The following is a 72089-nucleotide window of genomic DNA, read 5'->3' as shown; positions in this document are numbered from 1 at the left end:
CATCAGGCATGCCTCAACTCTGGCAGTCTTTAGGAGGAGCCTGAAAATGTGGTTGTTCCAGTGTGCCTTCCCAGAATAAGGAAACTCCCAGCAATATGTCCCTAAATGCATTTTATTAGTGATCTAGAATTGTCTGCACGCCCTTTCCCTCTCTGAAAATTCTATCCTAGTTATATTTCACCTGGTCATGCTCAGCATTATTTTTAAATTTTAATTATTACATTTGGCCCAGCCATAGGTTTTTAAACGTCATGTTATTGTTAATGTTTATTGCTTATTTTCTGCTTATGAGTTTTATTTATTGTTTTGTATTACTGTTGTTATTGTTTTTACTGTTGTATTGTGGGCTTGGCCTCATGTAAGCCTCACTGTCTCCCTTGGGGAGATGGTAGCAGGGTACAAATAAAGTATTATTATTATTATTATTATTATTATTATTATTATCCTTCCTACCTACCTACCTACCTACCTACCTACCTTCTATTGTTTGCTGTTTCCAGTGGATGCTGAAATTTTTGGAACTGCAACTGGAGGGGTCTATTGCATCTTGAACAGTAGTGGAAAAGCAGTGATATTGGGGGCTATTGGTGGTTTTTCGCAGTAGAAGGTGTGCCACAATAACAGTTGTAATACATACTAGTGCTCGGAATATCATGATGTCATGTGATAAGGAACAGCTACAGATTCTAATTGTGCTCCATGCAGTCATGAACACATGACCACGGAGGTGTCTACAGACAATGTCGGCTCTTTGGCTTAGAAATGGAGATGAGCACCAACCCCTAGAGTCGGACACGACTGGACTTAATGTCAGGGGAAAACTTTTACCTAACCTTACAGATGCTATTATAGAACTGCAATCATACTGTACCAAACTTGTGGGATAAAGGTCTTAGAAATAATTATCTAATAAAAACAATTAAGAAAAATACTTTATATCCTCCACCTGTCTTGGTTTGCTGAGGACTAATCCAATTAAGTCTTTGTAAGCCAATTTTTTAGCTGATTTAAAAATGTCCTAGTTCCTTTGTCCTCCTCCCACATTCTCCTTTTGTTCGCAGCTTGCCTCGGTCACTGTACACTGTTCAAAGTGCAAAGTAGTAGGCATCTATTAATATAGTAGTGGAATTAGATGGATGGGAGGGAATGTTGCTCTTCACAGTAGGCTAAGACAAAAGCCAACTGCTGCAGCTTCCCCTACTTTGTGCATTCTCCCTCATTAATGATATTTTCCCACCTTGGCCACATCCTGATGTTGCTCGGCCACTCATGTCCCAATTCTCCTCTGTGAAATGTTGGAGGGCATAGTTCTCTAGATATACTGCTAGTGGAGGATCTCAGCCCCAACACTGGACTCACATACACTTCTTCTATTAAGAGTTGCTTATCTCCAAAACTAATCAGAAGTTATATATTATGAGAATTCCAATTTATATCTTTTTGGGAAATTGTGTACTCAATATGTAACTAGCTTCTTAGGAAACATTTAGTGTTTCGGTGGTGAAAGACAAATGCAGCTTTGTTTCTTTTTTCCCCTTTTCTGATTTAATTATTTCCCTGAGATGTTAAAATGTAACTAAAGTTCAAGGAACAGTAATCAATAGTAAAATTCCCCTTAACATACTAGGGTTCTGTGAAAAATACAGTCTTTATATTAAATTATATTACAATCATTACTGTTGTATTTGTTGAAAGAGGGTTACGTGTTAATAATAAAACAACAATAATTAAAAAAAACTTTTTTATGTTCTACCCTATCTCCCTGAGGGGACACAGGGGGAATTCTAAGACAAAAAGGCACACATTCAATCCTTGATACAAAACAATAAATACAGATACAATATCAAACCATCCAAACCCCATAATAAACCCACATATACCAAATTAAACCCACATATAAAACCAAATTGTAACATACAACCTAAAATCAAATATCTAGCATAAAAACATGAATTCTTGAATTAAATGCTTTTATGCAAACATAGTCTTGGCCTGATTTACTATGAAGTGGTGCCTTAGAAATTAATAAAACACCAAGGATGGTAGTAGGTAGTTTGGGCTGTTGGGTTGTTTAGCGGACTAGAGACTCATTACTTACCAAAACAAGTGTCCTAGGATGCTTCAAGCCTTCTTCGGGGACGGATCCCCATGCCAGTCATCACCACAATGTTACTTGACTTCTGGCGGAGACCCCGCCTCCAACCGGGGTAGAAGCATTCAAGGGGAGCCTTCCAATGTTGTCCTGGCTTCAATGAAGCTAGCACACTTCTGCAGTGTTTGGGTGAAACTTCCTCACAGCACTGGAGAGGAATGTGGGGTGACAGAGTTGCCCCTCATGCCTGTCATTTTGCCACATTTGCTGATGAAACAGCATGGGGGGGGGGGGAGGCTCCCTGTGTGATAAGGTCACCAGCTGCATCTACACTGTAGAATGAATGCAGTTTGACACCACTTTAACTGCTATAGCTCAATCCTATGGTACCACAAGAGGTGTAGTTTTACAAAGTCTTTAGTCTTCTCTTCCCACAAATACTAGTGCCTAACCAAATTATATCCCCCAGATTCCATAGAATTGAGCCATGGCATTTAAAATATAGTAAAATTGCACTGATGCTGCAGTTCAAATGCATCCATAGTGTATCAATGTTTTAATCCCCAGAAAATGACATCAAATGGGAGGTTGTTCCCGTAAGGTATATGTAGCTAGAAGAATAGCAGAGAGTTTAGCATTCTAACAGCAACAATCTATACAGTTCTCTCAATACCCAGAAGCTTGAATAGTTAACCAGACCGGTTTGGGACATTAGATAATTGACATACGACGCAAGGACATTTGTTTCTTTCTCTATCAATTTTTATTTGTATATAACAAACAAACTATCTGGAATCTTGGTTAGGCAAACGTATGTTTTATCTAAGCCATCATGTAAACCATCTTACTTGAGCTATGCCATGTTGCCCTGCCTTTCTAATAGGTTTTTCATCTCTAAAAACTCCAATAATCTTCCCTTTCTCTGCTGGGGGCTCACTTTTCAGAGAGAAAAAAAAATGAATTTTAGACCTTGAGCACTTTCTAACCAGGAAATAGAAGGAGTTAAGATTTAACTTAGGTCAATTTGGAACTGATTTGGCAGAATTTTCACTGTGCAGATGATTAGACTGGCATGTCTGGAACAGGTTTGAGGCTAGGGAGGTGATTTCATTAACCATGGAAGGTGGCCTCAGACTGGCTCTTTCCAGCTGTTGGAGAATGTGTTTTCCCTTCATTTCCGTGCCCAGATATGCACCAATGCTTTGGAGGCATATGAGATGAGGGAGAGGGGAAGTGACAGTTTGCAATGGAGGTGATAATTTACCTACTCCAGGGGTTCAGTTGGCTCCCAGCGACTCAGGTTTGGACTTGGAGTGTATTTCAGAAGCTCCCTTCCATCTCATTCTAAAAGCACTCCAGCATGGGCAGGTATTTCTAATTCACATTTCACAGTGCAATGTGCTTTAGATTAAGGACTCATTGAAATATATTAAAAAGTTTATTGTGGACTTTCCCCTGACTTTGCTGGATGCCATTTTTAAGGCCTTAATCTGCATTGCAGCACACTTCAGTGTATTTTGCAACCCCTACAGTTTGAAGCTAGCTTCTTAATGCTTCTTAATGCTGTTCATCAAAACCGGTTTTAAAATGCACTATACCTTCAAATTGCATTATATAGTCACTGTAGCTGAGCAACATGGATGTATTCCCATCTGATGTACTGCTGTGAGGATCTGTATATATGCTCAGCTATTTTGATCTGCTTAAGTTAGCTAAAAGGAAATGTGAGCTGTTGCATTTGCTTCTTTCTCTATCTATTTTAATGTGAATATAACAAACAAACTAGCTTGAATCTTGGTTAGGCATATGTATTTTTGCTTTTGGATTTTGCACAAGAAGGTATTCACTTGCTCCTCATAAAATATTCTCTACTAAGCAGGTGCCGGGACAGGGGAGAACTAGCATTTTCATGGAGCTTCACACAGAAGGCATTCTATTCCTTGTGGCTTGATCTTGAATCTTGACCAGAGCTGCCATAACAGTTGTCCTTATTGCATGGACTCTTAACAAGTGTGTTTGTTCTTTTAATTTATACCTTACCTTTCTGAAAGTGGGGGATAACCAGATACTTAGAACTATATTAAAATAGCCAAAATGTATTAATATCAAAGTTTTTTAAAAAACAACAACAATTAAATCATCAATTATATCACAGAAATGACATTTAAAACAATTGAAAACAATTTAAAATATAGTAACATTTTAAAAACAGACTACATTAAAAAAAGAACAACCTTCTACCTGATTCTATTACAAGTCAAAGGCCTAGAGATTCAAGATCAGTATGGTTTTGTTTTTGTTTTTTGCTTGAGTGTGGCCAAAACCTTAGTTATGGGAGGATTTGGATAAGATTTTTGTTATAAACTTTGTTAAAGCTTTAACAAGTACAGTGGAATCTCTGCTTAAGAGTGCCCCAGCTTAAGAGCATTTTGAGTTAAGAGTTGTTACTCAGCCCAGGTTTCACTTTGATATAAGAGTAGCATTTTGAGTTATGAGCTAGTGTCAGATGCAGCACTAGCACAAGAGTACAGGGTTTTAGAGCTTTGAGGGAGCAGCCTCCATGCCTCGTGTTCTTGTCCATTTTGGGAAATTGCTGTCCGTTTTGCTCTTGTCCACTTTGAGGAACTTTGGGTTAGCTAATTTTGTGTGGTTTTTATTCCTAGTATGTTTGGCTTCATGAAGAGAGAGAAGATGAGAGAGCAAGAGAGGGAGGGAGGCCGGAATGAGTACAGTATGACAAAAATGATGCTTCTACCCCTTCACTTTGTTCTTTGTACTTTATTACAACAACATTTTGCTACCATTTAAAAGTTGATATTTCTTTTTTATTGTTACGTGTGAATGTGCATTTATACATTATATTTTATTTGCAAAGTATATTTTCTTATTTAAAACATGTAACATGTGGTGCAGCAGTTTAAATAGCTGAGCTGCTGAACAAGTTGACCAAAAGGTTGGCAGTTTGAATCCTGGGAGCAGGGTGAGCTCCCATTGTTAGCCCCATCTTCTGCCAACCTAGCAGTTTGAAAACATGCAAATGTGCATAGATCAATAGGCACTGCTTCAGTGGAAAGGAAACAGTGCTCCATGTAGTCATGCTGGCCAAATTACCTAGGAGGCGTCTACGGACAATGCCAGTTTTTTGGCTTAGAAATGGAGATGAGCACAACCCCCCAGAGTCAGACATGACTGGACTTAATGCCAAGCAGAAACCATTAAATTTATCTTTAACAAAAAATGGGGGAGGGGGAGGGGGGAGGGGAGGTTTCGGACAATCAGAACATGAGCAAGTTTAGAGTTTTGGAGTACTCTTGGGGCTTCATCACATGGGGCAATTGGAATGTTCTAGGACACTTCTGCCCCGGTTCACCCATGGAGCCCCACACCACCCATCAAATGATGTATGATGTCCTCTGGTGGGGCTTCATGGGCAAACGGGCATGGCAGCATGGTGGGGCTCTGTGAATGGCTCCTCAGAACACAGTTTGAGAACTGCTAGCTTAAAGGAATGCCTCTCCCTCTATATGCCTGTCTAAGATTTGAGATATATTGGAGGGGCCCTTGCCCAGGTCCCATCACTAAGGGAAAAAACATTGTGGGAGTACATGCCAGAGGTCTATAGTGGCACCTTGCCTGTATATTTCCTTCTCTCATAATGGAATCATCTTGGTGCCTGGTTAAATTTGGCTTTTTATTCAAGTCTTAGGGCCAAACTAATTATATCCAGGTTATACATGTTTTATGGTTATATTATTCAAGATCATTTTAACCAGTTTTGAATTGTCTGTTTTTAACTGATCAACTATTGAATATACTTTTAAAAAACACTTCTGTGATTATTTATTAGTTTACATTGATTTTATTGTAAGCCAGCCTGAGAACCCTGAGCAAAAGGTAGGATGTAAATATTTTCACAAAGAAAGAGAGAAACATAATTCCTCCAGCTTGACAAAGCTGTGCATTTAAATCATCTTTAAACTGAAAACGTTAGCAATGTTTGTACATAGAGATGGCTGTTGCCAAAACATTTCTGTAAGCTACTCAGATAATAACAATGAAGAATGAACGCCACTTGCGTTCATTCTTCTGGGGGAATTCAAGGAGAACATAAAATTCAATAGGTGACAGAAGCAGAATTTTCTTGCAAAATCAAGAGCAACTGTTTTACGCAATAAAAGCCAAGGTGTTCGGCATGACTCAAACCTTGTCTGCTTTTCCTGGAATTCAGGGTGGGGTGCTGGAAAGTCAGGGCCTGCAAGGACCATCTCCTCAAGCAAGCAGCCTCAAGTATTTCTCGAATCAAACAATCCAAAAGACACATATTTAAAATCAAAACCAGCAACCACACCTTGTTCCTGCTGAGACAAATCCACTGGTTTGGAGGCAGCACATCTGTCCATGCCTGCCCAGGAATCTCTGGAGGTATTGTTGCATGCCAGGAATGAATCCTACCTATGGGCTGCAAGCAAAGAAGTTATAGCCATCCAAAAACTGAAACATCATCGATCTGAGCTAAATCTAGAATTCTGGAAGCTGCAAGGAGAAAGCAACGTGATTTGATGAAATTATTGAAGTCCTTCAAGGGAAGATGAGTAGGAAGTTCATTTTGATCCCAAGGACACCATACGATAAAGGGAACATGATTTCTTTTAAAAAGCTAAAAAAAAAAATGTGTCTTCTGCACCAGCAACAGATAAAAAAAGAAAGAAAGAATAAGTACACATACCACAAGTACGGAAGAAGCAGCTGCTAAAAAGGTGAACCTATGAAGAACATGGGAATAAAAGGCAGAGTCCCTCAAAATAAAGTCCAAATATGAATCTTCTAACTAAAAAACAAGCGCAATAAATAATGTTGGGGAACTGCTTCATGAGTGATTCAGTATTGGAATGGGTCTCATCATACATGACTAGACTTTCATTTCTAATAGGTAGATAAAGGATATTTAAAAAATTTCTTGTCCTTGACCCAAAAAATAGAGTATAGTTGACCTTCTATATTTGTGAATTTGACCTTTGCAATTTTTTAAATTATTTTCAGATTTGATTAAATTATTTTTTCAAGAAATTTCAGTTGTAACGATTTGTGAAGATGCCACCAATTTGTGATGAGGCCACTAATTTATGAAGAATTTGTAAAGGAGCCATCCATTTGTGAGGGTTTATTAATTTGACAGCGTAGCTAATAGCTAGTGATATTGACTTGGTCTTTCTTTAATGTGTAGCGTGACTTAGCTTGGAAAGGAATTGTAACAGAGACCGACTGGGCTTTAGAAAAAAATAGTAACAAGTTTATTGAAATGTAGAAGGAGCGTGATGGTTTCAATGTAACTTAACCCTTAGAGGCACATCTCTTCATAGGTTACATTTGTAACATTTCTTAAACAGCTCTGGAAAGGACTCTTTCTTTTACTAAACAGGTTTCAAACTTATTTTTCTTCAAACTGTGTTTCTTTCCTTAATAGATTACTTCAGTTACAAGCTTATTCTTTCTTTGTGATGTTTCTGTTGCAATAGAGACTCTCACTGGGTTTCTTTCACCCTTTCTCTCATACACTAACCATTGATATAAATAAGTCAACTCGACTTATCTAAACTACTCAGGCTAAAAGCCAAAACCTTCCTGATTCCCACTACTATAGAATCAGCCTTTCCCTGTAGTTTTTAAACTACAGATTACCTTCCTGGTTCTCACTACTACAGAACCAGCCACTCTTACAGTTCACAGACTGTAGACTAACTTACTGGTTCTCACACACACTAGAACCAACCTCTCCTGTAGTTCGCTGACTACAGACTAACTGTTTTAAAATGGCTGCCCTGCCAAGTGGCAGTTGGCTCAGCCCCTGTTTCCATGGTAATCCAACCCAACATGAGCTGAGCTGGCCACCATCCCCCCTAGTTATGTAACTTTTAAATACCCTTTAAAACATCTATCTATAATCATACATAACTGCAAGTTAAAAAAATTACACTTCACCACACTGGTCACCTAGAGTGATACTTGCTGGAGTAAGGAAGCAACTGGAGAAGGGAAAGGGGAAAGGGGAGATGATTCCTCCTCTTCCCCTCTCGCTCTGGTGCACTGGCAGGCATTAGCCCAGGCAATGAGAGATTGATACTAGCCATGTCATGCTGCTGGTTTCCCCAACAATTAGAACAGAGCGGACAGTCAGCATGGTTCACCGGTTGTTAAGGACTCCCTCCTGCCACTGTGGCCGCTGGGGCTGTGGTAATCTAAATCATCTGGCATTCACTACCCTGGATCAGTCCTGGGATGTGTAGTGAGTGGAGATCTGCCCCTGGGTCTATTTTCAATATGACATTTGCCTCCATGAAGAAAGTAAAGAGGGAATCATCCTCGCCTCCTGGGGAAAGATTCCCAAAGCCTGAGATCAGCCAAGGAGAAGGAAGATACATGCTTTTGGACAGCCTGGACGCAAGTCATAGTTGTCCTGGCTCCATGTTGGGCATGTTCAAAAGCATATTTTCATGGGAAGAATAGGAAAAAGTAAAGTGATATACATCCAGTCCTCTGGGTGCACAAATACAATCATCCATAAGTTTACCTATTTTAAAAAATTCTAAAAACAACATTTGATTTTGTTTCTTTATATAGAGGATACCATTTTACTACACTATTGTTGTTGTTTATTTGTTCAGTCGCTTCCAACTCTTCGTGACCTCATGGAACAGCCCATGCCAGAGAAATGGGCAATACAACATTATTTAGGCTTCATCTGGGGTGCACAGTAATGAGGGGTCACTTCTAGTTTCATGGGTCCAAACAAAGGTCACAGCATTAGAAAAGAGAACATGTCATGGCCAGATAAATAGAGCAAAGGAAGTTCCTATAAGTATTAAAAGGCTAAGGAAGCAGAAGGACTGACATTTCAAAAGGAAAGAAAGGATTATGGGGTATTAGAGGGACTTTAGTATATGTTTGCTGTTGCTAGTATGTTTGCTAATGAGAAAGTAAACAAATATGAGGCCATAAAGAAAGAAGACTCCGGGGAATGTGGAATGCGGAAGAACTTCATCGGTGTCGTTGATGGACGATGAAAAGCAGCAGCTCCCCTGGCGGCCAGAAAAAAGTTAAATAGCCTTGGTGTATTTGTTGTCTGTATTTGTTGTCTGTCAAACTGGCATTGAATGTTTGCCATATATGTGTTTACTGTAATCCGCCCTGAGTCCCCTGCGGGGTGAGAAGGGCGGAATATAAGAACTGTAAATAAATAAATAAATAAATAGTTCAAAGTGTCGTAGCTGTCAAGCTGGATATCCGTCTGGCTATTGGGTTGAGTACAATACATTATAGGGTTAGCTGAAAGAAAAGGCTTTTTGTATTGTTTAGTTTGCTGATAATGCTTATCTGTGCTCCATTCATTTCTATTTTAATTACTATTATTACTACTACACATACCATTGCTCATTGTCTATGATGAGGTTCTTGTAGAGACAATCATGTTAATCCATTTCATACCATCGCTATCTTGGCATGTTGTGCATTTATGTTATATTCTGTTTCTGTTCTATATTACTTCTTTTTTATGTCCGTATAATTATTGGACTCCCCATGCATCTGAAAAAATAGGCTGTGGTTCACAAAGGCCTGGCTGAAATACACAAATAAATTTGCCCTAAAACTCTTTCTTTTTCAAATATTATTTTGCATTGACAGTAGATGAATCTCAGGTATCAGATTTTTTTTTTCCATGTCAGGATCGACTTGAGAAACAATTTGCAGGTATCAGATGACTATCTGTGTTTAAACTAGAGTTGGGAAGACCTGGAAAAAACCTGGAAAAAAGGGTGGGGGGGGGGGAGACACAGATTTTTTTCCTGTTTTTATTTGTCCTTCCCCTCCATTTTTCCTTTTTTTCAATTTTTACATTTCCCTCTCCATTTTTCCTAACCACCCTTTCCCCCCAGGTTTCCTATCTCTAGTTTAAAAGCTGAAGAAAGTTCTGGTTATATTGTTCTTGGAATTGTCAGGAAAACTAACAGGGACCACAAAGTGAAATAAATTAGATATTCCCGTACAATAGTGTTTCTCAACCTTCCTAATGCCATGACTTCTGAATACAGTTCCTCATGTTGTGGTGATCACCAACTATGAAATTATTTTCATCGCTACTTCATAACTGTAATTTTGTTACTGTTATGAATTGTAATGTAAATATCTGATATGCCGGATATATTTTTATTCACTGGACCAAATTTGGCACAAATATCCAATATGCCCAAATTTGAATACTGGCGGGGTTAGGGGGGATTGATTTTGTCATTTGGGAGTTGTAGTTGCTGGGATTTATAGTTCAACTACAATCAAAGAGCATTCTGAACTCCACCAATGATTTTTTTTGTGTGTCAGCAGTGACTTGAGAGATTGCAAGTAATTTCTGATATGAGAGAATTGGCTTTCTGCAAAGAAGCTGCCCAGTGGATGCCCAGAAGTTTTGATGTTTTACCATCCTTGTGGAAGGCTTCTCTTATGTCCCCATATGGGGAGCTGGAATGGACAGAGGGAGCTCATGCGTGCTCTCACTGGATTCAAACCTCCGACCTGTCGGTCTTCAGTCCTGCCTGCACAAGGGTTTAACCCATTGTGCCACCAGGGACTCCTCCACCAACGATGGAGTTCAACCAAACTTGGCACACATATCTCCCATGACCAACAGAAAATACTGTAAGTGTTTGGTGGTCATTGATCTTGAGTTTTGGAGTTGTAGTTCACCTACATCCAGAGAGCACTGTGGACTCAAACAATGATGGATCTGGACCAAACTTGGCACAAATACTCAATATGCCCAAATATGAACATTGGTGGAGTTTGGGGAAAATAGACCTTGACATTTGGGAGTTGTATTTGCTGGGATTTATAGTTCATCTACAATCAAAGATAATTCTGAACCCCACCAACAATAGAATTGAGCCAAACTCTCCACACAGAATCCCCATGACTTGAAGGGACTTGTTGAAACTAGCCTCCCTCCCACTGCGCATGCTCTACCTCATCCGCATATGTGCACCACGTTGCTATGCGCAGAGCACGCCTGCTCTCCCATCCCCATCCCCGCCAAGGGGTGGGCTTAGAAACAGCCCACCCCTTGGCTGAGAGGTGGATTGAAAGGCTGACCAATCTTAGTGTAGGAGGGCTTTTGGTGGGAGGATTCGCCATATGTTTCCAAAAAGGAAGAGAGGAACAGATGGAGAGATCTTCAGCCTTATCTGCCAAAGGGTATCCTAAGACCATCAGAAATATCTGATGGTCTTTGGCAACCCCTCTGAAACTCCCTCATGACCCCGCCCCCCAGGGATCCAGACCCCCAGGTTGAGAAACACTGCTGTACCACATATGCCAGCACTAATTGATTTTCTCTGTGTGAAAAATTGTTTTGAAATTTCATTTAACATGGCTGAGAACTGCATTCATTCAAGAAGAAACTGGCTTACATTGCTGTTTGCTTTTGGTACAATTATCATGTCAATTTCCTTGATCAAAGTTTATAAAAGTTAAGTGTGCTTGTGTCTGAGCTCTTAGACTGAGTAATTATGACCCAAACAACAACTCTGTCCTAAGTCTATTATACATTTCATTCCTTATATTCCTACATGGAAGGGAGTTTGACAGCCATTATGGGACTCTTTTATGATCATATCTGATCTGAGCTGTCTATATGATTTGATTTTTCAAACGTTAGATGTAGTTTCTGACTTTTAAAAGACATAGTAATTTTACTGTATACAAAATGGACAAATCATTAAACAAAACATCTGGCAGAAAATGTCAGTCTGACTACATATATTGTTTACATTTCTTTTGTTCATCAGTCCTAGGAAATCAGAAGGTTCAAATTGTTGTGGTTCTTTTTGCTATTGCTTGGGAAAATCCCAAATGCTGCTCTAATTCGCTTATTTCGGGTAGTTCAGAAATGCATTGTTTGTATGGCAAGATTAGAGTATACAAATGCATGTTTGATTTATTTATGACCCTCTTTAAAGATTTCCTTGGCTTAATAACATGTTTACCTGCCAGAGCAATAACCCCTGTCACCATAAAACACACAGAGTGAAGGTGAGGTAGATTCTCTCTCTCTCTCTCTCTCTCTCTCTCTCTCTCTCTCTCTCTTTCAGTATGTGTGTGTGTGTGCAATTGCATAAATAGCCCTCTGTGCTATTATTTCTGCCAAGGTGAGAATGGCAGAAGGAAAGATGCAGCTAAATCAATGGCAACTTGTAACGGTTGTGCTGCTACTGCATGGGGTGGAGGGGACCCAGGTAAAGCTCAACAATGGTGGGTTTGAAGACATTGTCCTTGCAATTAACCCTGGATTATTGGAAAACACCAAAATGATTGAGAATATAAAGGTAAGATTGCTAAATGCTTTTCCTATCCAAGTTGAGTTTCCTGAAGTGTCCAGAAGTGTTCCCCATTTTAAATTGTTTTCAGAGTTTGGAAAACTTGCATGTATATTGATGAGATACCGGAAAGATTGGACCCCAATCTAAACATGAAATTCATTTATATTTCATATGCACTTCATACACATCTCCTAAAGATAATTTTATGCACAATATTTTAAAAATAATTTTGTCCATGAAACAAAGACCACCAGAAAGCAAAGTTTTGACTAAATCAACTACCCATGCAGACAATTTTGAAATATTTTGGGTTTTGGAATTTTGAACAAGGGAAGTTCAATCTGTGTTAATGTAGCAATTTAGTTATAATTAAATTATAATATCCTAGAAGAAAAATTAGGCATTCTGTAACCATATATGCCCTCTTTAGTGGGACACTGGAAATCCTCTACTAAAAAGAAGTACCTAAACAGCTTTTCCCTTATTTTCAAAGAAATTGACTATAGGTCCGCCTGCCTCCAGGATTCTGTTGTTCATTCCCGCTCCCCTTTTTATTTTTCTTCTGTTGTTTATGTATCTAACATTCATTCCATGGTGTTAGAAACATAATGAAATAAACAACAGAAGAAAAATAACAAGGGGAGAGAGAAATCCAGTTCGAATCCGGGAAAAGCGGATTGAGCTCCCTCTGTCAGCTCCAGCTCCCCATGTGGGGATGTGAGAGAAGCCTCCCACAAGGGAAGGCAATGTCCTTGCAGACAGCCAATTCTCTCACACCATAAGCGACTTGCAGTTTCTTAAGTTGCTCCTGAAAAAAATTCCATTGTGCATCAAAACGACTGGTGTTCATATTTTATTTGGGGGTTAGGGAAGGGGTCCTATCTCCTTATGATTTTAGTACTAAAGTTTATTTTGATTTCTGTAAACTTGAGCCAGCTCAAAATGAAACAGCAACAGAATCAAGATCATATCAAATCCGAAGAGACTGAGGACCTCATCATACACATGAACCCTACACCTGTTTCACCAGCAATTGCCAGCGAAATGGCAGGCATGTGGGGTGCCTTGCAGTACCCCACACACACTCGCTCTCCTTCCCCAATCACATGTGAGGAATGGGACAAGGCACATTGCCTCCCTGTCCCCATCAGATGCAGGAAAGGACAACAACACACATTGCTGCATTGCCCTTTCATCATCAGATGGGGAAAAGGGTTAACAATGTGGGTAGCAATGTTCGAGCTACTTGAAAAACAATTTACCTCTCACCATTGGCAGGGAAGCATCTTGTGGCATTTCCTCACCAATAATAATAATAATAATAATAATAATAATAATAATAATAATCTTTATTTATATTCCGCTCTATCTCCCCAAAGAGACTCAGGGTGGATTCCAAACATAAAAGGCAAACATCCAATGCCCGAATACAACAACAATACATCATACTAACAAAATTTATACATGTAAATATGAATTATAACTTAACAAACTAAAATTAAATAAAAAGCACAGCCTGTTATAACAGACATAAGACCATAAATGTGGTGAGGCAAAGCCAGTTTTATGTGATGGCGCTTGGCAGGTCTCGTCCCCAAAGAGTAGCAAGGAGCCAAAAAACCCATGTGTGATAAGGTGGTAAAATGAGAGATTAAGGACCCCTCAGTTAAAACAAAGACATTTATATATTTGTTTGTTTAATAAATATGCAGTCTTTCTCCCAGCACAGGAACTATTGTGGCTAACAAAAAAAATGCCCCCCCCCCCAAAAAAGATTAAACAATTAAATTAAGCATCACAATAATATATCATTAAATTGATTAAGAGCAAAAAAGTTGTTTAAAGACACAACATTAAATGATCAAAAATAGATAGTCTTCCTGTAATCAACTAATATTGAACTAATTTGAATGAAAAGGACTTTGCCTCCTAGCAAAAGGAGAGCAAATATGGGATCAGCTTAGCCTCCCAGGGAAAGGAATTCCATAGATTGGAAAATAATCACCAAGAAGCCTTTCTCCTTTGTCCTCCACATGCGTGCCTATGATCATTGGACCTCGTCACATGAGGCTTGGGCTTCATCCTAGGAAGGAGCCCAGGATAGAGCCCACTGGAGTCCAATACATAGGGCCACTTCTGGCGGGGCTCTGTCCTGGAAGCATCTTAGGACTGAGCCCAGCAAACACAGACTTTCCATGTTCTCATTACTTAGAATAAGGCCAGCACATGCGGACAGGAAGGGAGGGGGAGCTGGGTGGTAACGCTTTCCCCCATGTGATGGGGAAAGGGGTGATGTGGGTGATGCAGGGAATGAGACTATGATTTCCCTGCTGCCCCACAGATTCATCACGCTGCCAAATGAATTCCCCCTTTGTGCTCATGTTTGTGACCTCCATGTGACAAGGTCCTATAACGGGACCAAGATAAAGCTTTCCCATGAAAATCTCAAAACTTAGGCAGACTTAAATATAGAGAATTATTTTTAGATAATCTAACCACAGGCTGTATAGGGTTTTATAGATCTTGGACATTTAAAAAAAAACAATTTAAGTCCATATGTATGTGCATTTGTCAGAAATATTTCTGTGTTTTTGCAAACTCTAGCACTGGGTTGCTCGGTGCAGTTTTCACCAATAGAGCTGGTCACTTCCAGCTCTAAATTCTTTTGCAAGAGAGGACATAGAAGAATTTAGTATGTGAGTGTACTTGTGTGTGTTTGTGTGCAAAAGGCAATTTCTTTAAGTGATAAGTCAGTCAGGAACAGATACTCCAACTTTTTCACTTACACACAAATGCTTTAAAGGCAGCATGCAGGATTTCCAGCCAAACAAAAGATGGAAGGGGGAAATTATCTACCCTTCCATAAATGTGAAACACAAATCCAAGCTACACACCTACCTGAACACATATCTAAAACCCATAATTTGTGTTTTCTTTTATTTTTTTCCTGTTAGGATATGATTGAAGAGGCTTCTTCTTACCTCTTCAATGCTACGAAGCAAAGATTCTATTTCAAGCGTGTCAGTGTTGTCATTCCTATAACATGGACACCCAAACCTGAATACCAAAGAGTAACCAAAGAATCCTATGAAAAAGTGAGTGTAATGCACTGGTGCTATTTTTAAAAGTGTGGCTGTTTCCAGAGGTACTTAACTAAATATTTCACAATCTGTTGTGGTCCGGCAAATCAGTTTAACCTCAAAGATACATGTCATTTCTGGGTGATCTTGAAAACATCTCCCATTTTATTTTAGGCTGATGTGATTGTGGCAGAGCCTTTTGTGAAATATGGCGATGAACCCTACACTTTGCAGTATGGCGGATGTGGGGAAAAGGGACGGTACATTCACTTCACACCTAAATTCCTGACAAGTGACAATTTGCTCAGTGTTTATGGACCACGAGGTAATACCTCTTATTCAAATATCTACTTAAGGTTTTGAATGCAACTTTAATTTGAGGTAAGGAAAAGCTGAGAAACTATTAATGGCTTGATTTTATCCAGTACTCTCTCTGAAATGTCCTAAAGGAATGGATAATGTTTCCATATTATGTCAATTAGTACTTTTTAAAGCCACAACAGAAATTTTGCATACTCATGACTGGCTGTCATGAGACAAACTGGTCTCAGATGGCTGGTCCTGGGAAATGACAGCAAGGAGGAAGAGCTGCACCTATACCCTTTTTGCACTTGCTAAGCCAATCCATTCATCATCTATATATACGGAAAGCACAGTGGATGCCATTTTCTTTCAGTGCAAGTGGAAATGTGTCTTCGTTTGACCTTGACCAGGGTGAAAGTCTAATGGATTCATCATGTATCACTAACAATATTATTTGCTTTTCTTGGCTGTATCCAAGTTAATTTTCAAAGATACAATAGAGTCCCGCTTATCCAACATAAATGGGCTGGCAGAACATTGGATAAGCAAAAATGTTGAATAATAAGAAGGGATTAAGGAAAAGCCTATGAGGCATCAAATTACGCTATCATTTTACAAATTGAGCACCAAAACATCATGTTTTACAACAAACCGACAGAAAAAGCAGTTCAATACATGGTAACATTGTGTAGTTGTGTAGCTGGAGGGAAGGATAGTAGAGGCAAAGATGAAGTACTTTGGTCACATCATGAGAAAAAAAGGAAAGTTTAGAGAAGAAAATTATGCTGGGGAAAATGGAAGGAAAGAGGAAGAGGGACCGACCAAGGGCAAGATGGATGGATGGCATCCTTGAAGTGACTGGATTGACCTTGAAGGAGCTGGGGGTGGTGACGGCCAACAAGGAGCTCTGATGTGGGCTGGTCAATGAGGTCACGAAGAGTCAGAAATGACTGAACGAATGAACAACAACAACAAATGTTGTGTAGTAATTACTGTATTTACGAATTTAGCACCAAAACATCACAATGTATTGAAACAGTTGTGGATCTGGCTGGGAAGCAGACTGTGTTGGATAATACAGAATGTTGGATGAGCGAAGGTTGGATAAGTGAGACTCTACTGTATCTACCGATCAAAGTGTAGCTCCATCTTCCAAAATGACATAAGCAGAGCCAACTGTCCACGGCTTAGGAAAGAAGTCTTTGTTCTCAAAGATTAACTGCTTCTTAAAAGATATGTATTCTGATGTGCTGATACAGCACATCCATCTATTACATTGATGTGATGCTGTAGATTTAAATTGTGGTGGTAGAGTTGTGGTTTTTCTTTTCTTTTCTTCTTTTTTCTTTTTTTCACAGGCAGAGTCTTTGTTCATGAATGGGCTCATCTCAGATGGGGTGTCTTTGATGAATACAACTATGATGCACCTTTCTATTCAGTTGGCAAAAATGAGGCAGAAGCAACAAGGTATAAGCCTAACGGTGTATCTTCAAATGAAACAATAGTTTTTCAGGAGATATTTGCTGAGGCATGTTAATTTGGGTGTGGTGTAAAAAAAGCGGCCAGGGGAGTAACCATTAATTTAGTATGGAAATTAATTTAGTATGACTATGTTTTGACACAATGAGTAATTTTGCTACTTCTGTGTAATTTGGCTACATCTGTAGTTTCATGGTTTGGAATAAAACAGGACATTGAATGTGCCAGAAATAGAATAAATTGGTGTCCATGTCAGAAAAATGTCATTACAGGAACAAAGTTGACACTATGATGAGTGTATGTAGAATGAAGTAGCACCTAATTTGCATGCCAAAAAACAAACAAACCCTGATTTCAAGAATAAACCTCCACATAACTTCTAACTGTTAACTCACAATTCTGTGATTTAGCATTATTGGAGAGTTTGGGAACAAGGGTTTGGGTTGTTGTAGGTTTTTCAGGCTGTATGGCCATCTTCTAGAAGCATTCTCTCCTGATGTTTCGCCTGCATCTATGGCAGGCATCCTCAGAGGTTGGATAAACATAATCCATATTCTTGCACTCATATGATTAACCGTTTGTTACTAATGTCTCACCTCTTCTTTGAAACTATATTTTTTAGCCAAAGCAATACAGCACTAAGTAATATCAAGAGCATCGTAATGTTTTGATCTTTCACTGCCTAATTATTTGTCTCTAATGCATTTTAGATGTTCATCTGATTTCACTGGTAAATATATTTTTCGGACTAATGAAGGACAAATCAGAACATGCAAAATTGAAGACCGTACTCCTCTTTTTGAGGCTGGATGTGAATTTATTCCAGAGAAAACACAAACTACTCCAGCATCGATAATGTACATGCCGGGTCTCAATTCAGTAAGTAGGATAAATATCCCATGAAAGCTACTGGATTTATTTAGCTCAGTATCACTTCACAAGAATACAAAAGAGTTGTTATTTGCCCCCAAGTTAAATATATTTCTAGGCAAGTTTAGTTTGTATTTCTGCAAATTGTTCCATTTGGCTTTGAGACTATGGACTTCATCAGAGCGCTGAGAGGGGAGCTGGGGAAAGCGGGGAGAAGTGTTGGGAAGAGTGGGGACTTGTCTTATCCCTGGCAAGTTCCACCCTCAGGGATGGCCAGTCATCTCGTATCCCTTCCACATCTTCTCCCTGCTTTCTGGAATCAGGAGTTGGGTAACACCTGACTCTTGAAAACAAAGTCTTCCGTCCGATTTTGCGCACTGACAAGATGGATATCCACAGGCAGCCACCCACATGGGATGGCCTCAATGGGACTCTGTTTTGCCAGTGTGCGAAAACAGAAAGAAAACAGAGGAAAACTTCTATGTGATGAAGTCTTTTGTCTCCAAGTGCATTGCGATGAAGTGATGGGAAGGTGGAGAATGGGAAGTGGATTTAGCACAGTGGCGACTCTAGTTCCTAATTCAAGGAAAAGTCTTAGCAATCTCTATTAACTGTACTTTAGGGGAGGAATGGTAGGAGGCCACTCAACTAAATATATATCTTCAGCCTCTTGCATGTATGTGCTCTTTTGCTGGATTGAACCTGTAACAGCAGATCTTAGCCTGCCTAACTGTACAGGTTTGCTGCCAGCTACTGTTGCCTCCCCACCCAATGCCCCACAACACAGTCTGTAAATGTAGTACTCTTCTGATCATTCAGGCCTCCAGCTGTTCTCTTCAGTGCAGCTGTTTTTCAGCTCTGATTCTTAAGAGGCTCCAACACATTAATCATTTTTTTGTGTGAGGAAAATGGATCAAAGGTTTCCATTCCTCCTGTTTTGTATTCCTAGTATTAGTCCGTGGGTCTTCCAAAAATTCAGTTTTCCAATCTCTGTTCAGATTTGCATTCTGAAACATATCAGATGATGTCTGAATTGAGATCTGAACCTAAACATGTGTGTTTGTGTGAATCTGAGGGGGGAAAGCTTGCATAGACTTATGAAATCATTCCAAAGCTAATAATCATAATCATAATCATTCATTCATGTGTTCCTTCTCTCACTTCTTAGGGCCCATCCACATAGCCATATAATCCAGAATATCAAGGCAGAAAATCTCACAATATCTGCTTTGAACTGGGTTGTCTGAGTCCACACTGCCATATATTCCAGTTCAAATCAGAACTTGTGAGATTTTATCCAGCTGTTTGGAAGGGGGCTCAGATGATTGCTTCATTTCCTTCTTTCCCATCCCTATCTATTCCCTTCCAAATCTGTCCTTTTCATTCTCAATATCAACTCCATTCTTTGACATTTAAAAGCAGAGGTGGAGAGCTGTGGAAGAATGGGGAGCCACATTAGCCCCCAAGAAACCTTGGAGGACTGTACCTACTACCAAAAAGCCAGTTTTGGCTCATTTCAGGTCTATATAGGAAATGAGGGGTATTCCTGGGCTTCTAGACAGCACTTTTGGAATATTTTCAGGCACAATAGGGTGGGTTTTTCTCAATATTTGGTTTTAATCCCTAAGAGTCCAGAAGGGATCCAAACATACAGAAGTTTCCTCAGAAAACCCCAAAGTTTGTTTTTGTGCCATCATTTATAAGATAGGTATGGCCGTATCCAAGGGAGTTGCAATCCTGACTTGCTTTTCTTATTTTTTATTTAGGTTACTCAGTTCTGTGATGAGAGCAACCATAACATAAAGGCCCCAAATATGCAGAACAAAATGTGCAACCACAGAAGTACCTGGGAAGTCATTATGGCCTCAGCAGACTTTGCCAGTTCATCTCCAAGAAGTGCTCCTCCACCACGCCCCATTATCTCCTTGCTACAAACACGGGACAGAGTTGTGTGTCTTGTGCTTGATATTTCTGGGAGTATGAATGGGGTAAGCCCATCCTTCCCTCCACTTCTAGAAGACATATTTCTGTAAGGTTAGATGTTTGCACAATGCTAGAATTAAGCTAAGCAAAGCAACAAGAGTCAATGTTCTGTAATTCCACTGGATCAATTGAAACTGTTCTAGTGGTGGATACTGCTGATGTGGACATGCAGGCTTTCTTGATCCCTGCCCATCTTGACCGGCATGTCAAGATGGGCATGTATCTCCCAGGGAAGGGAATTTTTCATCCTGCTTAGCATAGCATGTCTCCTTTGAATGAATGAATGAATGAATGAATGAATGAATGAATGAATGAATGAATGCCTGGAGGTGGTAATAGACTTGATGAAGGAAAACAAAGTGGAACTGAATCAAGCTAAGACAGAGGTGCTTGCCATTAAGGTATTTACCTAGGGTTGAAGATGTGTCAACCAGTTCTGCTTTCATTTCTCCTGAAAGACTTGGGAGTGCTCCTGGATCCATCTCTCCAAATGTCAGCCCAGGTAGATGCAGTGATCAGGAGTATTTACTAGTTACTGCTGATATGCCAGATGCACCCCTTCCAAGAATCAAGCAACTTAAAGAAGGCAGTGTGTATGCGAGTAACCCCAAGATTGGACTTCTGCAATGTGATTACGTTGGGCTACCTCTGTACCAAGTTTGGCAATGTCCGTTAGTTCAAAACATGGCAGCCAGATTAGTTACAGGAAATGAGAACATTACCTATACTAAAGCCACTCCACCAGTTGCCAATTAGGTTCTGGGCAAAGTACAAAGTGTTGGTTTTGATCTTTAAAGCCCTACATAATTGGGTCCAGGTAACTTACAGGATCACTTTCTGTACAATCTGCCCCAAACACCGAGTTCCTCTGATGGGCGGCTGTTCCATACAGTCAGAACCCAACTGGCAATCATCTTCCAGAGGACGTTTTCATCCACTGCTCCAGACTATGGAATGACTTGCTGGAAGAGATCTAATAGCTAAATGAGCTGTAGGGATTTAATGCACATTTGAAGACCTACCTCTTCCAGCAGGTCTACCCAGTTAGTTTTTAACTATGAATTTTCAATTTACATTCTATTTGTCTATGGCATTTTAATCTTTGTCCCATGTATTTTAATATGTGCATTTTATAGAACTACTAGCTGTGCCCTGCCACGCGTTGCTGTGGCCTTTAGTAAGAGTTTTGAAGTCTCTGCCTGGCCTCTCTTTCTTCCTTCCCTCGCTCTCTTTCCCTCTTTCTCTCTCTCTTTCTCTCTCTGGCATCCCTCCTTCCTCCCCCTTCTTTATGCTTGTGTGTAAACTTGAGTATTTTCTGTTGGTCATGGGGGTTCAGTGTGGCATGTTTGCCCCAATTCTGTCGTTGGTGAGGTTCAGGATGCTCTTTGAGTGTTGGTGAACTGTGAATCCCAGTGACTACAACTCCCAAATGTCTAGGTCTATTTCCCTCAATCTCCATCTGTGTTCATATTTGGGCATATTGAATGCTTATGCCAAGTTAGGTCCGGATCCATCGTTTGAGTCCACAGTGCTGTCTGGATGTAGGTGAACTAAAACTCCCATACTCAAGGTCAATGCCTTCCAAACCCCTCTTTCTTCTCCCCCTCTAAACCCCGCCCCCTCCAAGCTCCGCCCCTTCCCGCCCTATCCAAATCTATCCCTCCTCCCCTCTTTCTTCTCCCCCTCTAAACCCCGCCCCCTCCAAGCCCCAAGAAGGAAGAAGAGAAGACAGGAACGAAGAAAAGAAGGAAGAAAGAGAAAGGGAGGTAAACTCAACTTTCCTTTTCTTTCCTTTTCTTCTTCCTTCTTTCTCTTTCTTTCCTTCCTTCCCCCTTTTTGTTTAAAAATTTTCTGTTTAAAAGCTTCCAAGGAAAGAGCCTCCACCACACTCCAGGGCAGAGAGTTCCACTGCTGAACGGCTCTCACAGTCAGGAAGTTCTTCCTCATGTTCAGATGGAATCTCCTTTCTTGTAATTTGAAGCCATTGTTTCGCATCCTAGTCTCCAGGGAAGCAGAGAACAAGCTTGCTCCCTCCTCCCTGTGACTTCCCGTGGAAATGACTGATGGAAGGAAGAGGTCTGACCCTTCAAGTACCCTCTTCTTTCAAGTCCCATACAGGGATGGTTGGATTTTGTACTTGAAACAGAGAGGAGGGGAGATTTTTCTCTACTGGAGGAATCTCTTCTTTACATGTATTTTCTTTCAACTTGAAATCACAGCAAGCTATTAATGTATCCTGATTGGCCCACTGCTACTCTATGGCAACTGAAATGGAATGCCATCTGTTGGAAGATGAAAAGGAAATAGGTTTCACTGGGGCTACCATAGAATAAAAAAGCCAAATATCAACAAAATGGAAGGCACACCCACCCATTTTTTTTTTACTTCACTTGTGTAGTGCTTTTCTAATCCCAGTGGGGGACTCAAAGTGGTTTCCGACATAATTATGACAAAATGTAATGCCTCACATACGGAAACCTAACATAATGATAATAACATACAATTATCAATTAAATCATAAAAAACAACATCATTCATCATTAAAACATGGAATTAAAAATATATCAATATAAACATTAAAATCACACAATCCAACAATCATAGTCCAGGCTGTTCCAAATATCATATTTATTGCACACAATCCCTGATCATTCCTTGTATTGCTTACTGCCTAAAGGCTTGGTCCCATAGCCAAGTTTTTACTTTCCTTCTGAAGGCCAGGAAGGAGGGCGCTGATCTAATTTCATTGGGGAGGGAGTTCCATAGCTGAGAAGCCACCACTGAGAAGGCCCTGCCTCTCATCCCCACCAATTGCACTTGTGAGGGAGGTGGAACCGAGAGCAGGGCCTACCCAGATGATCTTAATGTCCAAGGTGGTTCATAGAGGGAGATATGTTGGGACAGATAAGCTGGGCCGGAACTGTTTAGGGCTTTATAGACTAAAGCCAGCACTTGAATTGTGCTTGGTAGCAGACTGGCAGCCAGTGGAGTTGGCGTAACAGGGGGTTGTATGCTCCCTGTACCCCGCTCCAATGAGTAATCTGGCTGCCGGCCGTTGGACCAACTGAAGCTTCCGAACAGTCTTCACAGGCAACCCCACATAGAACATAGACTACCATGGCCAAGAACATAGACTACCATGGCCAAGTCTGACTTCCCAAGGTATGGGCACAACTGTCACACAAGTTTTAGTTGTGCAAAATCTCCCCTGGTCACTGCTGAAACCTAGGGTTCCAGGCTCAGCAAGTCAGGGGTGGGATGGGGGGGGGGTGTATCTAAAATATATTTACATTTCTTTCCTAGTAAGGTCTGATTTCTCTTCAGATCATATAAATCTTTCATCTTTTACTGAGGCTTTCTTTGGAGTAAGCCCTGTTTTTAATTTTTTCCTTTTCTTGTATAGTTCGATCGCATTAATCGAATGAAGCAAGCTGCAGAACTGTTCCTCCTACAGATTATTGAAACAGGTTCCTGGGCTGGAATTGTTTTATTCAATAGTCAAGCATTTACAAAGACATTCTTGCAACAGATTACTGGTGATAGTGTTCGCCAAACTCTTTCAGCTTATCTGCCAACTGAAGCACGTGGAGGAACCAACATATGTTCTGGAATACGCGAGGGATTTCAGGTGAAAAACGTTCTCCAAATACCTTTATCCTTATGGTTTTTTTTACATGTATCTATTTATCCAATTGTTTTGCAGTCCACTGTTTGAAAATATAAATTGGTTTGCATGTATGTACCTTTTGGGGAAAGGGATGATAATTGGAAGAAGACTATACCAGCTCTATTTCTATTAAAGTCAACAGTCAAATTACCCAACTTGTAAGAGTGGATGAAAGGTGCAGTTACCAGAGACTGCCACTTGATGGCAGCAGTAGAAAGGGGGTTATCGGCTCAGAATTGATGTTGATATACTAGGGCCCTTCCAGACAGGCCCTATATCCAAGGATCTGATTCCAGGTTTTCTGTTTATCCCAGATTATCTTGAAGTGCAGACTCATATAATCCAGTTTAAAGCAGAAAACCTCAGCAGCCAGATTAATAACTGGGGTGACCTACAGGGAGCAGTCAACCCCCCTGTTTAAGGAGCTCCACTGGCTGCCATTAATTTTCCAGTCCCAATTCAAGGTGCAGGTTATCACCTATAAAGCCCTAAATGATTTGGGATTTGCCTACCTTTGTGACTGTATCTCCCACCATGAACCATCTCGGGCCCTCCGATCTTCTGGGGAGGCCCTTCTCTTATCCCTGGCAGTTTCTCAAGCTCGCCTAGTGAGTACAAGGGAGAGAGCCTTTTCCGAGGTGGCTCCCCGACTCTGGAACTCACTGCTTGGAGAAATCAGGAAAGTCTTCAAAAAGAACCTTAAAACCTGGCTCTTTCGCTATGTCTTTGATGAGGAGGTATATAATCCCACATGATTGCTCGACCTCAAAGCTTTGTCATTGGAGTATACATTCCCTCCCCCTCATGGGAAAACTCCTGCTAGAATAATATTGCCAGGAAGGAAGTTCCATAAGCAGGGGGCAATCACTAAGAAGGTCCTGTTTCTTGTCCCCGCCAAACACGCTTGTGATCGTGGCGGGACTGAGAGCAGGGCCTCCCCAGAAGATCTTAGTTTCTACAGTGGTTCGTAAAGGGAGATGCGTTTGAAGAGGTAAACTGGGCCGGGCCTTTTAGGGCTTTATAGACCAAAGCCAGCACTTTGAATTGTGCTCGGTAGCAAACAGGCAGCCAGTGGAGCTGACGCAACATGGGAGTTGTGTGCTCCCTGTATGCTGTCCCAGTTATTAACCTAGCTGCCTCTCACACCACTCTATTCTGCCATATTTATTTATTATTTATTTATTTACTGTATTTCTCAGCCTATCGGCGACTCAAAACAGTATACACAGTATCATAGAGCAATTTAAAAACATTACAATTACATAAACCACAACAGCAATAAAAACAATATCATTAGCGTCTCCTTATTCTCAAGCATTGTCCAGTTCCATCGGCAATCGTCCATTTCCTATATCATTTATCCATATCCGTTACTCTGTGTTTGAGAACGCTTGCTCAAACAGCCATGTTTTGACTTGCTTCCGAAATGTAAGGAGGGAGGGAGAAGATCTAATCTCTCTAAGGAGGGTGTTCCATAGCCGGGGGGCCACCGCTGAGAAGGCCCTGTCTCTTGTCCCCGCCAAACGTACCTGAGACGAAGGTGGGACCGAGAGCAACGCCTCCCTGGACGATCTCAAGGTCCTTGTTGGTTCTGTTTGAAAATCTATACCAGCCATTCTCAGTAGAGTAGCTGATGGTTGATGCTGTCTATCATGCAGTGACACATTTTCCCTTTAATAATGTAATTAACACACCCCCCCCCTGCATTTATGGTGCAATCACTGACTCCTGTATCCTTCCTCTCACTTCATGATCCATAATAGCAATAATAACACCATGATGACATAACTGAGCTCCATTCACGTCACATGCATTGATTTCCAATGTATCATTCAGGGAAGAAAATAGTTTGATAAATCCACAGAACTGATACAGGAAAAGGCAGGAATTGTGTATTAAAAGTTTTTAATGACTCTGCAATGCAACAATGTCTGGAGAGCAATGATTGAGGACCCTTCTACACAGCCATATAACCCAGAATATCAAGGCAAATAATCCACAATATCTGCTTTGCACTGGATTATATGAATCCACACTGCCATAAAATCCAGTTCAATGTGGATTTTCACAGCTGTGTGGAAGGGGCCTGAGACAAAAGTGGGACTAACACATCACTAGGGGCCCTTCCACACAGCCCTATATCCCAAAATATCAAGGTAGATTATCCCACAATATCTGCTTTGAACTGGGTTATTTGAGTCCATACTCAGATAATGTGGGATTTTCTGCCTTGATATTCTGGGATAGAGGACTGTGTGGAAGGGCCCTAAGATGCTAAAATGCCATGGTATCATAACATCCTTTATATTTGAAATGTCAGTGCTGTTAAAGGTCTGGAATGCCAGAACAGAGTTGAAGCCAGAACATAGTTCCAAATTTGATATTCATAAAAGCAAGAAAATACTATAGCTATAGCAAATGTAATGAAGGGAAATTTAGCACAAAGAAGCAAAATGCTATCTTAGAGCCATTTCTATGGTCTCTAATGACACTGTATGAGATCGTCAAAAACTTGAAAAATGTTGCCACAACATGCCACCAAGCACATTTTAAGGAATAAATGGTGCATTTTCATTGTATGGACATTTTATGTCTTCTGGGGTTCAGAAGAGATTTTTTTTTAAATCTCATACAGCTGGTAAAATTTTGTCTTTATTTAGGTATTTTTACAAAAATATTCAAGTACAGAAGGCTGCGAAATTGTGCTCTTGACCGATGGAGAAGATTCAAGTGTAAGCTCTTGCTTTGCTGAAGTTCAAAGGAGTGGATCTATAATTCATACCATTGCTTTGGGGCCAAGTGCTGCAAAAGAACTAGAAATGCTGGCAGATATGACAGGTAAGGCCATAAGTGAATAACGGGTTTTACAAAATGTCTATGCCACATTTGCAGATTATGAATGAACTAGCAATAACTGTAATATAATTAATGTAAAATGGATAATATTTTATTTTACCTGTTTCAGGAGGTTTGACATTTTCTGCCACTGACAGTTTGGACTCCAATGGCCTCATAGATGCTTTCAGTGGGATTTCATCTGGAAGTGGAGATATCAGTCAACAATCTATTCAGGTCAGAATTTCAAGGATTTGGGAGACATAAAAGCTACATCTTAGTAATAGAATAGGTGCTTGACAAGCTTTTTAAAAGAAACATACACAGGGGAAGGAGAACTCTATGAGCAATTTGGTGGAGCAGGGAAGGAAAAATTCAAACTGTTGTTGATGTTCAAAAATGTCAAAATTTACTAATCCAGGTTCAGTGATATATGACCTGTTTATTTTTCACTCATCAGGCAAACAGGAAATTTGTGGAGAGGAATCACTGGAAAAGGGACAATAATTGAATCCTCTCCTCACAGCATCACAGTCCCAATTTCAGTTGCTGATTTTTCCTAAAATCTAAATGTAAAAGTTCTTGTTTGAATCTCATCCAGTGTAGCACGATCACATTTTCCAAAATCAATAATAAAAATGAAACATGTGGTTGATTTATGCAGAAAATAGGAAATAGATTTTTTTCTGCTTAGAAGATATTTCTGCACAGAAATATTTTCTTCTATACAGAAAAATCTGTTTTCTGTACAGAAAAAGCAAATATAGTTCAAACAACTTTTTGTATGGCCAGACTAGTGTTTACAGGTTGAGACCATATAAAGATTAAAATGGAACCAAAATATTTCCTTCTGGGAAGCCTAGACATAGAAAATGAAAAAAATAAATAAAGAGATATTGTTCAACTATTTAGTAGCAGTGGTAAGGATAGTCTTTGCTAGAAATTGGAGATCTAAATAATAACCCTCGATCGACTAATAGATTCTGAAAATAATGGAAATTATGAATATGGACAGACTGATGTATTTGACAACAATAAACCAAGGAAGACCAAAAACCAAACAGACTGGCAACTGATTAAGGGCTATATGAAAGGTGAAAAGATGAAATTAATGATATAAACAGGAGAGAAGATATAAGAAAAAGTAGTTTATAGAGAAAGGGGACTCAAGGAAGAGGCGTTATTAAGATTTATACAACGCCATGAAGTAGACAGAATAGACATACACACACATACACACACACTCTCTCTTTTTTCTCTTACTTTTTCTTTCTTTCTTTTTCTTTGTTTCTTTTTTATTTCTTTTCCAAGTTTGCGCTTTTCAATTGTTAATTCTTTTTATATAGATATCTATATAGATATCTAAAAGGTTTTTTTCATATCATAAATATTTTATTTGTGTATTATCAATAAAAATCATTTTTAAAAATGCTTGAGACCAGAAGTGTTTTGAATTTGGGATTTTTCCTTAAACTCTGGAATACTTTTATTTGCATATGTATATATGTGTGTGTGTGTATACACATACATAATGAGATATCATGGTGGTGGGACCCAAGCCTAAACACAAAATTTATGCATGTTTTATATATAACTTTATACCAGTTGTTCCCAAACTATATTCTGTGGAACAATAGTTCAGCACAAAAACTTTAAAATCTTTTTTAAACTATGCAATTTTACTTTTCTTGTAATCGGTATATACTAAATATTTTCCAAACAGCTTGAAAGTAAAGGACGACAACTAAGTCCCAATAGATGGATGTATGGAATTATATCCATTGACAAAACTGTGGGGAATGACACTTTCTTCGTAGTCACATGGAGTGAGAGCACAAATCCACCAAGAATTAGTTTGTCAGATCCCAAAGGAAAGTCCTACACTGTTGCAGACTTTGTAATCGATCACACCAACATCCGAACAGCTCGTCTCAAGATTCCTGGAACTGCAGAGGTAGAAGTGAAGCTTTCTTTCAGACTTATATATTCAATTCTAAGAATGTGCCTGCTTAAAAAAAAAACCACAACACATAGATGGATGGTTTAACTACAAGGATTACAACTGTTCTAATATAGGGTTGTGCCACTGCTGCTTAAATAGCACAACTGCTTCTACATTTAGGGAGAAACTATTTATTTCCAGAAGCTCTGTATGTGCTATTTTATATTTCTATATATTCCAGACAGGAGACTGGGTTTACAGAATTCTGAATACACACACAGCAGTGCAAGGGGTGTCCATAACAGTCACCACACGAGCAGCATCTGCAACTGTACCTCCAGTGGTGGTGAAGTCTTATCTGAACAGAGACAGCAACATGTATCCTAATCCAATAATCATTTATGCAGAAGTCAGCCAAGGGTTTTTGCCTGTGGTCGGTGCAAATGTCACAGCCACCATTGAATCTGCGCCAGGAAAATCTGTACAGCTCCAGCTCCTTGATGATGGCTCAGGTAAGTTAATTTTGAGATCATTTGTTATTTCATGGTTTAGAATTTCCTTGTGTGAATTAACAGAAGTTTTGTGGAGGAGGGGGGGATTGGATTGTTTTGCATATTCCATTAAGATGGCAATTGCTTATTCTTCTCCAAAATCAACCGCATGCAACCAATTCCACTGAAAGTACAAAAAAAATGTTTTTGACTGATCTGCATGATTTCATGCACAGTGCTCCTACAGACTCTTCCAGTCTTTTGAGACATGGAGCTAAAGCCAAGGGCCAAACTACATTAAAATAATGACATGTTTTACTCTTAAAGGAGACATTTTATTTTAGTCACCATACCAATCTGCACCCTCCCTTAAATTTAAGCTGCATCAAGACTGGTGGTTTTAGTATTTTGCTCCTAACAGATGTCTAACCTGGGTTGCATGGCAGGTTTGAAACTCTCTTGACAAACTAGGTTAATCTCTTCTTGTCTGGAGCAGGCTAAAGTCCCTCTTGCTCCACACCGTGAACTCAATCTTGCCCAACAATCCCCCTCCACTGATTTTGTGAAGCAAACATTTTTCATTCAAGGGTTACACAAGTGACAATTGTAATGTGCAGTTTAGCCCCAAGATATATTCCTTCCCAGATTACACCTGAGGATACATGCCTGCAATATATGTGACAAATGGGACATATGGAATGCCTGACTTGTTTAGTTGTTTAGATAAATAAAACCTATCTAAAGGTTTATAAACAGATGTCTGCTTTGATTGATTTGATCATATCCATCTATATAAATAAAAATGTAATGTTCGTTTATGGGATTAACATAACTCAAAAACCACTTGACGAATTGACACCAAATTTGGACACAAGACACCCATCAGGACAACAAGTGACTGTCACTCATAAAGACACTGAAAAACACAGCAGAAGAGACTTAAAAAGCCAAAAAACAAAAAAATTACATTACAATGCATGTGCAAAACCACATAAATATACACAAACACACATATATACACAAGTACACACACACACAAAACACAAAGAGACTGGGCCACAGCACACATGCGCAAAACCACATATATACACAAACACACATATATACACATATACACAAATATTGTTGTTGTTCATTCGTTCAGTCGTCTCAGACTCTTTGTGACCTCATGGACCAGCCCACGCCAGAGCTCCCTGTCGGCCGTCACCACCCCCAGCTCCTTTAAGGTCAGTCCAGTCACTTCAAGGATGCCATCCATCCATCTTGCCTTTGGTCAGCCCCTCTTCCTTTTACCTTCCACCTTCCCCAGCATAATTGTCTTCTCCAGGCTTTGCTGTCTCCTCATGATGTGGCCAAAGTACTTCAACTTTGTCTCTAGTATCCTTCCCTCCAATGAGCAGTCGGGCTTTATTTCCTGGAGGATGGACTGGTTGGATCTTCTCGCAGTCCAAGGCACTCTCAGCACTTTCCTCCAACACCACAGCTCAAAAGCATCTATCTTCCTTCGCTCAGCCTTCCCTAAGGTCCAGCTATCACATCCGTAGGTGACTACAGGGAATACCATGGCTTTGACTAGGCGGATCTTTGTTGCCAGTGTGAAGTCTCTACCCTTTACGATTTTATCGAGACTGGACATTGCTCTCCTCCCAAGAAGTAAGCGTCTTCTGATTTCCTGGCCACAGTCTGCATCTGCAGTAATCTTTGCACCTAGAAATACAAAGTCTGTCATGGCCTCCACATTTTCTGCCTCTATTTTCCAGTTGTCAATCATTCTTGTTGCCATAATCTTGGTTTTTTTTTTTACGTTTAGCTGCAACCCAGCTTTTGCGTTTTCTTCTTTCATCTTGATTAGAAGGCTCCTCAGCTCCTCCTCGCTTTCGGCCATCAGAGTGGTGTCATCTGCATATCTGAGGTTGTTAATGTTTCTTCCAGCAATTTTCACCCCAGCTTTGCATTCATCAAGCCCCGCACATCGCATGATGTATTCTGCATACAAGTTAAAAAGGTTGGGTGAGAGTATGCAGCCTTGCCGGACGCCTTTCCCAATCTTGAACCAGTCTGTTGTTCCGTGGTCAGTTCTGACTGTTGCTACTTGGTCCTTGTACAGATTCCTCAGGAGAGAGACAAGGTGGCTTGGGATGCCCATCCCACCAAGAACTTGCCACAATTTATTATGATCCACACAGTCAAAGGTTTTAGAATAGTCAATGAAGCAGAAATAGATGTTTTTCTGAAACTCCCTGCCTTTCTCCATTATCCAGCGGATATTGGCAATTTGGTCTCTCGTTCCTCTGCCTTTTCTATGCACATATATACACAAAAAAACACATATACACAAACTGGGCCACAGCAACATGTGGCAGGGGACAGCGAGTTTCCTATAAAAACAGGGATAGAAACTTTGGCGGGAACATTTCTTACATGTAGATGTTACCAACAACAAAATATTTGTTTTTGATAATAATTTCAACATTTATGTACTAAGGTTCTGACATTATGAAACACGATGGAATCTACTCAAGGTATTTCACATTTCCCCATGGTAATGGCAGACACAGCGTAAAGATCTATGTCCAAGGAAAAGACGAGACCGTCAGACGAGTTCGCAGGCAAAGCCAATCTCTCTATGTAACGGGTTATGCAGAAAATGGTAAGTATTAAACATGGGATTATTATTATTATTATTATTAACTTTATTTATACCCCGCAAAATCTCCCGAAGGACTCGATGCGGCTTACAAAGGCCGAGGCCGCCGACAACAACAACATACAATACACAGTAAAACTCATAAACAAATAATAAAACATCAAGCAAAACAATAGAACAGTAAAACAATGACACTGTGACACAATTAAAAGCCTAGGGGCCGGGCCAAATGTAATGGACAAAAATTAAAGGTGCTGAACCTGACAGGTAATATATAGAGGTATTTGGCGTTAGGTGCAATGTGCAGATAATCCTGAATCTCTAACAAAGTGCGTTTGGGACTTGAAGCCAGGAGTTTCCTATTCTGGGAAGGCACACTGGAACAGCCAGGTCTTCAGGCTCTTCCTAAAGACAGCCAATGTTGGGGCCTGTCTGATGTCCTTAGGGAGAGAGTCCCAGAGTTGGGGGGCCACTAAAGAGAAGGCCCTGTCCCTCGTCCCCACCAAATGCGCCTGCGACGCAGGTGGGATCGTGAGCAGGACCTCTCCAGATGATCGAAGGGATAGCATTACTTTCTAAGAAAAGTGCAAAATATTGGGGGTTTAAGAATTCTAAAATAATAATATCAATCCTATAGGGAATTACAGATTTCTGTCACCAGCTTGATGTGATGGGCCCCTTCTGGTGTGCAGAAGTATGATTGCAGAACTATGGAACTGTGAGCTGCCATAATTGTGAGGTGCATTACTAAAGATATTCAACCTGATATGTTTCCATGAACAACAATAATGCGACTGTAGTGGAGTAAGGGATTGGTGAGATCAGTTCCGATGGTAAAGGATGATGAAAAGTTAGAAGAATATGGCTTCCACCATATAAACAGTTCTATTATAAAGGGGACAAATGCAAGTTTTAATATGGGTAGATATTTGAGAGAACAAAGTGATTGAGGATCATGAACAAAAGAGAATAAATCACACAGATATGCAGAATAATGTCTAGCACACACTCTGATACAGGTATTTATTTTTCATAGGTGAGATAAAACTAAATCCACCAAGACCTCGCCCTAGTGAAGATGAAATCCAGGCAAATGTGGGAAATTTCAGTAGAACGGCATCAGGGGGTTCTTTTGTCATTACTGGTGTGCCTCCTGGAAATCCACCAGATGTCTTCCCTCCCTGTAAAATCACTGACCTTGAGGTAGAACTCAGTAAAGATAAGGAATTCCTTTTGTCCTGGACAGCGCCTGGGGATGATTATGATATGGGGAAAGGTAAGTGAAATTTTGCTGGTCATATTTAGGCTGCAGAAGAGAAGGCTGAGAGGAGACATGATAGCTATGTATAAATATGTGAGGGGAAGTCATTGGGAGGAGAGAGCAAGCTTGTTTTCTGCTGACCTGGAGACTAGGACACTGAACAATGGCTTCAAACTACAGGAAAGGAGATTCCATCTGAACATGAGGAAGAACTTCCTGACTGTGAGAGTTGTTCAGCAGTGGAACTCTCTGCCCTGGAGTGTGGTGGAGGCACCTTCGTTGGGGGATTTTAAGAGAGGTTGGATGGCCATCTGTTGGGGGTGCTTTGAATGTGATTTTCCTGCTTCTTGGCAGGGGGTTGGACTGGATGACCCACCAGATCTCTTCCAACTCTATGATTCTATGATTCTATGTTAGGGACAGCTTCTAGTTCATTGCTCATACAGTGAACAACAGCTGTGAAGAAGAATTGATCCAAATAACAAAATGATATGAGTTAATTTTGTCTTTCCATTATTCTTCTCCCAAACCCAGATTTTCTGGAAAACTATGGTTGCGGGAGGAGTAATTTTCTAATGAATTTTTCTATTAGTGTTCCTAGGTTTTCACATTTCTGAAACTCAGTATCTAATGCACACGTGTTGTCTACTCTTTATTTTGCAGCTGAAAGATATGAAATAAGAATGAGTGAAAACCTCTTGGAATTAAGAGATGCTACCTTCCATAATGCCACTTCTTTGAACACATCTGGTCTGATACCTGAACTTGCTGGGGTCAAGCAATCCTTTCTCTATAAGACAGAAAACCTTCAAAGAGAAAATGCCACCTCAATATACTTTGCCATCTGTGCCATTGATGAAAATGACAATGTTGGAGAAATATCTAACATAGCTGGAGCAGTTTTGCTTCCAGATATCACCAGTCCTAATAGTTCCTCTGACAAACATATGCCTCCCTGCATTGTCATTGCCACCTTAGTTCTGTTTCTAATACTGAAAACAATAATACTGGTACCATAACAGAGATCTGAGTTAAGTGTTACTGTAATTATTGGTTCTGTTTAAAGCACAGTAATTTATATTTTACCTGAAAAGAATGATGTTCTAAGACTGGAGTGTAATAACAAGAATAATCACACAATAATAATAATAACAACAACAACTACTACTAATACTTTATTTTTATACCCCGCCACCATCTCCCCTAGGTGACTCAGGGTGGCTTACAAAGGGACAAGCCCAAAAATTACAGATAAACACAGAGACACAGTTAAAATCAATCAACAAAAATACTAAAACGTAACAGTCATAAACGGTATCATAAAACAATATGGCTGAGATAAAGGTCATAGTTGAATTTAGGCTCATTGAGTGCAAATAATTCCTAAAAGGAACCAATGGAAAGTGCAGAAAATTGAATGAATGGGGACTAGGGAATACCATTGGTGAAAGTGTTAAGGTATCAATAAAGGCCTAAAATAAAGTGCAGAACTTAAGGTGGGGACAGGATGGTTCTTTGGTGAACTGCCTAATCAAAGGCACAATGGAACATCCAGGTTTTTAATGCCTTCCAAAAGGAGGCCTAAGTGGGAGCCTGTCTGATCTCCCTAGGGAGGGAATTCCAAAACCAGGGGGCTACCACTGAAAAGGCCCTCTACCTCATCCCCACCAACTACGCTTGGGACGGTGGCGGAAGAGAGAGCAGAGCCTCTCCAGATGATCTCAGGGTACACACTGGTTCGTAAGGGAAGATGCGATTGCGAAGATAGGCAGGTCCCAAACCATTTAGGGTTTTGTAGGTGATCACCTGCACCTTGAATTGGGACGGAAATTTATTGGAAGTCAGTGGAGTTATTTAAACAGGGGAGTTGACCGCTCCCTGTAACTAGCTCCCGTAAGCAGACAGGGCAGCCCCATGTAGAGTGCGCTGAAGTAATCCAACCCAGAGGTAACTAGGGCATGGACCATCATGGCCAAGTCAGACTTCACAAGGTACGGGCGCAACTGGCGCACAATGAACAATGCAGTATAACCTTCCTATCTGTGAGGATATCTTCCTGACACAAAATCACTGCAGGATCTTCAAGACTTCCACCAGAGAGTGTCTCCTGGGAAATTATGATTATGCTTCTTTGGCATATGAAGAATCTTTTTATTTAGATTGATGTCTATCTTCCTGACAGGCATTTGATGCTTTTCAGCTAACCAAATGGGGAGAACAGATGAAATAAAAAGTTGAGAAAGTTTCCACTTGGGTTGGTATATAAATATCACCACATTTCCACTTCCTCCCAGGTATTTAATTTTTAACATCTTTGTGGAAGATAAAGACCTGTGAGGTTTTATCTAAAATAATTGTGGTGTACTGTGCTTCTAGTTTTTTAATTCACAGGCCTGCAAGGAATTAAACATTTCACTTTTTCAATATTTTACTCAGTTTGGATTAAGAGCAGATGCTGATGTTCCAGTGTGACTTTTTTTACTGCTTTTGAACAGATTAATGTGTTCAGATTATCAAATTAAAGTGTTTTCAAAGTCTATTGGAAGACCTTTATGCCTTTCTTACTCTTTACATATTACAAAATAAAAACATAAAATCATTTTAAAAAAACCCTCTTTACATCATAGAGCAAATCTGTGGTTATTTTTTTGGATTTAGAACTCCAAATTCCTACAATACGAACATTTTTCAAAAGTTTTTATGACTACCAATTGTGTGCTTTGAATGTACTTTGATGGTGTGCTTTTACATAAAAATATTTGTTACTTGTTTTTTCACTTTTATAAGATTTGTAATGGAACTTTGTTTTATATTTTTATACCCCACCACCTGTTCTAGGACAAAGATGGGCTCTAAATAAAATAAAATAGACCAAAGAGATTGAAGAACATTTCTCTGTTGCTTGACTGGAAACATATTTTGAACTTGGACAGTTCGTTGCTGTGGTTAAGTCTTAATGTTGGGAGAAAAGTAGAATATAAATAAAATAATGGTAGCCGTGATTCTGTATCACCCACTTAGACATATAAGTACCTTTGTTATGTAGCCAAGTAGCATCTCCTGGCCCAACCCCTCCATTTCCATGTTACAGGTAGGAGCTGCTGTAAGCAACAGGGGACAGTTTTCCTATTGACCAGGACTTGGAAGATTGATGAGCCCCTCCTTTCCCGTTAAATAGTCAGAAGCAAAATACTGTCATCTTTCCATCACAGAGCTAGCTCACATTCAAAAAGGGATGGAAACATTAGTCGTCTGCTTCTTTGAGTCTCTTTTAAGAGAGAAGAAACAGGGTATAATTATAATGATGATAATTTTTTTCATGTTAGGAGTGACTTGAGAAACTGCAAGTCACTTCTGGTTTGAGAGAATTGGCCGTCTCCAAAGACGCTGGCCAGGGGACGCCTGGATGTTTTGATGTTTTACCATTCTTATGGGAGGTTTCTCTCATGTCCCTGTATGGGGAGCCGGAGCTGACAGAGGGAGCTCATCCACGCTCTCCCTGGATTCGAACCTGTGACCTGTCAATCTTCAGTCCTGGTGTCACAAGGGTTTACCCCATTGTGCCCCCGGGGGCTCTTATTATGATAATAACAGTAATACTACAACATCATCATCATCCCCAACCCATCACCATTGTTAGAGCAACAGGGTTTTCCCCAACCCACCACCATTATTGGAGCAACAGGGCTTTCCACCTTCTTACATATCAAATCCTTCTGTGTATTTCTTTCATCTAATCCCATCTACTACCCTTTAAAATGCATGGTCATAAATACTTTGCTAGTAAACCTTGTGATCCTGGTCACTTCCTTGGGGACTCCCCTTCTCTCTTGCCTCGTTCGACCCCTCTCTCAGATTCTTCTCCATCAAAAGGTGATGGGTGAAGAATGAAGACTTTCCTTAGGATGTTATCCCACCGGGATGGGTTGGGGCATGATATATCCGTGGCGCTATGTCCTGTTGCATTAGAAAGCAAATTGTATAATTTCTCAGGTCCCAGCACACATTGTTCTTTTTTGCCTTTTCTCCTGAAATCATTCATTTTCAGATTTATCTCATGAGTGAGTGCAGTTCCCATCCACTCCATTTTTTCCAACCCCCCCCCCCAAAAAAAACAAACCCATATCTTGGGGGGAAACTTTGGGAATAATAAACTTTCTCTTCTGAACCTGCTATTCCCAAGGAGACAGCTGGCATTGATCTGAGAAGAGAGACACCACAGGGATATAGACTTTCCCTTCCAATCCTGCTATTCCCGAGGAGACAGGAGGCATTATCTGCATTTCCTCTTCTCTGGGCCACTCTCCTTCCTCTCAATTTCATTGCTCTCAATCATGAAAGTCCGAAACAAAGTTAAAATCTAACAGTAGCACAATTATGAATAAATAATGACAGGAAAAACAAAGTGGTGATATTTTGAAATTGTGGTATTTTTTATGATTGAATTAATCTTTAAAAATTACCTTGCCTTTGACTGTTCGGATATTCAATAAACTGTGGCAAGTTCTTGATGGTATGGGGATACCAAATCACCTTGTCTCTCTCCAGAGCAATCTGTATAATGACCAAGTAGCAACAGTTAGAACTGACCATGGAACAACAGACTGGTTCAAGATTGGGAAAGGCGTACGACAGGGTTGTATACTCTCACCCAACCTATTCAACTTCTATGCAGAACACATCATGCAATGTGCGAGGAGCTGAGGAGCCTTCTAACCAAGGTGAAAGAAGAAAGTGCAAAAGCTGGGCTGCAGTTAAACATTAAAAAACCAAGATTCTGGCAACTGGACTGATTGATAATTGGCAAATAAGGGGAAAAATGTGGAGGTAGTGACAGACTTTGCATTTCTAGGTGCAAAGATGAATGCAGATGCAGACTGCAGCCAGGAAATCAGAAGATGCTTACTTCTTGGGAGGAGAGCAATGACCAATCTCGATAAAATTGTGAAGAGTAGAGACATCACACTGGCAACAAAGATCCGCATAGTTAAAACAATGGAATTTCCCGTAGTAACCTATGGATGTGAGAGCTGGACCATATGAAGGCTGAGTGAAGGAAGATAGATGCTTTTGAACTGGGAGTTGGAGGAAAATTCACTATGCTATATAAGTCTTACAGATAATTCTTAACTTTTTACATAGTTTGTAGAAATAATGTGATAGTGAATAAATATATGAACAGGAATATGGACTTCTTATCCTGAACATTTTATTCGTCCTAAAAGAAATATTTTCTCCCACCCCAATCTTTCATTGAAAAGTAAAGCTGGGGGAGTGGGGATTTTCCAATGAATTTTTCTAGGTCTTCACATCTCTCAGACTCAGTATCTAATGCACATGTGTTGTCTACTCTTGCAGTTGAAAGATATGAAATAAGAATGAGTGAAAACCCCTTGGAATTATGAAATGCAACTTTCCATAATGCTGCTTCTTTGAACACATCTGGTCTGATACCCGAACTTGCTGGGGTCAAGCAGACATTTATGTATAAACTGGTAAACCTCCAAAGAGAAAATGCCACCTCCATCTACTTTACCATTAATGCCACTGGTGAGAGTGACAATGTTGGAGAAGCATCTAACATAGCCAGAGTGGTTTTTCTTCCAGATAACATCACTCCTAATAGTTCCTCTGATAAACACATGCCTCTCTGCATTGTCAAAGCCACCTTACTGCTATTTCTAATACTGAAAACAATAATAGTGGGACCATAATAAAGACCAAGAATTCTGTCCACATCCTCAGGCTGCCAAATTGAATGAACTATCTAGTAACATTGGACAAACAGGAACCAAGGTTACATCCTCTGGGCTGAACTGACTTTCCCATTCATCATAAATCTGCCAACTAGCGGATCTATAAAAGACTCGAGCATTTCTGTACTGCAAGAAAGCCAAAGAATGACTTTCCAATCAGTTCTTGGGAAGAGTGAGAGAGAGGTTATGTTTCTCCCAAAGTGCTGTTTCTCTGGAACTCACGAGTTTTAAAGAAGACAAACTACTTTGTAAAACATTTTAAATAGTAAAATAAAAATCTCAAAACATTATGTAGCATTGTTGTTTTTAAGCCTCATACACTTTTTTTGGCATCCGTGAGGTATCCTGGAACTGAATCCCCACCATATTTTCAAATATTCTTTTTACTTGTAGCAGTATCATAAAGATGTCAAATCCTGTCTGATATAGGAAACTACGCAGGGTTACCCTGGTTAGTACATGCCCCTGTATTTCAGGGACCTTCTTACACACGCTGCCGGAATCACCCTGGATTATCACATATCCCAGTGATCCCGGTTGTGCTCATCCAGGGGATGTGAGGACCTGTCACTTTGCACCCTGAACCATCCCAGCTTTCCTTCTACTTCAACACACAGGGGGAAGTCTCTGTAAGCTGGCTCGGTCCATCTTTTCCAATGGAAAGACAGGGAGCTTCCTGTTCACCTCCACCAGCAATTCTTTGATGGCGGCAGAGTTTTTGTGGCAGTTCAGCCCTAGAACTATCTCGGAGGTATTTCTCCAGGATGTGGTGGGAGCCATTAGGCTCTGTGGCTGAATGGCTGAACACCTGGTTCTGAGAAATAGCAGATGAAGGAAGTGACAGAGCCAATTATGATGAGGCCCAGTGTTTGTTCTTTGTATCAAGTAAACATAGAGCCCCTGGTGGCACAGTGGGTTAAACCCCTGTGCTGGAAGGACTGAAGACCGACAGGTTGCAGGTTCAAATTCGGGAAGAGCACGGATGAGCTCCCTCTATCAGCTCCAGCTCCTCATGCGGGGACATGAGAGAAGCCTCCCACAAGGATGGTAAAAACATCAAAACACCTGGGCGTCCCCTGGGCAACGTCCTTGCAGATGGCTAAGTCTCTCACACCAGAAGCGACTTGCAATTTCTCAAGTTGCTTCTGACATGACAAAAAAAATCAAGTAAACAATATGTGCATGCATTTTATCTTATTGTATTTTATATTGTGTTCACTTTTATGTTTGTTTATAGGCACTTTGTGCCATCTGTAAGCCACCTCAAATCCCTTTGGGGAGATGGTGGTGGGATATAAGAATAAAGTTATTATTAAAATGGAACCATCCTTCAAGACCACCTTCTTTTGCTCAGCTGGAGTTTATAACCATTGGAGAAACACCCAAACACGAGACCTAGGACCCACTAATAAATTATAAGGATTGATGAAGAAATAGAACAGTTGGAAAAACAAAAATATTAACATATAGCCTTCTCCCAATAAAAAGAAGGGAAAAATCACCTTCTAATACCACCAAGCCAGCTGTTCCCTTATATGTACCAGTAATATGTACCAACCAATATCTTCACTAATAAAAATCCAGAATAGTTCTTACTTTCTTCTGTGGGTCCAGCCCCCAGGCACGACTTCTCTTTCTTTGGCTGCACCTTAGTTTTTGTACAAATTGTTTTGTTGCCACCAAAGACAAGTAGCAGTCAAAGACCCCTTTTTGTACTAGAAGCTCTGAGAGGAATTGAATGAATGGATCCCAGCCCTAGCAAAGCTTAGGGCTATGGTGTACTTGCCTTAATTAGCTTTAGTCATAGATGGGAAAAAGAGAACCCCCAAAAGATCTCACCAGCAGAAGAATCAAATCTCTAGCAGCTATGAATTCTCACATTTTTTTTACTACTGCTGCTGTAGCTTGTTATCTTCTAGAAAGTGATTTACCTCAACAATGGTTAGATACATTAGCTTTAACCTCGGGTAACTCTTTTTCTCTTATGCCTTTCTTCACACTAACTTCCTTCCTAACAATATGCCTCTGGCCCTTTTAAAAACTGCAAGCAAAGACATTTATTTTGTCAGTTCCCAAGAAGAGGGAAGAGAGGGAACACTTTCCTCTCAAGGGTTGTTTCTGTGGAAGTTAAAAGAATGAGGTGATGTGGGAAAGCAAACATTTTTGCCTGAGTCAGTAATAAAACTATTAAAATTTAGGCCAATCAGTCCTGTAAACATTTCTGGAAAAACTTTCCTCTTTAGAAGCAAATATTGGAAGGATCACAGTCTAAAATATTCAAATGAATTTCAACAGAGAATTTGATTCCATCCACTCAGAGTTTCTTACACAAAGAACATTATATGAACCACCCACCATGTGAGGGTGAATTCTAGAACAAGGTTGAAAGCTTAGCTGCTTCCTATGTGGGGGAATCCTTTGTTGGGAGGCGATTAGCTGGCCCTGATTGTTTCTTGTCTGGAATTCCCCTGTTTTTGACTGTTGTTCTTTCTTTACTGTCCCGATTTTAGAGTTTTTTTAATACTGGTAGCCAGATTTTGGTTATTTTCATGGTTTCTCTCTTTTTGTTGAAATTGTCCACATGCTTGTAGATATCAGTGGCTTCTCTGTGTAGTCTGACATGGTGGTTGTTAGAGTGGTCCAGCATTTTTGTGTTCTCAAATAATTTGCTGTGTCCAAGTTGGTTCATCAAGTGCTCGGCTATGGCTGCATTTTCTTAGTGGGTCTGTAGATAGTTTGTAGGTTGTGTTTTTTCATCATCTTTCTTATTGAACTGAACAAGTTCCTCGACCACCTTAACAGCATCCACCCAAACATCCAATTCACCATGGAAAAAGAAAATGAAGGCAAATTGCCATTTCTAGATGTCCTAGTCATCCACAAACCCAATCAACAATTGGGCCACATGGTTTACATAAAACATACACACACGGCTAGATATCTACATAAAAACTCCAACCATCACCCACATAAAAAAAGAAGCACAATTAAAGCGTTGGCAAACCATGCAAAAAGAATCTGCAAACCCCACCTCTTCCAAGGTGAATTGAACCACCTAAAGTGGGCTTTACAGGCAAATGAATACTCCACCACAGACATCAGAAGAGCTGCAAGACCAAGAACAAGCCACGAGAGTAAAGACAAAGATCCACCCAGAGGAAAAGTGTTCTTACCATACATTAAAGGAACTACTGATTGCATAGGGAATCTGATGAAAAAACAAACCTACAAACTACTAGGGTTGAATGAAAAGTAATGCCTCCACTTTTGTAACTCCTCAACAGATGGCAGTACTGGTATGTGGCAGATACTGGCTTGTTCAGTAGACTCTCCTCTACAGTTCCATTTTGACGGGAAGCCTTAGCATTGAACAGTTGTATTGTTAAAGTACGAAGTATGGAACCCTGCGCAGACAGCCGGTCAATACGACTTAAGCAATGTGCAGTCACTGAATTCTTGACAGCAGAAACTGTCACCCCAAAGGAGATTCATCAGATAATGCAAGCTGTTTATGGTGATTGTGTTGATGTGAGTACCGTGCGTCGTTGGGTGAGTACATTTAAAGATGTTGAGGTGAGAACATCTGATTTGCGTGACAAACAAAGAGTTGGACGTCCTGAAACAGCAACCACCGAGTTTCACAAGCAAAAGGTTGATTCAGGACAATCATCGTATCATTCAGAAATTTCAAACATAATCGGCATTTCACAAGAACGTGTGGGTCACATTATTGCTTTGCTTGGCTATCGGAAGATCTGTGCACGATGGGTTGCGGAAACAGAGTGTCGATTTCTTCTGTGACGGCTTCAGAAAACTTGTTTATCGTTGGCAGAAATGTGTCCAATTGATCATGTATAAAAGTGAATAGTGGTAGTTAAAGAGCACATTGTAAGGATTATTTCTGCGTTTGATTTATTAAAATATTCCCATCCAAACGCAAGTAATGAACGTGGAGGCATTACTTTTCATTTAACCCTCGTAACTACAGACCCACTAAGAAAATCCAACAAATGCTACATTGAGCAAAGGACAAGAGGGATTCTGTCACCTCTGCAGGAGTCTACCATATACCATGCAGCTGTAGACAAGTCTACATAGGGACGACCTAACAGAGCACACAAACAAGAACCAAGGAACATGAAAGGCACTTCAGACTAATTCAACCTGAGAAGTCAGCCATAGCAGAGCACCTGATGAAGCAACCTGGACACAGCATATTATCTGAGAACACAGAAATGCTGGACCACTGTAACAACTACCATGTCTGGCTACACAGAGAAGCCACTGAAATCCACAAGCATGTGGACAATTTCGTCAGAAAGGAGGAAACCACGAAAATGAACAAAATCAGGCTACCAGTATTAAAAAAAAACTCTAAAAACAGGACAGTAAAGTAAGAACAACACGCAAAAACGCAGGGGAATTCCAGACAAGAAACAATCAGAGACAGTTAATCACCTCCCAACAAAAGATTCTCCTAGGCAGGAAGCAGCCAAGCCTTGAAGCTGCAAGGCTTTTTAATGCTAACTAAGGGGATCAATTGCAGCATTCAGACTTGCCTCAAACAGACAAGAGTTCTTTCTCTCACCTTGGACATTCAACAGATATATAAACACCACTTGCCTAGTTTCCAACAAACCTCACAACCTCTGAGGATGTCAGCCATAGATGTGGGCAAAACATCAAGAGAAAATGCTTCTGGAACATGGCCATACAACCCGAAAAACTTGCAACCCGGTGATTCCAGCCATGAGATATCAAATTTAATTTCCAACTGATTGACACAACAGAAAGCATGCCCTCAAACCAGGGGATTGATTATTCTTTTGAATCTGCCAAGACGGACCGAGCTATTGCCTTTCATCATGCTACTCAGAGAAGGGGATGGTTCCATTTTTAAAATAAGAGTTAAGGCATAATATTTATGTTAATCTGTGGATAAGCTGAGCTAGATTTGTGGAGAGTCCTTTTTAAAAAAAAACTAAAATGTCTAGACTTATACCTAAGGATGTATACTACAGCCAGGAGAAAGATTCTGTCCCATCACTTGGATTGGTGTGCATATTATTTTGTTCAGGGATACTTAAAAAAACACACAGTGGAAATTCCAAATTGTTTCAGTTTCCTAGGAAATACAGCCAATATCTTTATCTCACAGGAAAAATATTCAGTGTTGATTTATTTCTTACATTTTCCCCTCCAGATATATTAGAAAAGAAGTTTTAAACAGTTGTTGGGCCAAAGGTGCCCCACCCTAGCACCACAAAACTAAATACCAATAGCTGTATTCCCTTTACAACTCTAATGGAAAACACAAGTCTATATAAACACCCATACAAATCTTCCTGTATCATTATCTCTGTCGTGAGCTGGGACAGGTGGCACAAGCAAAGATGTTGCTGTATCAATGGCACCTTTTAATGGGGCTGATGCTGCTGCATGAAATGAAGGGAACCATGGTGAAGCTCAACAATGGTGGGTTTGAAGACATTGTTATTGCAATTAACCCTGCATTATCTGAAGACAATAAAATCATTAACAGTATAAAGGTAAGAACATTATTATTTAAAATATATTAATTGAGCAACTTAATTTTACCAAATAATGATATACAGGTTGAGTATCCATTATCTGAAATGCATGGATTATATATATAGGGGGGTGGGTGGGTGGGTGGGATTTGGAATGCCAGTATCTGCACATGTGTACATAACAACATAACTTGGATATGGGATCCAAGTCTAAACATGAAATTCAAGCATGATTTATATATACCTATGTGCATTGCCTAAAAGCAATGTTATGCAATATTTTAATAATTTTGTGTATTAAACAGAGTTAGTGTACACTGAACCATCAGAAAGCCAAAGTGTCACTATCGCAGCCACCTACATGGATGATTTTGGAGTATTTTAGATTTCAGAATTCCAAACTGATCCCATGGGGGAAGCCACAAGGTCAACACTTTCCCCCATGGGATCAGCTTCCTCGTGAGTTGGGCGATGCAAGCTGTGGGGTGACGGGTTCCCCACACTCCCAATGACAATCACTGGATTTGCCATGACACGTGGTGATTCCAGTGGCTCGTGTGATGAAGTCGTAACTTATCCTGAGTCCAACAATAATAGGCAAAAATCCAATTCTAACCGCAAATAAACATACTAAATCAATGGCAGATAAAATGAACAAATTACAAGAAAGTTATACACATACTGTTGAAAATTATCAGAGTATTTATAATGAAGTGTATGTGCATGTCCAATAGTTAACTGTGTGTCTAATGTCAAAATTACCCTTTTTTCAGCAAATACTGTTAGCTGTGTAATCCAGCACTCACGTTACAGACTGCAACATGATTGCCAGTGCCATATTTTTAAAATTACTGTTCTTTATCGACAATCAACTTTTGCAAATTCTCTAAGCAAAACTGAGTCTAATGAACACATTTCTAACACTCATAATATGCTTTCCCCCCTTTTTCTCTTCCTGTTAGGATATGGTTAAACAAGCCTCATCCTATCTCTTCAGTGCTACAAAGCAAAGGTTTTATTTCAAGTCTGTAAAAATTTTAATTCCTCTGAATTGGATCCATAAATCTGAATATAAAAGAGTAACCCGGGAATCCTATAACAATGTGAGTACACTTTAAAATGTTTAAAATATTTGATTTGTTTTGAAAAATCATGGGGATACAATGCAATATATATATATATTCCTACATAATCTTTATATCAGTTCTTACTTTATTTTAGGCTGATGTCATTGTGGCAGATCCTTTCTTGAAATATGGTGATGAACCCTACACCTTGCAGTATGGAGGGTGTGGTGAACCAGGGCGGTACATCCATTTCACGCCTAACTTCCTGACAGATGACAGTTTGCTCATTGTTTATGGACCACGAGGTAGTACCTCTTCATTCAAATAGAAATATTATGTTTTTTACAATGTTAAGAGTTAACTTTCAAAAGGTAACAAAGTAAGAAAAGCAGTGGAAGAAAAACCTTAAGATCCAGAGACTAGGAACTAGTAATATTTTCATGTTAGGTTAATCCACACATTTTCAAGCCAGCCCAACCATTAGGCAGATAGTGGTGGCTGATCGCAGGATAGTGAATAGTAGCAAGGGGTTTTGGGCTAAGCTAGTCTGTTTGTCTTCTGTACATGGAAACACTGTATTTACTGTATCCAGATAGCAAAAGGCCTTCAACTGACCTGTGTGGGGTTCAGGTAGAATGATTCCAAATATAATATTGCCATTTCTGTAATAATAGCTTAATAGTAGGGGTTTAAAATGCCTAAGGATAAGGAAAGCTAATTTAACATTCATTTAGCTCTTCAAAACAGAAATTTAGGACTCATAATATGACAACACACTGCTCAATTTTTATGCTATTTCTAATGTTACTTTAGTCTCCTTTGGATGAAATCACCTGATGACGTACGCTTAGGTGAATCTATCATATGGTTTTCTTGAGAAAATGTCAATATCTTGCTCAATATCATCCAGTGGGTTTCTGGGGATAAGTGGTGATTTGAACACTGGTCTCCAGAGTGATGGTCCAGTACTTAAACCTTTACACAACACTAGTGATCATTAATAGAATAATTAAACTAAATAAAAGTGCTGTACATTTGTCACAGTTAGGGTTGTTACTGGTTTTTCTGCAGGCAGAGTATTTGTCCATGAATGGGCTCATCTCAGATGGGGCGTCTTTGATGAATACAATAATGATGCACCTTTCTATACCACTGGAAAATACAAGGCTGAAGCAACGAGGTATCAATGCCTTAGCACATCTTCAATCAGCATAAATGTTTTGAAGAAAATACATGCCTTGGGCTAGTTAATTTAGATGTGGGGTGAAGATTTACTGTTGCTGAGTCTAATCACAGTCGTCCGCCTACAGCCAGTGTAATATAAATTTAAAGTCTCAATTTAATTTTTAAATGCTGTATATACTCAAGTATAAGTCTAGAAATTTTATTCATTTTTTTAAAAAAAAACAGTATTGTGTAAAGGTGATATACAGAAGGTAAAAGAAAATAAAAGAAATACATTAAATACACATAATACAAATACACCAGCCTCCCACACTCATCCCCTCCTCCCACCCATGACTTCTGACACCACTCAAAATTTGACCCCAAAAAGCCTGGGCACGCTTCCAGACAGGCAGAAATCTATTTTTGTCTTCCTTTCTAGATATCCAGATGCAACTTCTATTTCATTCTTCCTCCCCATATGCCATTGGATAGCTTGATCATTTGGATATAGTCTAATACATTTTCTCTTCAGTCCTTTAGCATTAGCTCTTTTTCTCTTTCCCAATTTTTTTTCTATTATTATTCTTGTTGCAACAAAACTATATGGACAGATTTCTACATCATCTTTACTGATTTCTTCACCAAATAGCCCTAAGAGGCACATGTCTAGATTTTTCCTATCCTTTTTAGTGATTTTTTTCTTCAATCACTCTTCCCCAATAAGTTTGTACCAACTTACAGGTCCACCAGTGTGATTTATCTAGTTTAGCTATTATCTCAGGAATTATAGAACATCTATGAAACATTCTGTACATGTTCTCTTTAGTATTTATTTACTTTGCTTGTATACCGCAGTTTCTCAGCCCGTAGGCGACTCAACGCGGTAGATCCTGCGTTTGAAAATTTAAATCTTCTTTCCAATAAATATTCCCAATTATCTAACTCAACATTTTCCCTTATTTGACTAAGTTCTAGGCTGTACTCTAATATGTACCTATATAATCTGGAAATTAATCCCTTATTCCTGTTCTCTAAAATATTCCCCAATTCCAATTTTCTTTAGCAAATCCTACTTTACTGTCTTTTTAAAATCCATTATATAATTGGTGATAGCAAAACCAACTCTTCTCTTCCTTTAAGTTTCCAGTGCTCTTTTTTAAATTAAGTACTCCCTATAGGTTCTTATTTTCTGATTAAAAATTGAATTTATGGTGCTTCGAGAGGGCGTGGCCATAATGGAGGTTTCTGTTCCATCCTCACCTTATAATCTTTATTAATTCTATCTTTTCCATAACATAAATACGCATGCCAACCAAATCTTAGGTTATACCTCTCTAAGTTGAACAAGGCTCGGTTTTCTGATCTTACCCACTCCTTAAGCCTGCTAAAGCTTACTGCTTTGTAATAATACCTAGGGTATGGCAATGCTAAGGCCCCTTTCTCTTTGGCATCAATTAGGTTTTTGTAAGCAATCCTAGCTTTTTCCCCATTCTATATACATTTGGTCAAATCCTTTCTCAAATGTTCAAAAATTCTCACTCATTTCACTATAGTAGATTTTGGAATAAAAACAGCATTTTGGGTTAGAGCAGTGTTTCTCAACCTGGGGGTCGGGACCCCTGGAGGGGGTGTCAGAGGGGTCACCAAAGACCATCAGAAAACACAGTATTGTCTGTTGGTCATGTGGGGTTCTGTGTGGGAAGTTTGGACCAATTCTATCATTGGTGGGGTTCAGAATGTTCTTTGATTGTGGGTGAACTATAAATCCCAGCAACTACAACTCCCAAACGTCAAGGTCTATTTTCCCCAAACTCCACCAGTGTTCACATTTGGAAATATTGAGTATTCATGCCAAGTTTGCTCTAGATCCATCATTGTTTGAATCCACAGTGCTCTCTGGAGGTAGGTAAACTACAACTCCAAAACTCAAGGTCAATGCCCACCAAACCCTTCCAGTGTTTTCTCTGTGCCAAGTTTGGTTCAATTCAACGTTAGTGGAGTTCAGAATGCTCTCTGATTGTAGGTGAACTATAAATCCCAGTAACTGCAACTCCCAAAATCAATCCTCCCAACGCCACCAATATTCAAATTTGAGTGCATTTGTGACAAATATAGTCCAGTGAATGAAAATACATCCTGCATATCTGGTATTTACATTATGATTCATAACAGTAGCAAACTTACGTTTGTGAAGTAGCAACAAAAATAATTGTATGGTTGGGGGTCACCACAACATAAGGAACTGTATTGAGGGGTCACGGCATTAGGAAGGTTGAGAAACACTTGGTTAGAGCATCAACAACAATACAATACAATAAGCCTTTATTGGCATAACATGGCAGAGAGTATAAAAAATAGTACACATAATAAAAAAAGGCTTCTCGTTTGCTACACATTCAGTTTGCAGACTTCATTCAGGAATCTTGCCACTGAAAGGCAGCAGCTAAAGTCCTGGCAATTTAAAAGCAAAATCACTTTGTCAGAATCGCTGCGGTTCTTCAGTGAGTCTAAAACTTGTGTTAGCAGACTGGATCTTAGCTCCTGGTAGAGTGGACAGTGCAGGAGAATATGCGGTATGGAGTCTAGCTGACCTGTGCTGCAGAGGCAGACCCTCTTGTCGCTCGGGAGGCCATTGAGTCTTCCTCTATGGAGCGGCGATGGCATGATGTTAAATCTAGCCAGCATGTAGGCTCTTCTGTAAGAGGGGTTGGTGAGCTCTGTGATCGCTTCTCGGCCTTTTGGCTAAGATCAAGTGGTTAGAGCATCATTTTTATCACCACTATTCTCCCCATCCAAGTTAATTAAATTCTTTGCCATCTTTCCACATTTTCTTTAATCTCCTTCCATGTTTTTTTCCATAATTATTTTGAAATAATTTGTTATTTTTGTTGGTTATCCATAATCCTAGATATTTTACTTTCAAGGCTACCTTATAAGCTGATCGATTCCCTGAGCAGAGTGTTGAAAAGTAAAAGCTTAGTCTGGGAAAACTGGGAAAACTGGGAAACTGGGAAAACCGAAAGAAAATAATTACCCCCAAATACTGTCTTCTCACTGGCACCACTTCTAGCAATTTTGAATGCCTTGGTGGGAAAATAGCAGTAGTAGTGGCTGAGGGGAAATGCCTCCCTAAGACAACATTGGCGCTTCCCCTCTTTATGGAATTACTCAAATTTCATACTTATCACAAAAACCTTCCATCAACTTACATACCATGATATATAACAGTGCATAATTTGCAACCAGTTCAGATAAACATAATTGGTAGTATTGCATCAAGGATCTTTGCTGATAACACTGATAAATGCATTGGTTATTCACAACTTCTGCATAAAATCTTCATAACCGAATCATTCCATCTGCAAAGAACTCTTCAATCTGACATTTTTAATGTTTTAGGAGCGTTATGTTTCTCTAGCAAGGGTTACCCAACATGCCAGTTAAAAATGAATGCCATTTTAGCAGAAGTTATATGACAGGGTATTTATTATTTCTTGATTTCTTAACTGACCAACTATTTGTTTTTAATATTGTTTAGATGCTCATTGGATATCACTGGTCAGTACGTATTTCAAACTAAGTCAGGAAGTACCAGAAAATGTGAGGTGCAACAACACAACCATCTCTATGAATCTGAATGTTTGTTCCTTCCAGACAAAGATCAAACTACTTCAGCATCTATAATGTACATGCAAGCTCTCCCCTCAGTAAGTATAAGTTAAGACAAAGAGGAGGTTAAATGTTTTAATTTATTGTATGTCCATCTGAAAAAATGTCAGTTTAAGTTTTGCCAAATTGAATATTTCAGGAAACTGAAGTTTAGTAAAGGTAAAGGTTTTCCCCTGACATTAAGTCCAGTCGTGTCTGACTCTGAGGGTTGGTGCTCATCTCCATTTCTAAGCGGAAGAGTTGGCATTGTCCGTACACCCCTCTAAGGTCATGTGGCTGGCATGACTGCATGGAGTGCTGTTACCTTCCCACCAGAGCGGTACCTAAACATTTGCATGTTTTCGAACTGCTAGGTTGGCAGAAGCTGGGGCTAACAGCGGGAGTTCACACCTTTCCCCAGATTCGAACCTGCGACCCTCGGTCAGCAAGTTCAGCAGCTCAGCGCTTTAACCCACTGTGCCACCGGGGGCACCCAAAAGTGAAGTTTAGTTCTGCAATGACTCCAATATCGAGCCATAATTGTCTTTCCTCATTCCTCTTATTTCCTCATTTTCCAAGCTGTTCCTCTTCTCTCCCAGCTATTTAATTTCCATCTCAATTTATTTTATCAGTTCTGTTCTTTGTCAGCTGATACTCCACTCATTTTTATCAGTTTTCTTTAGTCCTTTGATCTCTTTCTGTTTTTGAACTCTGTCTACAACTTCCTATTTATTTAAGCATGCTGTAATCTCACCATTACACTAAAGCCATAGCAATCTTCTCTTGCCTCAAGTAAAAGACCTGTACATTTTGAGGGCAGCACAGACATGACAGTGTTGTACCTTGCTATAAATTATACTCATCCTCATTTCCCAATCCCCCCCCCCCCCAAAAAAAAAAGATGTTTCACTGGCTATCCCAGGTGCATCCTTCTTTTGGGGAAATAAGAAAGGTTTTAGAGGAAGTGGAGCACAATGACTTCAGATTCCAAACAGTCAGTGAAATGAATGGTGAGAAAATTGATAGCCTGCTCAAATCCCTCTTCCTTCTACCAGAAAACAGGAGATGTTGAACTCTCTCAAAAGTTGGGTTAATTTTTCAACACAATTTCCAGAAAACCTCAATTGATGCTAGACATGTAAGCTGATGTTTTGGGTGTTGTAGTTTTCACCCTCCCCCTAAAAAAAAAAAAACCTCCTGGGGATTCACGTCATATGAATTGTGACTGCCATTCTGGATTTGCTGCTATATGGATGGATTATAGAATGGAAGATTAAATTTGGTGGTGTTTCAAGACAGTAGATAAATTAGACAAGCTCATTAAAGCAGTGGTTCTCAACCTGTGGGTCCCCAGGTGTTTTGGCCTACAACTCCCAGAAATCCCAGCCAGTTTACCAGCTGTTAGGATTCCTAGGAGTTGAAGGCCAAAACATCTGGGGACCCACAGGTTGAGAACCACTGCTTTAAAGGCATTTGCCAAATGTCGCCAATTATTGTAAACCTGAAGGCAAATTAACAATGCATATGCTGCTCTAAGAGGTATTGTGTCTGAAGAGTGGGACATAAATACTCAAAATAAATAAACAAGTATTGGTAGAATAACATCTCACAGTATCTCTGACTGTTTTCCCTCCATGTATCCAAATTTCCCCCTATTTCCATCAGCATTGAAAGGTACATAAATTACAGAGGTTTAGGACCTTGGGGGCCTGCACCTACCCCCAAATTGCCAGTTTTGAAAAAAATAGGCCCATAGAAATCCAAACCAGGCTGAGATGATGGCCCATCAATGCCCCACAAGACTTAACTAACTATTTGAGGCTGGTGGAAAAAGCAGAAGTACTTGTGGATACAGGGAGTAGAGGGAGTCCAGTGTCCATATTTAGAGCACTGAAGCCTTTGCCCACCTCTGTTTTATAAGATAGGGGTGGCAGTAGGAAGTGCCAAGGAACTTGCAACCCTGATCTATTTTTCTTATCTTTTATTAAGGTTACTCAATTCTGTGACAAGAGTAATCATAATGTCAGAGCACCAAACTTGCAGAACAAAATGTGCGACTTCAAAAGCACATGGGAAGTCATTATGGGCTCGCCTGACTTCGCTAGTTCTTCTTCAAGAAGTACTCCTCCACCTGATCCCACAATCTCCTTGCTGCAAATGCAGGAAAGGGTTGTATGTCTTGTACTAGATGTTTCTGGAAGTATGGCTGGGGTAAGTCTTTTTTCCACATTTTAGCAGAAAAAATTCTGTAAAAAAAGGATACTTCCAAAATAACCCAATTAATGTTGATGGTAATAGAAATCTCAACATCAGGAAAGCTTCTCTGTATTAAATCATGTGATTTTACAATCAGTGAGGTACATTTTACTCTGATTTGGTGCTAGCTCCTGAGTAATAAGCAAGGGCTCAATAGTTTGAGTAAATATAATATTATTCTGTTTCTTTATTGCAGGCTGCATAGTATTTGTTTCTACCCTGCTTCTGATACTGGTGATTTGTTCAGCTTTCATCCAGACCTTTGCTTGTGGTATCATTAATTGGTTTGCTACCCTCCTTGTCCTCTCCAATGGAACTCTTCATCATTGGAGTAATCAGACCACTCAGAAGTACAAAGGGAACAGATATAAGAAATTACCCTGCCCATGGTAACCTCTCAACAGGAAAGAAAAATCCATTCTTGCCTTTGGCTTGGAAAGTCCTAGCTTATGCCAAATTTTTGCAGGGAGAAAAAACAATGAAAAACATACAACTTGGGCTCGTGGCAGCAAGATTGCTATATGATTAGAGTTAGAAAAAATTAGCACCATAGACGGGCCCTTGGTTTCTGCTAAGATTTCTCTTGAGGATCCGCCATGGATACCAAAATCCATAATATGCTCAAAACCTGCTATAATAAAATGGTACCCCTTATGTAAAATGGCAAAATCAATATTTGCTGTTTGGAAATTTGTTTGACTATTTTCAAGCTAAAGATGGTTGAACCCACAAATGTAAAGTCCTTTGTATTACCTATGGTGGAAGAATGGTTTTTAAAACCGAATAGATTAGTAGAAATGAATAAACTCTCTAGGTTGATTAGGATATTTTTGGAAGCCTCTTTTTTTTCACATCAGAAGTGACTTCAGAAACTGCAAGTTGCTTCTGGTGTGAAAGAATTGGCTGTCTGCAAAGACATTGCCCAGAAGATGCCCAGATAATTGATGTTTTACCATCCTGTGGGAGACTTGTCTCCGCATGAGAAGCTAGAGCTCGACAGACTGGAGCTTATCCTGCTCTCCAGATTAGAACCGCCAATCTGTCGGTCAACCAGTCCTGCAGGCACAAGGGTTTAACCCACTGTGCCACCAGGGCCTCTGATAGACCTTTTGTAAAAATTAAAAAAGGCTGACAAAACTACAAATCCCATTATTTCACAGCACTGAGCCATGACAGTTGAAGTTCTGTCAAACTGCAGTAATTCTACAGTATACAGATGCACCTTCTGGCATGTACCTCCAATTAATATCAATTCAGCACATATAGGAAAGCTCCCAGATGCACTGCACTCTAGATCGTAATGCAGATAAATTTTTCAGGACAATCATATATTTCATTGCTGTATTTATATTTTAACAGAAAATTATCCAGAGTTTTTTTTTCATGAAAACAGCATTCTTTAAGTAATTCTTATTTTTAGTTTCATTTTTGTCTTTCCTGAAATGCACTGACAATTCTGCTTCTCTCTGTCCTCTCCTCCCCTCACTTTAAATGCAGTATAATCGCATTGCTCGGCTGAAACAAGCTGCAGAAACATTCCTCCTACAGACTGTTGAAGATGGTTCCTGGGTTGGAATTGTCACATTCAATAATGAGGCAACAATTCAGACTGGTTTGCGACAGATTGTCAGCGATTCTGTGCGCAAAACTCTTAATGGCTATCTCCCTATTAGTGCAAATGGAGGAACTAATATATGTGCTGGAGTACAAAAAGGATTTCAGGTAGGAGGGGAAAATCTAAATATGTTGATTTCTACTTACTTTATTTCTTTAACAGTGCTGAGATCTATTACTGCTAAATCGAGAACACTGCTCTATAAACATATCTAAGCTTGTTTGTACAGAGCATTCACTGAAAAGAATGTGACAGCCATCTAAGGTTGACAGATGTTCCTTATGATAAAATAATGTCTCTTATTCAAGAGCTGCAAAAGAGTGGCAGGTGTTTCTTATTATTGGGGACATCCTGATTTGAGAGTTTGAAAGTTTTTCCTTTTATATAGCGTGAACAAGATCCCCCACCCCCATATTTTGGGGTATGGATTCTTAAAAATAAGAAAAAATGTGTGGTTGTTTTTGTTTGCCTTCAAATTGTTGCTTAATGATGACCACTAAATCAGGAGTGTCAAACTAATTTTCATTGAGGGCTACATCAGCTTTATAGTTGCCTTCAAAAGGCTGGTTGTAATTGTAAGACTGTATAAATGTAACTGATGTTGCTCTGTCCTTGAAAGTCTTGCGGGCTACATAAAATGATGTGGGTCTGGATTCAGCCCACCAGCTTTGCATTTGACATGTGTGCCCTAAGGTGACACTATCATGGAGGTGAGGGGTGGGGGTGGAGGTAACTTTTGTTCAGAAGAGATTTGACATGGTCTTCCTCTGTACATGAGAGAGTGTGCCCTAAGTGTATTATTATTATTTATTCAAAATAAATAAATCATACAAATCACACACAACTACCACCAACAGCTAACGAAATGTACAATAAATCAATTAAACAATTAGTCATATATAGTTTTATACATTTAATCTCTATGTGCATCCGACAACCCATGTGATATGTATTAATCCTTAATATTAACAAGAGCTTTAAGATCGGCTGGGGAGTCCCTGCTCTCGGTCCCACCCCCTTCGCAAGTGTGATTGGTGGGGATGAGAGACAGGGCCTTCTCAGTGTTGTCCTCCCCAGTGACAGCAGGCAAGCCCCATCTCTTCTGGTTTTCAGAAAAGCGTTAAAGACATGGCTTTGTACACAAGTGTTTGAAGAATAAGCTATTACGGTTTCGACAAAGTCTTAATAAGAATTTTGAGCAAGGATTATGAATGAATGGTACCATGCACTTTATATGTTTTTAATCTGTTATTATTCTATGTGTTTATTTGCTTTAGTTGACGGAATATGTTTTATGATTAGGTATTAAACAGCATTGTATATTGCCAGAGTTGTAAGCCACCTTGAGTCCCCCTATGGGATGAGAAAGGCGTGGTATAAATAAAGCAAATAAAAATAATAATTCTTATACTGACCTATTCTCCAGAATGCTATTATTTGTTGATTTGGTTTTATTCCTTTTTTCTTGGACAAATATATATTCTAAGAATTTCCCCCATATTTGCTCAAAATCATTGAGTTTTCATGGCCAAACATTGACTTGAACCCTTGTGGACTTGTACTAGTCCACCATTCAAATGACTACACCACACTGAAATGTGTGTAGTGTGTAATGAATGGACAGTATGTTAATTTTACAGAAAAAATATTAAATTAATTGAAAATAATACTCCCATTTGGTTTTAGGCAGAACTAGTTTGAATAGAGACTTCTGCACTGTTGAATACCTCATGTCATTAATTTCTATTGAACCATCTTGCAATTGTGAAAGCTATTTCTATTGAAGTCAACAACGAACAGGCAAATTCAATAGATGAGAAAAATACATAGAAAAAATACATAAGGAATATTAAAGACAAAGAAAATCTAAGGATCATCTTGTCTTATCATGCTGGTCTTGATGTAGTAGGTGTGCCATCCAGCTTTTGAGTCTCTAACTATAAACATAAGAAGCAGCACATATTGTTCTTCCTTAACCAATTATTCTAAGCAATTAACAATATATGTTGTTTCAATTGGATACAGCATCCATCTCATCTAACTTTGTGTCTGTAACATGTCAAAAGTGATTTCACACATTTTTCCTTTCACAGTTTTGCAGAAGGTTTTTATCTCCTGCTTTAATTACAGGCACCTTTGTAGACCTCTTGCATAGGTTCTTTTAACATTGTTGCTACAATTTTAAATATTCTTTTCACCTAGGTATTTTCACATAAATATGCAAATACAGAAGGCTGTGAAATCGTTCTCTTGACCGACGGAGAAGATTCAAGTTTAAGCTCTTGCTTTGCTGAAGTTCAAAGAAGTGAATCTGTAATCCACACCATTGCTTTGGGGCCAAGTGCGGCAAAAGAACTAGAAATGTTGGCAGACATGACAGGTAAGGCAATAATTGGAATAAGCAGTTGTTGTCATCTGCAGTACAAACCAGCACTCAGCCACTGGAAAAAAAGGTGGTTGTTGCAAATCTCAGCTTCACCAAGCTATTCTTATTTACACAATCTCCCCTGCTATTTGTTCAGCCCATGAAACCAGGATTTGCAAACATGACAATTAAATGAAGTGTCTGTCTGTTTCATATAGATGCTGGGTATCAAAACCAAGTATAACAACAACAAAACTACAGCAAGGAACTGCTTGTAAATTTCAAGGGGGTGGGGTGTTGAAAATTAGTTTTGGACCAGCATTTGATTGCCTGTTTCAGTTAAATTTAATTTACTAGCTGATCGGGGTAAATTGTAGGGGAGACAGGGAAATATGACGTATATATTCAGTTTAATCACATTTATTTATTGTATTATTATCAGTGTCTTATTTAACTTACTACATAGAGTTTTATTAAGTTGCATCAAGTTTTGTTGTTTGGTTCGGTATGGTGATGTGTCCTAAGGGCTAATCAATAAAATGTATTTATTATTTACTAAATAGATGTCTGTTTCAAATAAAAGATACACAATCAACAAAGGATTGGATGTATCTTTCCGCTAAAATGTTTGAATGTTTGATCACTTAAAAAGCCCTCCCTTTCTTATGATTCTGGGAGATATCTCCCCATGGTTTCATGAAGATGTTAAAAACCATTGGGGATAGAACGGCAGGTTGTATGCCATATGCCAGCCTCCTTTGTGAGGGGCAGCTATCTCAAAGATCCACCATTTAGTACCTGGATGTGAGACAGAACCACAATCATGGAAGCACAGTGCCCTCAGTTCCCAAACCCTTCAGGCATTCCAGAAGGATAACATGTTTGATTATGGCGAATACCATTGGAAACTCAAAACATCAGCAAGGAAACTTTCCATCAGTGTTGAGGTGAAAATTATTCAGGCTACTCTTAAGCTAGTGTGAAGTTGATGTAAGAAATGTGTGTCATCCAAGACTTCCTGGAATTGGAAGGCAACAATGTGCTTACCCAGAAAAGTAAAGTTTTATACTGGTCTACAGTTGGAGAAGTCCAAAAATCCAAAGCATCTCAAGGATGTTGACCATTTTAAAATTGGAGCCAGAATCTGCTACCATGAAGACACAGCAGAAGAGTTCCACATGTGGAGCTACTTAACTCTCCTTGATCTTGTGCTCTTAAACACACATTTTAAGTATTTCAGCCATTTCCATGTTGGAGTAGCATGTAGGACCAGTAACAATGTGTATGATTGCTTCCCTTTAACTGTGGGCAACAGGTATCTGCAGTGACTTCTCAAGGGTGTTTGGCAAGTTGCTAATGATGACATGCTTCAAACACGTCTTACTAAACTGACATTGCTGTGACACTTTGCAGCTTTCTCTAGAGACCTCATCATCCTGATACCCCCACTCTTTAGTTCTGTCTCAACAGCAATCACCTTTGAAATGGAAGGTGTGCATGGTGCCTTGGGGCGACCTGCATACCCTTCCTTCTTCCCCCATCACATGGGGGCATCTGGGCAAGATGCATTGGCGCCCTGCTTTTCCCGCACAAGGTAGGGGAAAAGGCCAAAAACTGCAGGCAGCACCATTGCAAAAGTTGGTTTCCTTACCGTAGTTGGCGAAGAAGCTACTTTCAATGCTTCCTTGCCACTTCAGCCATCAATGGGACAGGGCCACAGCCTGTATCATATGATGGCATTCAGCAGGATCTGTGGGCAAAGAGAAGCCAAAAAACTTCTGTGTGATGAGGTGGCAGGAAAACAACTCAGTCATCAAATAGACAGATTTTGATCTGGCTATGTGTAAAAGTCATACTTTGAAATTGAAGCTATGGTTAAGCAACTTCCTCCCTACCATAGGGAGGAACACCCATCAGGATTTGGCCATAAACCCAAGATCTGTTTTGAAAAGAAAAGCAGATGAAAATAAAATACATTAAAAAGAGGGCTACCATGCCTACCCCTGCCATCTTCTCCATTCTCACTTTTAAAAAAAGTATTACATCATGAAATGAAAGACTACACTGCCTGGGAGATACAGAAGGGTCAAAATTGCAACTAAGATCACTTTCATAATTCTTGAACATGTTTTGGGCTAAACAAATGTAGAGGATATTCGGAAAACATAGGATTGAATTTTCGTCTTCTTTGTCCTAGAACAAGACACACGAGAAATATATGTGACATTTGAGTCCTGCTGGTAGATTATTCTAATTATTCTGTCAATCATGTTTCAGGAGGTTTGAAATTTTCTGCCACTGACAGTGTGGATTCCAGCAGCCTTGTAGATGCTTTCAGTGGGATTTCATCAGGAAGCCGGAGTATCAACCTACAAAGTCTTCAGGTCTGGACTGTGAAGAACTGAGATGAAACAGGAGCTGATGATTCAGTGATAGGACCATCTTGGAAAAATTACCTTTTTGACAACAGCACCCAGAATTTCTCAGCCAGCCTGTGGGGAGATTCGAAGAAAGATTTACATTAAGCACTGTTCTATCAAATATGAATGAGCTCTCAACAAAATTATAAAACCATACACAGTGAAATCAATTATACAACCCATGTTTTGCTTTTGCTATACAAGAATAAAGTAGTGAGAAATTCATAGAGGAGAAAGAGAAGGATAGAGGTGTATCCTTCAGATAGAGCTGAAACAACATTGTAAAAATTTGTAGAATTTGCAAGCTAATTTCATGTGTAAATGGGCTATACAAGTTTCTGTTTTCCCTAGAAAATAGCGAATCCGGGAAAGGTATGCATTGGGAAAACAGTATGGTGGGAAAACATTAAAAACCATATTCTTCTGTGTCAGAAGTCCAGTCCTGTCTCAACGGATGGTATTTGCCAAAATTAAAAGACAGAAGTTCTGATTAAGGATTAACACTGTCTCAACCAATATAGTCAGAAATCTCTCATTACACAATTGCTTTTCTTTGTGGGCCTTCAAATTTCATTATCTATTTTGTAATCACTGATTGCATTTGGTTTCCTTTCTTGGTTTCCTTTCTTGTATATACAATGGGCTCTTGATATCTACTGTGGTTCAGTTCCTGGAAAGCCCATGGATACGAAAATCCATGGCTGCTCAAGTCCCATTATATACAATGGGACAGTAAATTGGTGGGCATTTCTGCATGAACACTTTATACCAGGGACAACCCAGAGAGTCAAATTGCATAACTCTGGGCTGACTCTGAGTCTGGGGAGCCATGTAAACAGTTGCAGCTAGTTCTATCTCGCAAACTGGCCCAATTGCTTATATGATTTGCATTACATTCTTGGGAAGAATTGGGTGAAACCCACAATTCTGGCTAATGCAGTTCAAGGCTGAGTTTACCTGAATTAGCTCTGTGTGTCCTTTTGCTGCCACTGAGCTGATTTACTCTCCTTTCAAGATAACTGGTCAATTGAGAAGTGCTCATAGCTCCCCATGGACATACCAGCTCATATCTGTATATTTTTGTCTGTCAGAATGAACACTACACTTTAAGGCAGGGATAGGAAAAATGCTGCTCATTTTTCCTTTAATGAAAATTCTATTTCTGGACAAAACCAAAGCAAATTGAATTTAAAAATGGCATTTCTTCTGAGACATCTGTTATTAAGATGGAGAAGATATTATGCGGGAGATTGTCATTGTGGTTGTTGTGCACTTTCAAGTCATTTGCAACTTTTGGCAAGCTTAAGGTGAATCTATTGTGTTTTCTTGGCAAGATTTGTTCAGAGAGCATTTTGCCATTCCTCTGAGACTCAGAGCAATACTTTCCCAAGATCTCGCAGGGGTTTCCATGACTGAGTTCAGACCCTAGTTTCCTGAGTTGAAACCCAACATTCAAACCACCACTATCTGAGAAAGGGAAAAAATGGTGTCCAATGAAATCAAATGTTCAATATGTTAATGTTCATTTTATATTACATCAAATACTTTTTAATTTCCCCCCCTAACAGATTGAAAGTAAAGGAGAAAGTATTGGTCCCAGGCAGTGGATGTATGGCACTGTATCCATAGATAAAACTGTGGGAAATGACACTTTCTTTGTCATTACATGGAGTGTGAGCATGCATCCACCAAAAATTTATCTGACAGCTCCTAGAGGAAAAAATTACACTACCGCAGATTTTGTAATTGAGAACACCAACCTTCAAACAGCTCGGCTTAAGATTCCTGGAACGGCAGAGGTAAAATCTGTGTTTTATTTCAATGCTATATATTGAACATTGCAGCCTTCAAGACTATGCCTGTGTCTTTCAGAATGGAGCAAAACAAATTTGCAGAGAAAGGGAGAAAGTGTGAGCACTTAATCTTCCTGTATTCAAAATAGGATGATAGATTGTGAAAGTGGAAGACATCCATTTGCTTTTAGAAACCCTAAAGATGTTGTTTGATTTGCAGGCAGGAGACTGGACTTATTCAATTCAGAATACTGAGTCTGCGGCTCAAGTCCTTTCAATAACAGTCACCAGTCGAGCAGCATCTGCAACTGTGCCCCCAGTAACTGTGAAGTCCTATATGAGCAGAGATACTAACAAGTTTCCTAATCCCACCATCATTTATGCTGAAGTCACCCAAGGATTTTCACCTGTTATTGGTGCAAAAGTTATGGCGACTGTTGAATCAGCATCTGGAGTATCTACTGAGGTAGAACTCCTTGATAATGGCTCTGGTAAGTTTATTTTGAAGTATTTATCATATTATACAATTTAGAATTTCTCTGTGTGTATATCAAGATATGATGCTTTTTAAATATTTTGTGTACAAGATTTCTTTTACAAGTAGCAGCATGGGAGCACCCCAAACTATGACAGCACTGTTATGTGTTAGGAGAGATTCTTTTCTCCTGTTACAAATGGATTGGAGGGCTACACATGTTATATATGTAGGGAAACTCCAATGGGAGGGACATATATATGTTGCTGTGTTGGTATGCTGAACTCTACCTCATCTCCACCCACTAAAGAACAAGATCCTCCATATTTTAACCTGCAAGATATTGAAGGGTATGAGATATCATGCTGAATGCTGCATCCTAGGTTGCATCTACACTGTAAAATTAATGCCATTTGATATCACTTTAACTGCCATGGCTCGATGCTATGGAATCATTGGTGTTGTAGTTTTACAAGGTCTTTAGCCTTTTCTGCTAAAGAGTGCTAGCACATCACCAAATTATGAGTCCAAGGATTCCATTGTATTGAGTCATAGCAGTTAGAGATGTAGAACTGCATAAATTCTATTGTGTAGATACGTCCCTAAACATGAGTAGCTGTTGGATTTTAGAATTTGGAGACAATTTGGGGCTTATTAAGCACACTGATGTCACACATCTTGCATCTCTGATTAATACTGTGAAAATTAACACTATCACAATTATACAATAGTTTGCTGATGGAATCTGGTATTCATCTATTTCCATGATAACAGGGTTAGCTGTTGAGGTAAATGTCTCTAACATATACTTTCTGTGTGTCTTATTAGAAATTAGGCGCAACACGAAACTTGCTTTAGATGTTAATTTCAAATACTGTACTTATGTATATCAACTCAGGTGCTGATATTCTCAGAAATGATGGAATCTATTCAAGATATTTCACAGCTTTCAAAGAAAATGGTAGACACAACATCAAAGTGAGCGTCCAAGGGAAAGACGAGACTGCCAAGCGGACTCGCAGACACAGTCATACTCTCTACATACCAGGTTTTATAGAAGCTGGTAAGTATCTATGAAATAACATTATGTTTAAGAAAAAATGCAACAGATATAGAGAAGAGAAATACTGTATTAATTCACAAAATGTGAAATATATACCTTCAGAAAATTTATTTCCTTGTGTTTATGAAAAGACAAGCAGACTAAGGACTTTATCACAAAGGCAGGGAAACTGCAATTACAGTACAGTAATAGTTGAACTTTTCATATGACATTGTTCTTCTTCTGTTGTTCTCATGGAGGGAGACTTTTGGAAAGAGTTTCTTTTATAAAAGTAAGCCATTAATGGATTATTTATGTTTGCAAAACAGTTTCCCATCAGCAGAACAACAAAAAGGAACATCATGGAATAAATCCCAGCCAAGGACTATATTATCCTGCTGTAATTACAATATCCTGACTTGTGTAATACTTTTAAGGACAATCTCATTTAAACATGCTCTATTATATATACATATGGTTTTGTCTTTGAAGGGAAGAACTGGACAACCCTGAGGTATGATTGACAGACACCAAACAGGTTTGCCCAGTGCCTTCATTCATAGTTTCCAAGGTTGATTTCACCCTGTACATTTTCATTAGCATTGGTGCATGTGTTTAGATATCTTTAGAAATAATGAAACAATTTCTTTGTCATAAAGTTTTAAAATAATATTAAGGGAACCCATTCCTTGGTTTTCTTAATGCATATACTCTTCTGTTTCCATTGGTCAGTCTAATCTAGAATTATTTATTTATTTATTTATTATTTAAACCATTTATATTCCGCCCTTCTCACCCTAAAGGGGACTCAGGGCGGAGCACAACATACAAACGGCAAACATTCAGTGCCGGTGCATAAATAAATTCTACACATACATAAGCATTGAAAACATTTATTTTGATATTAAAATCCACTGTCGCACTGTCTCGATCATCTTGCCTTTCTTTGGCTAGTTAACAACCATCTGTAATATGCAATATTATTTACACAATTTTATGTCACAATGTGTGGTGCTAATTGGTTGATTTATGGTGTGTCATCATAGAATTAGTATGATCACTTATTCTGATAGGACTTCTAAATGATGCTTTTCCATAGGTGAAATAAAAATGAATCCACCGAAACCTCAACCTAATGAGAATGAAACGCAAGGAAATGTGGAAAATTTCAGCAGGATTGCATCAGGAGGTTCTTTTCTAATGACAGACGTTCCAGCTGGAAATATCCCAGATGTCTTTCCCCCTTGTAAAATCACTGACCTTAAGGTTGAACTTACTGAGGAAGAGGAATTCCATTTTTTCTGGACAGCTCCTGGGAATGATTTTGATGTAGGAAAAGGTGAGAAATTATACTTTGGAGAAAGGTTATCATTTCATTAGAGATATAAAACATCTTTTCTATGTAAAGGAGGAGAAAGGAGAAGACATAAGACATAAGACAATTATCTCCTTTTAATACTCGCTTCTGTGGCGAGAGAATCAGCCATCTTCGAAGACGTTGCCCAGGGGACGCCCGGATGTCTTGCAATCCTGCGAGGTGGCTTCTCTCATGTCCCCTGACATGACAAATAAATAAATACTCCACAATAATATTACATTATGTGTTCATTTGCCTTCAAGTCTCCTGTCAAGATATGGTGATACCATATCTTGCTAGGGTTTCTGAGAGCCAGGGTCTCTCATTTGTAGCATGCTAGCAAGACGGAGTACCACAGGAAGTCACTGGAACTGGCTGTGCATCATAAGATGACCTCTGTGAGTGTTGCACCTCAGTTAGAGTTCACCTTTCTCAAGCACTCACCAGGAAGCCAAGCAAAGCAATAGTTTATTGATAATGCACACACAGTAAAAGAGTAAAAAATCCAAATATGTAAGGATAGGAGTCTCAAAAGTCAGAGATAAATCTCCAATGCAAAGGTTAAAGCATGAACATTAATCCAAGGTGCATGGAACAAACATGAGCTTGATTAATCCAACAGACAAGGAATAAAGCATGAGCTTGAGTAGTCCAAGAAACAAAGAACAAAACATGAGCTTGAGTCCATGGTAAAATCCTCAAGTCTGGTAGCAAAACTTGACTAGGAAATTTGGCTTGAAACTAAGATAGGACCAGGAACAAGGCAGGAGCTTCTTGCTCTATTTGCTACGCTGCTTGATCTAAGACCTGAGAGCTATTCTTTCCCTAATTAAGGACAGCAATGCATGAAAGCATTCTGTTGGCCTTGAGGAGTCTCTCTTGGCCTCCCTTTTCCATGGCTTGGCTTGCACCTGGAATTCTTCTTCTCCAGGAGCATCCTTGATTCTCTGTCCAACCCCACTTCCTCCCTTCTCTGCCTGTCAGCTTCTACAACATTTGTTTTCACACAGAGAATCAACCAAATCTCCCTCCGTTCTCCCTGCAGGCCCTGTACCCCCAAACCCTCATCATCATCCTCAGCTGCCTGAACCACAACAGTGGGAACCCATTTTGCCAGCATGCAAAAATGTAGAGAGCACGGAGGAAACATCCATGTGATGAGGTCCTTGGAATTGATATAACCACAGGGTCATCATGTGCTCCCTGTAACTGATTCTAAACAATACTCTATATTTTATTAACACTTTAAAGAGAAACCTCTCTGTAATGTAACACACATTAAGGTTACCAGAATAAACATTTCTAGAAACAGATGTTGTAACTAGATGCAATGCAGGTATCTTGAGCTGCCCCTGTTCTCACTCTTACTTTAGAAACATGCTAATCCAATTGTGTTCCCTACTGCTTATTTTTCAGCTGAAAGATATGAAATAAAAATGAGCATCGATCCTCTGGAACTAAGAGAGACGACTTTTCATAGTGCCATATCTCTGAATACATCTGCCCTGATACCTGAGGTTGCTGGGACCAAACAATCTTTTCAGTATAAGGCAGAAAACTTCACAAAAGAAAATGGCACCTCCATCTACTTTGCCATTCGTGCCATTGATGACAGCAATAATTTTGGAGAAGCATCTAATATCGCAATAGCGACTATGTTTGTTTCTGAGTTTCTTCAACCCCCCTCTAATAATGAATATAGCAAAATTGTTACCATTGTTGCAATAACAATATGTTCTTTCATTGTTCTCTGTGCTCTTGTAGGTATAATCATTTGTGTTTTAAAGAAGAGAAAAATGAGTGATCCTAGAAGTCTTGAGACTGGGAAATAGGAATCCTAAACTACATAGTGAGGAAAGTGGGTGTGATTCAGACTAACTTGAATGTAAATCACAACTAACTTGTCTTACTGATTTTAATTAGATTCATCTTCAAGTAATTTGAGGTGCTTCTACACTGTAGAATAAATGCAGTTTGATATCTCTTTAATTCCATGGCTCAATGCTGTGGAATAAAGAGAGTTGTAGTTTTACAAGGTCATCACTTTTCTCTGCTAAGGAAGAGAAAAAGAACGCCAGTGTGTTACCAAAATACAAATTCCAAAATGCAATAGTATTAAGTTATGGCAATCAAAGCAGTATCAAACTGTATTGGTTCTACTGTATAGAGCCAAACTTGTTCTTGATCCACCTTAATGACAGTATTTCAGTACATAAAGCAATAAATCATTTATCTCTTTATCTAGTATGAATCTTGGGGTTTTCAAAGGTTCTAGAATAATTATCCAAAGTTGTACTAATTGTAACCAAATTAGTTGATCATAGGCCCCTTCCACACTGCTGTATAAAATCCACGTTGAAATGGATTCTATGGCAGTGTGGACTCAGATAACTCAGTTAGAAAGCGTACCAGGGATACAGCTACCCAGGGGAAGTGCCCGGTAAAAGGAAAAGGAAAATAAAAGAAGGATAGATCAATGGAATGGAGTCCAAATAGAACAAAATATCAGTTTCACATTGCAGAACTATGTGTTAGTATTGGATATTTATCCCTTTAATGAGCATGGCCCACTTGGGACTCAGTATATACAGTCAATAATCTATTTAAGGCAGATCTTGAACTGCAGAAAGCAGATATTATGGATTGTCTGCCATGATATTCTGGGTTATATGGCTGCGTGGAAGGGCCCATAGAAATATGCTCAGTAAATGAGAAAGGCAACTGCTATTTTATTTAAACCAGCATTTTCTACCTCTGTTATCCAAAACATGATCATGCTGTTGCTATGAAAATTTGATCAGTCTTTCCCAGAATGTGCAATTGCAAAGAACATTAAGTTTTTCTACGCAAACAGCCATGGGATGACAGCTAATTTCAGCAAGCCCAGGGTAGCATTGAAGCATGACTTTATTTCTGTCTCTTACAACACAAAAGAATTTAATTGCAAATGTGTACTTCAGACTAAGAATAGACATATTACAGGCAGTCCCCAAATTACAAACATCTGACTTACAAACAACCCATAGTTAAGAATGGGAGTGAGACAACAGGAAGTGAGAGAAAACTACTTCTAGTAAGGAAAATTCACTCCTGAAAAAATTATTATGGGAAAAAGATAATAAACATTTATTTGTATACCACTCTGTCTTCCTGGGGGGACTCGGAGTGGTTTCCGGCATGGTAAAGCATTGCAATTACTGAAATAAGAACACACACAAAATCAATATAAAAAGTATAAACATAGTACTATATAACAATTGTGCATATTTAAAATTTTAAAAGCCAGTTCAGTACCAATTACCTTGGGCAGCTCAGCTTCCGATGGTCAAGATTCCAAAGTGGGCCTCGATGACTATGAGAGGGCTGGGCTAGTACGGCGAAGTAGATTAGGGCCCGGGAAGTGGGTAAAGTACAAGCATGGCCTACCTGATGGTCAGGGTGGGATCTGAAGCTATTTATTTCTAACCACAAAAAGGCTGGGTCAATTAGAAAAACATAGGGCCGGGGAAGTGGGCAAAGTGCACTGTATCTCCACTGAAGCTTTGTCACCAATCTTTGTTTCCATAACAAGCCAAATTTTTCAAAATCCAATTATCACAGGGATACAAAAGGGACACAGTGAGGTGAAGTCTTCTGAGCAGGGGCACAAACAGCAAAACAAACACCAAAGGGTTGTTAGCCCTTCCCTATGCTATCTAAAACGAAAAGATGTGTATATTTAGCTGGAGTTTCGCTTTAAAAATGTACCTGTTCCAACTTACATGCAAATTGAACTTTGAAACATATCTACAGAACCTATCTTGTTTGTAACTTGGGGGTTGCCTGTAATAAATCCTAAATGCAAATTATCCTTAAAAACTGTAGTTTTATTGAAAATGTTAGTAAATTAGATTCTTCCAAACCAGCAGTCCAGATCTGAATGTATGTGTATATATGGACTCTGTGTGTATGTATGTATCGCATATATGTGGTGTTTGCCCTAAAAAATAAAATAACTAAAAAATAAAATACATGAACATTCCTTTTCTGTGAACACTTTTGATTTGATAAGTTCTTGAGACCAACAACCCTTTTAGTGTGAAACATTATATTTCACAAAAGAAAATAATAATATTATCTACTTTCCCATTCATCTATTTGGTGACCAAACATAATGAAAAATGTTAGCTATATCAAGGAATGCTCTGCTTCCAGCTGATTTTGCTAAATTCAGCTGATATACACAGTATGCCTACTAGTGAGGAAACCACTGTACTGCTACTCCTTCTTTTAAAAAAATGCCAGTGCAGTTTTTTTGGTTTTTTTTGGAGCAGCTATTAAAATTGTGTACCTTAGTTTTTGGAATCAGATACATCATGTGATAATAGTATCAAAACAGCCATTGCATTGTGTATGGTGCTGAGTAACTTGGAATTAGCAAACTCTTAAGATTGCTTAAATGAAGACAGATGCAGGGAATGCTGTGGATGTAGCATATTTTGATTTCAGTGAAGTCTTTGACAAGGTCTTCCATGATCTTTGATCTTCTTACAAACAAACTAGTAAAATGGGGGCGGGGGGTGTAGATAATACTGTTGTTTGGTGGATTTGTAATTGGTTAAGTGACGAAACTCTAAGGGTGCTCACCAATGGATTATCTTCATCCTGGAAAGAAGTGACTAATGGGATACTGCAGGGTTCTGTCCTGGGCCCAGTACTATTCAACGTCTTTATTAATGACTTAGATCAGTGATGGCCAACCTATGACACGCGTGTCAGTACTGACATGCGTAGCCATTTCTACTGACACGCTCCTGCTGGATATTATTTATTTATTTTATGCCATTTTAAAAAATAGATAGGAAAGAAAGTAACTTATTCCATAGAGAGAAACCCAGGCTGAAGTAAGCCTCCATAGAATCAATTCTGCGCATGCATGGAAAGGGGCCTCTTCCCTACTGCTCACAAAAGCAGGCCAAAGCCCTGCCCTCTCTTCATTCAAGTAAAAGCCCTGGGCGGGAAAGGCCATGCCTCTTCCCTGTATCTCCATTCCCATTGGCCTCCTGGAAAGAAGGCTCCGCCCATTTCAAACGTTCCTGGGTCCACCTCTTCAGCCGCGCGTGGTTCCTTTCTTCCTGGTTACATGAGTTTTCTCTTTTTGCAAAGGAAATAAACCAATTGCACAATAATATTGGTTTATTTAATTATTAAGTAAATGAATATTATTTTGCATTGTTTCCTAAATATTAAGGAGTTACATATTTAAATTAAATTAAATGATAAATAATATTACTTTTCTATATTACTCAAATATTTCAGAATGTCTTAAATGAAATGGTAAGTTGAATTTTTATTTGACATTTAATTTAATGCATTTTAATTTAATGCATGTTTAATATTTTTAATATATGCCTTAAATGAAATGGTAAATTAAATATCAAAATATTATTTTGCAATGTTACTTTATTATTATTATTGCATTATTATTATTAGAAATACATTAAACAGCATATTAAATGCTAGAAATACATTTACATTAAATTAAAAATAAATAATATTTTGTTGGGTTTTTAAAATTATATTTTTATTAAACACTCCAAAAAGGATATTATTTACATAAAGAGAGGTAGAACAACATGATAAGAGAGAAAGTGGTAATTACAATTATATCTTTTTTTGTTATTTAAACTAAATATTGCGAAATTATGGTTTTTTTCTTGAAGTGACACACCACCTGAATTATGCTCAGTTTTTTGGCAAATTTTGACACACCGTGGCTCAAAAGGTTGCCCATCACTGACTTAGATGAAGGTTTAGAGGGCGTGTTTCTCAAGTTTGCAGATGACACCAAATTGGGAGGGACCGTAAATACTCCAGAAGACAGAATCAGAATTCAAAATGACCTTAACAGATTAGAGAGCTGAGGCAAATCTTACAAAATGAATTTCAATAAGGAGAACTTCACTTAGGCAAAAATAAAATAAAATGCATAGATATAGGATGAGTGACGCTGGCTCAACAACAGTCCACAAATAACTTCAAGGCATGTAAAGTTTTAACTTTCATACCTAAGTGAGGCAGTGGGCCCATCCAGACAGTACCTTTATTGTGGTATCTACTGCAATACAGGAGGGGCTGTCCAGACAATGTTCTGGACAGTCCCGAATTAATTTGGTACAAACCAGGAAAACCCTGGTTTGTAGAGAATTAATTAGATAGTGGGTTCATTTCGCGCCTTCTTGGAAAACGCGAGATAAACCCACTATTTTTGGTTCTGGACTGCAGAATATTGCAGTCCATACAGTATTCCCACAGTTTATCAGGCTAAATTAGCCCAGTAAACTGTGGGAATACCCATCCCCCTCACCCGAAGCTCCCAGATCTCTTAGAAAAGTAATGAAAACTTATCTGGCCTCCATTACAGGCTTTGGCCAGCTCTCCCAGCACATAGAAATGACGTGCCAGGGGAGCGGGGGGTGGGTGGTATCCGCTCCCCCTCTGCTGCTCCCAAATTAAGCTAGGATTTTTGCCAAAATCGCTTCCGTATATTTCAAAGTTTTGGGGGTTTTTTTTACAGCATCAGTGGTGTTGCTGGCATTTGGAACACCTTGCCAGCAAAATCATCTTTTTGCAGCTGATCTTTGTTGCAGAACTAAGCCTGGCTCTGTCCTTAAATAACAAATATGGCTTAGCCACCTCCAAAGAAGGAAAGAACCAGTAATGGGAAGATTACTTTAAAATAAGGTCTAAATAGAGAACTGGCAGACTGAGGAATACTCCCAATTTGGCTGGTATCTGGCTTCTTCCATCTTGTTTGCAGAAATTTAAGCTCCAGCACTGACATTTTACAGAGTGGTTTGTACTGTTCCTTTCCTTTTATTATACACTAGCTTGGGGACCCGGCGCTGCCCGGGTTATTAGAGAAAGTGGGTAATGGTGGTTCTGTATGCCAAATTTGGTCTTTATTGGTCATTGGATAACGGTTGCATTGTTTTCAGGAAGTGAGTGAAGGAACTTGAAGTCCCATCATCCATGGTCCACCCTCCTCCAAATAGCAGCAGGATATAGAGTGGGTCATGGGGGCTCTGTGTGCCAAATTTGGTCTTTATCAGTCATTGGATGAGGGCCACAGTGGTTTCAGTAAATGAGTGAAGGTACTTCAAGTCCCATCATCCATCGCCAAATTTTTCCAAACGACACCAGGACATAAAGTGGGTCATGAGAGGTCTATATGCCAAGTTTGGTCTTGATCAGTCATTGGATGAGGTTCGCAGAGGTCTCAGAATGTGAGTGAAGGTACTGAAAGTCCCATCATCCATGGTCAACCCTCCTCCAAAACTGCAGCAATATGTAGAGTAGGTCATGGGGGCTCTGTGTGCCAAGTTTGGTCTTGATTGGTCATTAGATGAGGGTTGCAGCAGTTTGGGGGAGTGGAGGTACTTGAAGTCCCATCATCCATGGTCCGTCCTCCTCGAAAGTGCACCAGGATGTAGAGTGGGTTATGGGGGCTTTGTGTGCCAGTTTGGCCTTGATTGGTCATTGGATGAGGGTCGCAGTGGTTTCAGTAAGTGAGTAAAGATACTGCAAATCCCATCATCCATGGTCCATCCCCCTTAGAACTGCATCAGGATGTAGAGTGGGCCATGAGTACTCTGTGTGCCAAGTTTGGGCCTGGTCTGTGATTTGTAGGGGCTACAGTGAATCAGGTGAATCAGTGAATCAGGTGAAGGTACTGCAAATCCCATCATTAGTGGCCCATCCTGCCCTGAACTGCACTGGAAGTCCCATCATCCATCGTCCATCCTTCTCCAAACAGCATTGGGATGTAGAGTGGGTCAAGGTGGCTCTGTGTGCCAAGTTCGGTCTTGATCGGACATTAGTAAGGGTTGCAGCAGTCTTGGGAAGGGAGTGGAGGTACTTGAATTCCCATCATCCATGCTCTGTCCTCCTTGAAAGTGCACCAGGATGTAGAGGGGGTCATGGGGACTCTGTGTGCCAAGTTTGGTCTTGATCAGTCATTGGCGAGGGTCTCCGTGGTCTCAGGAAGTGAGTGAAGTGACTGCAAGTCCCATCATCCATAGTCAAATTCTTCCAAACCGCACCAGGATGTAGAGTGGGTCATGTGGGCTCTCTGTGTAAATTGTGGTCCTGATCCATCATTGTAGGCAGTTGTATTGGTCTTAGGAAGGGAGTGCAGGTATTGCAAGTCCCATCATCCATGGTGCATCCTCCTCCAAACCGCACCAGGATGTAGAGTGCATCATGGAGACTCAGTGTGCCAAGTTTGGTCTTTATCGGTAATTGGATGAGGGTTGCAGTGGTCTCAAGAATTGAGCAAAGGTACTGTAAGTCCCATAATCCATGGTCCATCCTCGGCCAAACCACACCAGGACGTAAAGTGGGTCATGAGAGGTCTATGTGCCAAGTTTGGTCCTGATCAGTTATTGGATGAGGTTAACAGCGGTCTCAGAATGTGAGTGATGGTACTGCAAGTCCCATCATCCATGGTTCATCCTCCTCCAAACTGCAGTAGGATGTCGAGTGGGTCTTGCAGGCTCTGTGTGCCTAGTCTGGTCTGTATTGGTAATTCTCTGACTCAGCCCC

General features: G+C 39.5%; 2 protein-coding genes across 2 annotated transcripts; both read left to right on the top strand.

Moving 5' to 3' along the window:
* Positions 1-12229: 12229 nt before the first annotated feature.
* Positions 12230-35624, top strand: LOC132774105 (calcium-activated chloride channel regulator 1-like). The gene is made up of 14 exons (XM_060773876.2): positions 12230-12462; positions 15411-15551; positions 15711-15861; positions 17198-17306; positions 18029-18197; positions 19955-20176; positions 23575-23799; positions 26499-26676; positions 26804-26910; positions 28397-28627; positions 28857-29127; positions 31592-31756; positions 32790-33029; positions 33678-35624. The coding sequence occupies exons 1-14, from the start codon at positions 12292-12294 to the stop codon at positions 34031-34033; spliced, it is 2736 nt and encodes a 911-aa protein (XP_060629859.2). The 5' UTR covers positions 12230-12291; the 3' UTR covers positions 34034-35624.
* An 8523-nt stretch (positions 35625-44147) lies between these two features.
* On the top strand, positions 44148-67493 carry LOC132774106 (calcium-activated chloride channel regulator 1-like). The gene is made up of 14 exons (XM_060773877.2): positions 44148-44319; positions 45264-45404; positions 45523-45673; positions 46440-46548; positions 50074-50242; positions 52173-52394; positions 53937-54161; positions 56257-56434; positions 58697-58803; positions 60408-60638; positions 60853-61123; positions 62006-62170; positions 63249-63488; positions 64923-67493. The coding sequence occupies exons 1-14, from the start codon at positions 44164-44166 to the stop codon at positions 65336-65338; spliced, it is 2781 nt and encodes a 926-aa protein (XP_060629860.2). The 5' UTR covers positions 44148-44163; the 3' UTR covers positions 65339-67493.
* Positions 67494-72089: the final 4596 nt, after the last annotated feature.

The sequence above is a fragment of the Anolis sagrei genome, chromosome 4 (genome assembly GCF_037176765.1).
Source record: "Anolis sagrei isolate rAnoSag1 chromosome 4, rAnoSag1.mat, whole genome shotgun sequence".
Lineage (NCBI taxonomy): Eukaryota > Metazoa > Chordata > Lepidosauria > Squamata > Dactyloidae > Anolis > Anolis sagrei.
Note: the sequence above shows the minus strand (reverse complement) of the source record. Positions and strands in the feature narration are given on the sequence as shown.

Excerpts from the sequence above, each read along its gene's own strand:
- LOC132774105 (XM_060773876.2), top strand. The coding sequence starts at position 12,292 with ATGGCAGAAGGAAAGATGCAGCTAAATCAATGGCAACTTGTAACGGTT. Across the intron at positions 12,463-15,410 it reads AAATGATTGAGAATATAAAG|GATATGATTGAAGAGGCTTC; the intron begins GTAAGATTGCTA and ends TTTTCCTGTTAG. Across the intron at positions 31,757-32,789 it reads AACGGGTTATGCAGAAAATG|GTGAGATAAAACTAAATCCA; the intron begins GTAAGTATTAAA and ends TATTTTTCATAG.
- LOC132774106 (XM_060773877.2), top strand. The coding sequence starts at position 44,164 with ATGTTGCTGTATCAATGGCACCTTTTAATGGGGCTGATGCTGCTGCAT. Across the intron at positions 44,320-45,263 it reads AAATCATTAACAGTATAAAG|GATATGGTTAAACAAGCCTC; the intron begins GTAAGAACATTA and ends TCTTCCTGTTAG. Across the intron at positions 56,435-58,696 it reads AATGTTGGCAGACATGACAG|GAGGTTTGAAATTTTCTGCC; the intron begins GTAAGGCAATAA and ends ATCATGTTTCAG.